At 34.7% G+C, this 61,213-nt stretch overlaps 4 protein-coding genes, 1 long non-coding RNA gene and 1 pseudogene across 6 annotated transcripts; 3 read left to right on the top strand and 3 right to left on the bottom strand.

Annotated features, from left to right (window-relative positions):
• Positions 1-3,391: 3,391 nt before the first annotated feature.
• LOC120328005 (dual specificity tyrosine-phosphorylation-regulated kinase 2-like) lies at positions 3,392-9,161 on the bottom strand. The gene is made up of 5 exons (XM_039394377.2): positions 8,329-9,161; positions 7,981-8,109; positions 6,968-7,102; positions 5,708-5,833; positions 3,392-4,868 (listed from the first exon to the last, which is right to left on the bottom strand). The coding sequence occupies exons 1-5, from the start codon at positions 9,010-9,012 to the stop codon at positions 4,158-4,160; spliced, it is 1,785 nt and encodes a 594-aa protein (XP_039250311.1). The 5' UTR covers positions 9,013-9,161; the 3' UTR covers positions 3,392-4,157.
• Positions 9,162-22,376: 13,215 nt separating this feature from the next.
• LOC120327601 (cell cycle control protein 50A-like) lies at positions 22,377-25,845 on the top strand. The gene has a single exon (XM_039393932.2). It carries the CDS (start codon positions 23,040-23,042, stop codon positions 24,114-24,116), a length of 1,077 nt encoding a protein of 358 aa, XP_039249866.1. The 5' UTR covers positions 22,377-23,039; the 3' UTR covers positions 24,117-25,845.
• A 1,079-nt stretch (positions 25,846-26,924) lies between these two features.
• On the bottom strand, positions 26,925-32,055 carry LOC120327771 (mitochondrial 2-oxoglutarate/malate carrier protein-like). Its single transcript, XM_039394130.2, has 8 exons — positions 31,636-32,055; positions 30,555-30,707; positions 30,302-30,429; positions 29,583-29,752; positions 29,265-29,355; positions 28,527-28,626; positions 27,992-28,043; positions 26,925-27,204 (listed from the first exon to the last, which is right to left on the bottom strand). The coding sequence occupies exons 1-8, from the start codon at positions 31,698-31,700 to the stop codon at positions 27,058-27,060; spliced, it is 906 nt and encodes a 301-aa protein (XP_039250064.1). The 5' UTR covers positions 31,701-32,055; the 3' UTR covers positions 26,925-27,057.
• Positions 32,056-33,697: 1,642 nt separating this feature from the next.
• On the bottom strand, positions 33,698-40,146 carry LOC120327597 (cyclin-L2-like). 2 transcript variants are annotated; one of them, XM_039393927.2, is made up of 10 exons: positions 39,895-40,146; positions 39,573-39,748; positions 38,528-38,657; positions 37,724-37,788; positions 36,194-36,293; positions 35,839-35,943; positions 35,593-35,743; positions 34,695-34,806; positions 34,495-34,617; positions 33,698-34,423 (listed from the first exon to the last, which is right to left on the bottom strand). In XM_039393927.2, exons 1-10 carry the CDS (start codon positions 40,111-40,113, stop codon positions 34,030-34,032), a joined length of 1,575 nt encoding a protein of 524 aa, XP_039249861.2. In that variant the 5' UTR covers positions 40,114-40,146; the 3' UTR covers positions 33,698-34,029. The 2 variants fall into 2 exon arrangements, with proteins under 2 accessions (XP_039249861.2, XP_077970589.1); XM_078114463.1 differs by having other exon boundaries at positions 34,495-34,614.
• A 2,889-nt stretch (positions 40,147-43,035) lies between these two features.
• Positions 43,036-43,947, top strand: LOC144425042 (uncharacterized). The gene is made up of 2 exons (XR_013477219.1): positions 43,036-43,208; positions 43,464-43,947. It is a non-coding gene; the product is annotated as an uncharacterized LOC144425042 (long non-coding RNA).
• Positions 43,948-44,955: 1,008 nt separating this feature from the next.
• Positions 44,956-45,164, top strand: LOC120329106 (U2 spliceosomal RNA; annotated as a pseudogene).
• The last annotated feature ends 16,049 nt before the right edge of the window (positions 45,165-61,213 follow it).

Here is a 61,213-nt window from a genome sequence, read left to right as displayed (position 1 = left end):
TTACAGCCTTAGTTTTTTAATTTAATTAATTGGCTACCCATTTGACTTGGGTGAATAGCGTACATATCTGGTCTTCAACTACCGCGCATATTTGAAAGTCAATTTATGACGTTATAATATCCCCACAAATTTTTCGATACATATTATGACATCATTTAGATTTATTCCATGATGTCATTGTTAAGAGGGGGCTTCACAAGCGGCCTGGCCTAGGGGCATTACATTGTCTACATCCGGCCCTTCTGGTGGGTCGGGAATATTGAGTGGAATAGGCGAGGCAATCATCGAGTTTAGTGGATTAGAATCTTTTTGGCATTTTATTTGCATTTTTTATATTTTATCAAATATACGCAGAAATTGTCCACCCAACCTACACTACCTCAGAGCGGTGAATACGAGGCGCGTTGCTTGTTAAGTACGAGTGTGTGAATGAGCACCGACAGACTTTACATTTATAGTACAGTTGCAACCAATGTTTCTATGAGCCAGCGTAGTGTATGCATTAGCCTAGCATAATACAACTTAGATTACAATCTATCTATGACAAGATAAAAATTATTGCCGATTTCTATTTAAAGCGGGAACCGTGTCTAAAAATTATCGTGTCCAATGTGTCCCACATTTGACGCAAGTGTCGTACTTGTCGAAAGCGAGACATATATATTGAAAAGTAAAACAAGCATGGAACAAGTGGTTCAAGTGATACAGGTGTGTTGGCGGGCACGTCATTTTAAGGCACCCAAGAGAGAATACCTATAGCTGTGATTAGTACAACTGCACTCATGATTGGAGTATCAAAATTAGTTGAATGACAGGAATGATATGAATTATTCGATTCTAGGTTATGTGGTTGAATAACTGAAATTCACAGAAACTAATACAATGAAGATTTTTCAGCTTATGTTCAAAATTGTTATCCCAAGCTTTTTGTGGGAATGTAACTCATCACCGTAATTCTCGACAAAAACATTTTACATATATATTATAAGATTTTAAAATGGTGTTATTATGACCAAACGGGTATGCACAATTAGGGGACTCTATTCGGCTCACTAATAACAGAACGGCTAATGGTAAACATTTAAAATAAAAGTCAAGGATCGCTAATGAGGGTTGTTTAAAATTGGTGGCTGATTAAGTAATATACATATACTCAGGGGCGTGTCTAAAGGGGAGGGGGGATCCATAGGGGCAGCTCTCCATAGTTTTTTATTTCTTAGTTTGATGAGGTAAATAAAAATACTACGAACATTGCACTCTTACTTGTTTATTCTCATTTATACCAACATCTATAATTTGTTTATCTCTCGAATTATTTTCGAGGTTAGGTATATGGGGCATCATTATCAGAAACTCGCCCCGGCAGAAGAAAAGTTGGACACGACCCTGCCTATACTGGGCAATGTTTTAATTTAAACTGTTTAAATAGAATTTTATCACAATGAAATTCTCTAAAAACAGCTGGATACAACATGAATAAACTGAACTGCAGTGCACATGGGGAAGAAAAAATTTGGGATTGTTATGAACTGTAATAAATAGCTTTGTATGTGCACCTGACGTGGGGCTTTAATTTTCGTGTTACAAAAGCAACAGTGGAAAACAATAAGCCTCGTGCCAAAATTAAATTTAACGCAATCTCGACAAATTCATTTAGTTAATTTTAGCTGAAACATCAAAATTTGGTTTCAGATTGGTTGTGGCAGAATCAGGCGGGCCAGATTGAATTACACAACGGGCTGGATTTGGCCCGCGGGTCGTATTTTGCCCATGTCTGGTATATATGCACAGGGAAAATTTATTTAAATATATATATATATATATATATAAGCCCTCAAAAACTACGGCTTGTAGTTCGAATATATATATTGTATTGTGCTCGAAGTAACTTTATACGAGTGTGTACACCTAAAATTTGAGATTTTTTCACTCGACATTGCTATATTTTTAAATATATATACATTTTATTTTCCGCCGAAAATATGTGGTTTCAGCTAGCTTACCTTATAGTTATTATAGCGGACTTTGTTCCTCAGGGCTCTCGTCCCCACAGCGGTGAGCAGAATCGAAGAACATCGGACATTGGGAATGATTTGAATTATCATATCATCTACCAATCTTTTTTCGAGACGAAATTGTGATGAAATTACTCGTACAATATTAAAACATTCCAAACTTCCGTCATAACTGTGAAATATGAGATGTGGACGAGTTCGTGACACAGAAAAATTACGATGCGATCCAAATGAAGCGTATGTAAAGAATGGAAATAATTGAAAAAAATAGCACATATATATATATATGAAAATCACGTTTTGTAACAATCTCACCACGTTACTGTTACGTTCAGCGTCGCGGATGTTTAGAAGCGTTTCAACTGCTTTAAACTTAATATCTCCCGGCAAAAATACCGTTACTAAAACAATAGAGATTTTGTCTTTGTTTCCTTTCTTAGTCTGTTCATAAAAGAAATCGAATCACACAAAACAAAGGATGGCATCTCCGAATCACGGCAGTGCGCTAACAAAGTCACACCCCTTACTTCAAGCCACAACTTAAATTGCAGCCAATACAACTGTCAATACTCATAATTGTTTAAATAAGTATACACGATAAAAGTTTTGAGATGAGTTTGACTAGGCATATAGATATATATATAAACGCGCAACACCGTTTTGGGAAAAGGGAATGAATGATAAAGTTCAGCATGGTTACCTTTCATAACCATTGCGCGGTTGACGCGTTCGTTCGATAAAGTATGCCTAACTTACTAAATCAAAAGATTTGATTGCTTTTCTGAAATGCAGTCGAACGATAATAACTAAGACAAAAACAAAAATACCAAAACGATCCATAGGTCCACTACGTGTCCAATAATCAGATATCCCCGAACAGATCCATTTGAGACTACTGCGGTCATTATTTAGACAATGACGTATTAGTTAGGGTATCTCTACCTGATTTCAACGATATCTTAAACAACTCCCCATAAATCGCATCATATTTGTTCGGCAGTATTCGACTACAGCAAGGGCCCAAGTCAATTCCGAGGTTATCGCTTTAATCAGGTTCAAAACCCAACAAGCTGATAGATCTTGTAAAGCAAATGTTACATACCGAACCGATGATCTTGCATCCCAGGGGATTTGGCGCGCGTCAATTGCGGGGATCAGAAAAACCAACGATCACGAGCTTGTTCTTCAATAAGGAGGAAACACAATTGGCTAAATATTTCGCAGAAATCGCACCCATAACAAAATCCAAGCTTTCGATGGCAACAACTCAATTTACCTGACGCAATTACTATTTACTCTCATGAGAACCACGATGGAGAGAAATCGAACAGATGAACCCGCTTTTCTCTGTCACTCAAATATGGGCAATAAACATGTAAAGTGTATTTCTAATTTATTGTATTGTGCGTCTTCAGAAAAAAATAATATACGGAACACGGGCATCGAGTAATATGAAAGCGGTACAAATTGCTAAGTTAGATAACATATTCGCGATACGGACAATGTTCAACAAGTATGTTCATGTATATGCCGGTTTAGAACGGTTCATATATACTTTATAAAATTATAACCCAAAAAATGTGAATCGAATTTACAGAAAAAGCAACACCTTGTTTTGAGAGGTAACCAAGTATCAATAATTCATTACATAGGATTCTCAAATAGCTTTGTGGCATGAATGTCTGGTTCATGGCGAATGATAAATCAAATTTCCCATAATCAGTACCGCAATGTAATTTCAGTAAGCTAGTTTTAAAAAATTAGCTGAAAACTTACTATATAGATATAACACAATGGTGGTGCATAAGATGGCGTACTAGTAGAGCAATCACAAAGAGATTTTTAATAACAATAATAAGAGCAATTACCAATATTTAAAACAATATGTCCAAAATAAAAGTGCAGCTCAATCTGCTACAATACGATTGTAGCCGCAAAGTACCTGTAAAGATAGATATTCAATTCAAAATGAAAATAGATGAAAGAGCAAAGGAGGGGATAGATAAGACAAAGTTGAAACCACTTTATTCATACTTGGAGTAGAAGATTTTCATTAAAAAATGTAAAAATAAAACAAACATAGATCCTAAAAAGTAGATATTAAATTTTTAACTACGGCATAAAACAGACTTATGTAAAAATTTATCCTACAATCTTAGGTAAAACTGTGCGGTTAGATGTATCAACCTCTTTGGCTGTAATAATTGGCTTGTTGGATGAACCTTGCCTGTGTTGCAAGTGATGTGCTGGGTGGTGGACGGAGGTAGTTTTGCTCACAAGTGCTTGTGCAGTGCTGTTTTGCACACCCCGGACTGCAGTCGGGGGTTTTGGCAATCTCCTTCGCAACCATCCATGGCGTAGTGCCTGACTTGGTGTCATGCGTAGGGAAGGGTCCCATTCCAAGCACCGTTTCAAGAAGTCAGTAAATTGGGCATCATCACACCCTTTAAGTGCAGTAGTCCATTCTTTGGTGCCCGGGGGTCCTCGTAGCTTCCCACGCCGAGACCTGCCAGGATTCATAACTGTACGGCCATCAGATGAAACTGTTACTAGGCAGTAACGTGGATGGCCTTTGGAACTGATAAAATTCTTTGCTCGTTTTGACTGCTCTACCAGACGAGAGGGGGGCATACCAAGTAACTCAATTGTGCATGCAAGTTGGTCGCTCTCATCTTCTCCAGGAAGCAGAGGGTACCCCGTTAAAAGCTCAGCTAGTATGCACCCAAAACTCCACATATCAATGGGCATACCGTACTTTGCTCCCAAAATCACTTCAGGAGCACGGTAAAACCGAGACTGAATGTAGGTATAAACCCTCTGATGTTCATAGCAAGACGAACCGAAATCAATAACCTGTAAGAATAACAGGCTTTAGATAACAAGCAAAACATTTCTGTTATACAAGAAACAATTATCCAAATGTTGGTAATTTTTTAATGGATGTTAACTCGACAACAGTCTTAGCAAAACAAGCTGGATGACAATCAAGAACATCTAAAAGGACTATAAACCAAACCCATACACCAAATAATTTTCATAACATATACATGTAAGTACTGCTATGCTTTATTTCAAATAATTTACCCTCTGGCAATACTGATACTCATATACATGACAATGAATATAAGAGATAAGAATGCTATGTATACTTCAAGGTAAGCTATTATGCTACATAAATGTGCATAAGCAATTGGAGATTATCTGAATTATTTTGAAATTTACTCCTAAACAAAGGACATGTTATGTAACACAAGTTAATGAAATGGTAACTAGTAAATCAATCATTCAGGTAAATTCATGAGTGCCAATTAACTACATATGGCAAAATGCGCAAATTGTATTGGAGAAATACCATTATATAAATTATGTACAAATGATTTATTCATACTGAATAGATTACCCGCTCAAAAGCCCAGCTGTTACGTGTTAATTATTGAATACCGGTATGCAAATTATGTTTGATGACATTATTATACAGAAATCAGGATAGTTTGAAATTCCAGAATTTAGAATTTTCTAGAATTAATTTTGATCCCAATCATTCTAAAAATATTCTGTTAAGAGTAAACATTATATATACAAATTGTATTCAATAGACATTGGCAAAAATACTACGAGGCAAATCATGTCTTATAATCTCAGAAACAACAACGAGATCATGAATATAGGTTGTTACTCATTAAATCACATACCTTTATTCCGCTCCTGCCTTGCTGCTTCAATAAAATATTTTCAGGCTTCAAATCACAGTGAATTATACGGTTTCTGTACAAAGAATCAAGGCACTGAAGAATGGAGTGAGCAAATTTACGAACAAGCTGTAAAAATAATAGGATTTTATTACCATAGGATACACAGTTTAATAAAGCTGTGAAAGAACGGATTATTTATTAACTCAGTAAAGCTGAATTTTACAAAAAATCAAGTAGATCTTGAGGAAATTATACACTTCATGTTAAAATTCTTGCACAAAAATACATCTACAGACAGCAAGTGTTTGCTTGTGTCTCCTATAACAGCAGTGTGGCTTTCTTCTACTGGCTTACTTCCAGAAATATTTAAGCAAAATTACCACAATAAATCAATTCACAGTATCGATCATTGAAATAAAATGTGACATTCTTATCATGACATTCTTCTTGATAGTGTGATGTAACAATAAATTGTGAGACGAAACAATAAGCAATTTCCTCATAGCATAATTGTTACTAATCCATCATCTACATGGATATTAAACCCTTAGTAATTAATCAAAGATTGACCTATGAAAATTTTATGAAAGCATTCATGTAATAATTCTAATTATTCTCTGTTAATAAAGAGTATTGGTATTGATATACACCATTAGTATTTAATAATAGTAATATTTGGCATGTTTTCGTAAAAGAGCATAATTTGTTATGAATCTATCAATTATAAGCAACATTGATCCAGTATTAACCACCCACTCTATTCTCTTTATTCCATATAATAGCATATACAAGTTGATTGAAGAGCAACAACACAATACATATATAAATATATAATAAAGACTAGCAGTCTTGGGTGTGTTTTTACTTCTTTCCAGTCTGATGACACTCAAAGGTTGTTAGGAAGCAATGTATACACTAGTATTCAACAAGTAATATACATTATACGTAGCCAACCAAGCAGATAAAATGGAACAAAAAAAGATGTGAGAATTGGCTATGACAAAGTGTGAATGAGTAGTTCTTATGAACAGACCACTGGAATGGAAAATTAGAGTAAAAAAATCAATGCTGAATGGTCAATTTTTAGCTGTCTAATTAAAAATCCAATTTCGTTTAATACATTGATCAAAGCGCTGCATGATTTAATGGCAGGCCAAAAAAAGTATGTCTATGATTAAGAGTAATGGAACAATTTATTTTCTATATTCAAATACATTGTATATAGAAATACTTGAAAATAAAAACGTTTACAGTATATACCTGAAGTGAAAAGCCTTGGAACTTATTTTTCTTTATCAACTCATAAAGGTTTATGCTGAGCAATTCAAACGTCATACATATATGATTTCGGAATGTGAAATTCTCCAACATGTGAATGACATTCATATTGTTATCCTGTTGTGATAAATTTGAAATAAAAGATGAACAGAAATTTCTAGAATCAAAAACAAATATTTGCTCATAAAACAAACATTCTAATACAGTCAGTTGGTTATGGAAAAACCATAAATTTCTACAGAATTACACCAAGAAACAAAGCATAATGTTATATATTGTAACATTGCCAGGATAATCTTAATTACTGTTAACAATAGCTGGTAATGAAAATATTGATTAAATGGGTAGACAGCTTCACAAATTTTCTATATTATAATCAGTTTATATAGATTAGACTTTCCATAAACATGAAAAGCTATGCATAACACCATCTAACGACATTCTCCTTATGAATAATATATGGGGTGTTGATGAGAATTTATGCTGCAACAATACTGTATCAAATTTACTGGCATTTTACAAACATTGAATCTGAAATTGTACTCATCAAGTTGTCAAACTAAAGCATAGCCTGCTCTTGAACCATATAGCAGATTTATTCTTTGATTGATGGCATACAATTTTATTGTACTATGAAGTTTGATATAAGATGATACTTACCACCATATTCTATTGAAATTTTTCACAGTTATTCTATGGGAAACAATCACAAAATGCAATAGGAGACATATCATCTTATGCAATTTAATATTTATAAGTGGTGTTTTGAGGTAAAAGGGCATGGTAGAATATGATATGAGAGGAAGTATACTTCGTTCTCCGGATATTTAAAAGGTAGACAAATCTTTATTACAGCAATTTCCAAACAAAATTAGAAACGTGATATGCCGGTAAGCTGCACTGCTTATAACATTACAGCTTTGAGGAAATTTTCCATGAATATAACTACATAATGTGTAGAAAGTATATTATTATTATACACATGCATATATTACCTTATCTTGCTTTTTCAAATGCTCCAAAATTCTAATCTCTTCTGCTGCTTGTCTATGAAATCGTTTTTCATTTCGAACGATTTTTAGAGCAATATGTTGTTGAGTTTTATGGTCATATGCTTTTAAGACCTGCCATGTTAAAAACAATGAAATTGTAACATTAACTATATGTACATCGAGTATGTGATAAAAAAGTGAACATCATAATCCATTAATCAATAACGATATTCTTGGGATTGAATATCGATATTCCTGAAAATAAGACATGGTTATGAATAAGTAAATCATAAATTTAGACAAGCAAGATTGCAGAATGATAAGGCAATTGCAACAAAACTAAAATATTACCTGTCCAAAACTTCCTTTGCCGATTATCTTTAAGACCTCATAACGATATGTGACGTGGTCATGAGCAACAGGAATGTATGAGCCTTGCTCGTCATCAAATCCATTATTGTTAGCACCACCTACAACACCCTGCCTTTTCTTCGCTGTCGGACCAGTGTAAAAAATTTGGGGGTAGCTAAAAATTTCATGATGCTCATAGGAAGTCAGTTTGTGCATGTATTGTTTCATTGCTTGTTCAGGTGTGAGATAGTTTTGTTGTGTTTTAGATTTAGCTGAACCACTGGCAACTGAACCGTTTTCAACTGGAGGTGAGCCAGCTATTCCTTTTCTTTGTTGTGACATAGCTGCCAGTGCTCTGCGACTTGGTGAACCACTTAATTGTACTTGTTCATTGTAAACATCCTTAGCACGTGTGTCTTTAACTAATGGCAAGGAAGGCCGTCTGCCTGCACTTCCATAAGTATGTTTGGTCTGTCGAGCTGCAGCTCTAGTACCATCGCCATGTTCTTCATACAATTGCTGAACTTTTAATCCTCCTAAACCTGCGGTAATATCGTTCATCCCTCCAACTGTTTGGCTTTTAAGTGGCGGTAAACCAACATGGTTGACAGGATCTTGTACAGTCCTTGAATGATGATTGTGGTGATGGCTGTACATACTGGTAAGAATATTCTTCGTCAGCATGTTTAAAAAAACTCAATGAAGTTGATTCCTTGCTTCTTTGAAAAGCATAGTATCCTATGGCTCAGATAACAGCAATTGATAAAAACACTAAAAACCTAAAATCTTTAGTGAAAAAATGTAATTTTTCCACCTATTGCCCCATTACATCTGTCCAATAAAACACAAATATTATTTTCGAATATCGGTTATAAACTAGCATATCAATATTAAACATGTTGGACACACTTCTTCTTTACTATAAATATAAATCAGATTTCCCAGTCTTCCCGACCTTCAATACTGCAGTGTTGGTAATAGCACAAATTTAATTTTAACCCTGAATACCATTTCAAAACATATAAATCACATCCCTTTCCTTTGTGTTGCCAACAATACTCTTCCGGGTAAATCACAACATTTTATCAGTTGTTCCTTGCGGTGAGTAAAGACAACTGAACGTCACCATGGGCTTTTTAAAAATTTTGGCACCATTCGACGTCTAGAGTAATAAGTTCGAATAAAAGTAAGGACATTTGCAGCTGTTGCATAATGTGACGACATCCCGCGAGAGACGAACCATTGTTGGTTTGACGCTGTCTGCGTGACGTAATCCACATATATTTGGCTAATTAGTCAGCTTTGATTCCGCCGAAATTTAAATGACGCACAATTATAATCACAAAAAACTTCCCGAAAGGATGATTTTGATACAACCATGAGAAACTCAATTTAGTCTTCTACGTATGTACCCGCGGAAGTTACCCATAAATGGACAATTCAAACTATACCTTCAGAGAACATCGCCACTGGCGTCCTGCTACCTAAGCTTGGCTTACCATTTCTCGAAATCGACTTCAAGCCGGATTTCTTCAAGTTCAAATACAATACTCCCAAGATTCAAGAGGTATCAGTTAAGAATTACGCGAATAAACAAACATGCTATTTATAAAACCTAATCCGAGATTTTCTGACAAGACAGCTAGTACGCGCGACTTCTAAAATACGAATCATCGTCTCAACTACACGCGCGTGGTCTTAGTAATGAATGTAGTTATTTAAATTTTCAGCCCAGGTTGAAATTGTACAATAATTTGTACACTGTCTATTTGAACTCTTTTTCGAAATTAAATATAAAGAAAGTCGTTTGCGTCGATACAAAAAACATTTATTTAAACAGGATTGAATATAATCCTACTCCGTTCTGTCTCAATAGATTGTAAAACTAATAAATTTATTATGCAAATACTTTTCGGGTCAATCACACAGCGAGGCAAAACACCTGTCAATTTACGGACTACTGTCTAATTATTCAAACCTCGGAATTTTTGATCAAACAAATTCAAACCCGCGCACATAAAAAAAATCTCGAGCCTGCTAACATATCTCCTACTCTTTGTATATAAGATTGTCTGCAATCCAGTGGCGCTAGAAACTTCACGTTTGCACTTTCAAGGTATTGCCTGCATCCTCAAAGGAAATATGCCGATTGCTCCGCTCCGAGTTACCCTTTCACGCGGTGTAACGGTAAGCATAGGTTAATTAGCTTAATATGTATGTGAAAACCAATTGCAGTTATTCTCCAACGCTAGTAAAGTTACCCCGTAATCATATACTCCGCAATTATGATATTAACATCCTTCATAGGGCACTACTGTACCGGATTCATTACGGGCAAACTCAATTAGGTTTCAGAGGTATTAAATGCTACAACCTTCAAAAATGATCCGGTAAATTTTCGTGACGACGTATTGCTAGACGAATCATGACCACGCACTGTTACACACTGCTTGTCATACAACAATACTGGTCAATCATTTTAACAGTTTCGTGATGAGTATGTGTCAAACGAACACAGATTGACTGACAAGCGTGAACACTTCCGCGTCGGTTAAAAAGTACACAGAAAAAAACGGTCACGGTATAGAACTGCTTCATTTGTGCTGCCTTGATCCCTAATACCAATCGGCAAAGCCTTGCAGGTATGTATCGAAAAAGAGTCATCCATACAGGGCCCATCGAACTTATCAGAGAAACATTCGCCCCCGAATCACATATACCGAGTCGAAATTATTGATCAAGAAATACAATTATAAATCAAATATTGTTTAGAATTATATTACCTAGGTCAATGATAATTTATAATTGAAAACTTGAGACGTGATTTCTGCCAGATAATTATGGCGCTGGACGTTCGATGATAGATAGTTTCGCTACTTGCAAAATAACGCCTGCTTTGTTTGTATATTAGCGCGAAGAGTTTCGATGGCGATATACATTTCTTCACCATTTATGTACCGCACCAATTCGTTAACACTTATAAAAAATAGGTTTACAGTACAGCATTAAATACCAATGCCATGCCGCGAAACAATCGGCTCATGATAACAACACTTTAATTTTAGGTCAAAGAGATTTAATAATATGCTTACTGGATCGTAAAATGACCACTCATATTATAACAATTACCATGGCGCACCATATATCATCTTTGTTAGATCTAGCAATAAGTCGCAAAAGCATAATGCACGAGCATAAAGTTCATAGACATTGATTTATTTGTCCGGACCGCGCTAAAATTAAGGATTACGTAGTTTGTGTAATTTACTGCACTTGTTTCGGCATTATTTTATTTCCAACTTTTGAAATTGTTCAAATATCTATCTTAACGAATAGGCCTTTTCATTTCTGTGTCCGGGCCTGAAACGCACAATTAGACGCCGACTAAACCATTAGGTGATAATCTTTATCATAGCAAGAGTTTCAAAGTGAATTGTGGTTGCAAACTAAAAGCTCTTAGCTGAGGGCAGTGGGTCAGATCACAGATATCTCTCGCGGTAGACAGAATGAATGCCAAGTCAATCTCTGGGGTAATCTCGTAACAACATGTAGAGTCGGGTGCTGGTATTAGAATTTTATTTATAAAATAATTACGACTTTATAATCTTGCGTTCTGATGAAGGAATTTATATTACAGATTTTTTAATATAATAATATTATATCTTTTTGTGGATGAAATTCAGCGATATCTTTGAATCGAAGAAAGACCGCGGTGGGGACCTATATTTATTTGACGTACTACATACTTCTGGAACAGTTAAACAGAAACAAGATCCCGAATCATAAAACCTTACGTTCCCATAGTCGGGTCCCTTTTATTACGAGTAATGCGCGTATATGCTTTCTAAAATGTTGGAATAATATTGATAATTACCATTAATTAGTAGTCAAAAATAGGTTGCCAATACTTTGACAAGCAGCACCACTATGTACCAATGATGAGCAAAAAAAAAATTATACGTAAAGTACTGTAGCTAAAACTTTTTTACATTAATGCACAACATAATTAAATAAATAATTACCCAAGGCGCCATGTATAAATGTGGGGGCAACCAGGCATTGGGTCGTCGTCCACAATAGATAACGGACACATCTATCATACAGTCGATATAGACAACATACCAGAGATCAGGTGTTATGAATAAGACAACACAGAAACTATCCTTTGATCTTATATATAATTTCACATTACTAAATACGTGCAAGCTCTTTGGGCAGTCAGTTTGATAATGCTTTCTAACGACGCAGCAACTAATTCTTTTTACTTAATATCACTCACAGGGCGGCTGAGAATATGATAATAAAGAGCTATACTGAATTCTATGTAGGTAATATAACCTTTACTTCATTCAGAAACGCACTGAACACGACCGGTCTTTAATAAAAATATCCGTGTACATTTTTCAAAAGCTGACAGATACATGGATACGTGTATACAGCTCGCTTCTATTGTTCGACTAGTTTAGGAACGCTGAAATCCTAGCAATGCCTGTTGCGCCTAATAGGATAATATTACATTTGTCCGTCCGGATCAATTTTCTCTATACCATTGCCCAATTCGCTAACCAATTCGAGTCGTTCATGCTTGGGCCCCATAGAGAGAAACGTATGCCATGCTTTTGGGCGTATTATATTAATAAAACACCTCGCAATCCCAACCGACCTTAACATGGCCTAAGTAATTGCTATTGGAAAATCGTATACGAGTCGTACCTAGTTAATGCCAATTAAAAGAGCAAGTCGTCTTTTAAAACCACTGCCCGCAGCCATAACCTCATTATAGCTCTATAACGACAGACCCTATTAAAAGATTGAACGTTCCAACGTTGACACGAGAACGAGCTTGCGTTAAAACTGACAACAGCGACTCACGTATATCTATTTAGAAGACATTATTTTAGATCGCACTAATGTGACAGCCAATAAAACTGATTGATGATGATCTGATTTACGACATTGACTCGGACAGTGAACAGTTTCTTGTTCAGGAGTAGAAATGAACAAAAATAAAACCTTTACATTCATTTGTGTAAATATTGCAATTGCAGAGCTACAATTCATTACTGGAAGGTGGGCACGAATTCATTTCTACTGAATGCACTTTATTACTCTAAGTTTCAAATGCGGCTAAAACGAGAAACTGCACGATACATTGTAGATGAGTCACATCTTTTCAAGTATACAACTATCACTTCAGTCATAATATACACATTCATATTCTAAAAGTATACTAAAACTATCCCACAGTGCACACAATATAAAGTCAACATTACCATAACTGTTATCAATTTCTCTCTACTAGTATGAAGAAGTAACTCCCACACAGAATAAAGTCAGACTGATAATTCCCCAAGATGGTCTTTGTAATATTAGCCAATGTCGCGTTTGATGTGTTATGACGACTTGTACGTGACAGCAGGTGTTGTGTCTATTTAAAACTATGGGCCAAGCATGTGCGCTGGGTGGAAATTACTATTCGAGATCGACACATCTACATCTATACTTGGCAAAGTTATTGCATAAACTTGACAAAACATAATGACAACCACAGTCACTTCCAGGGTGACAAATACGTTTGTAAGGTGTTAAGAACATGCGAACGGGTGATAATTTTAAGACCTGTTAAAAATACATAACATTATAACTATATAGTGCACTGATTTTGATGTCATTTTGATATAACACTTCCACGGCAATATACATTACGAGAGCAAGTAACAAGACAAAGTTAAATAATTAAATTGGGAACGAAGTAATTTAAAAAAAATTGTTCGCCTGAAGTTGTCCAATATATCTTGGCTAGCGTAATACGCAAAGTTTTTTTGAAAGCACTATGATTCCGTTCCGAAATTACATATAGTCCCATTCTTGAATCAAGATGGCGATTTTCACAAGTTACACGCCCAGCGTGTGAGAATGTTCCTGATACATATCACTCATGGGACTATTTTATCGTGTACCCCATGAAACATCGGTGACAAGGTTTCGGAAGTAATAATTTTCACTAAAAAAATCATCATTGTCCTTCCTTAATTTAGATATTCCAAACACTGTTCGACACAAAAACAAAACTTTCCACTGTCGTTCCAATCTAAACATTTGCACGAACTATCCGCTACACAAAATTCGATTAGAGCCAACGAGAAAGTCGATTCGGTTTAGCGTGATTTCCCAAGCGCCCGGGTTTAATCGCAATCGCGTGAGCCTGTTTATCATGAATTAAAGCCATTCGATTTTTCCTTAATTGCGGTGGTGGTTAATGAAGGCTGTGCGGACGCGCCTATTGCGTTATACTATTGTATAAATAGTGAAAATGAATTTGACGTTTGTAAGCGAATAACCAACCAATCTGTGAACAAAGTAAAGCCGCGTCACCGTAATTGGTATGTAATTACTTCATTTGACCGCAGTACTCGTCAAATTTCTGTTACAAAGATGAATAGTAATTAGCATCTCCGTGTGACTTCGTTCGCTAATACGGACATATTAAGCAGTGGCCACATATGGACCCCGCGTCGAGGTGTTAAATCTAGTTTTAAAGTCTATGCACCATAACCCTGTACAGAGTGGCCACAAACATAACAATAGTAGGGAGAAAAGTCGATCATAGTATAAACAATAATCAATTTCAGAATCGAATTTATCCCAAGAATTATGCCAATCGTCACGAACAAACGGCCTTAAAGTACTTGTAAAATTGTGCCCAGAGTACAATAAAACTTCTTAAACCGGGGGAACGATTTTCTTATTAATACGATTCCAGCGGTTTCGTATACGTCAGCAACAATACTTAATAAGTGCGTGTAAAATAAAGTGAGACGAAGTTAATTTGATATTAATCTGCTATCTCCAAATAGTATTATTTCCAAATTAGCATTAAACTTAAACTTTATTCCCGCGTGATGGTATAGTCATATTAAATCGGAACCGAAGAAAAATGAATAAGCCCACCATCCTTCAACGCAAGCATGAACCTTTTAAATGTTAAATTGGGTAATATCGACCAACACCTTTTTAAAATGGGAAATTTATCAATATCCCCGGCGAATTACTATATTTCTTGAACAATCAATTTTTTTCGTCTCATGCTGGTGAAGTAAATAATTATACATCCTTCTATCGAATATATATGAAGGGGGAATAACCGTAGTTAATATAATATGCTATTTAGGCCAGTGGTCGGCAACCACCGGACCGCGGCCCATCGCCGGTCCACGGAAAGATTACTGCCGGTACGCAGAGGTCACACAAAACAGACAAGGCTGTAATAAAACCTCCACAATCTTACTACAAACCCTATGAGACTAAAAACACGCCCAACAGCAAGCACAACACTTTTGAGCATCGTGTCTGACTTCATAAACAATTGACAGTATGTCGCAATAACGCTGGATCAATTGTTTTCTCTACACTCATATAAGAATGTCTCTCATCGGTCGAATAAGATCTTTCCAACAAAATGATTCTCGCTAAAAACGTGACTACTCCATTACTGGCTGGCAGCTAACCGGTCATACCTAGTCAGTGCTAAATCTATACTTCAGAATCAGGATAATCACAAAATTAGCACTTCGGGTAAAAAAATTAGTTTTGGAAAAACAAACATCAATCAATGCCCAGACTAATGTCGGAAGGTTTACATGCATTGTTACCTTTCCCGAGATCTTATTAATGTGAGGCCTGGTTTTCAATATTGACAACTACAAAAACGAAATATCGAAGTAGGCGAGATGCAAGAAACACGTTACGTGTATTAATGTCTACCACATCTCCAACGTGGGAACAGTTAATGGCCAGCAAACACATACAGATATCGCATTAAATAGCATGGCCGTCGTTTTTAGTATATATATTGTCAACATAAATTTCCTAATGCGTATAATTTATTTTATTAGCTTAGTTCGTTTGTATAAAGGTGGTCCGCCAAAATTTTGGTCAGGCAATACCGGTCCGTCACTCACAAAGGTTGCCGACCACTGATTTATGCCATGTTTTATTAAACTCAATATACACTTCGGTTGGCGATAAAACGAATCAAACTACTGCTCTGAAAGATAACCAACGGTGCGTTTCAATGTTTTGAGATGACATTCAATGTCTTTGTTTGCCCTATTTACTCGCCTCACCGCGCAGAGATCTCAAGGTCTTGTTTCATCCTTCGGTCCGCACGCACGTCACATGAGACGAGTGACAATCGCTAAGCGTCAAAGTAAATCAAATTACTAAAGCGCATTTATGCGGGTGTAAAAACTAAAGCAAACCAAAGAAATGCTTATTTTATTCGTTTAGACATGGGCGGAGGCTGGGAATATCACGATATTAGATTAAGATAATTCACATCTATAATGTTATGCTTTTCCACCACCATATTGTAATTTAGCCAGCGAATTCATTTTGAGGCGACATAAAATAATAAAATAACACAAAATAATTAGACTAATAAATCAATCAACACCCCTGATTACTATAATATAATTTATATTGTCTTATCAGTATTCGGAAAACTTGGTGTGTGGGTAAGTGAATAAAAATAATTTAGTACTGAGTCTGAAACCACACGTCTAATAGGCACTTCCTAAATGTTTGCCTTTTGATGCGTGTTAGATAGATTTCGAATACGAAATATAAAAGTTGCTTCAACTCAAAAAATTAATTTGATTAGTCAAATAATAGTATGCTCAATAAATAATCATACAAAAACATATGCAAAAATTACGATTTGTCAAATTTTCGTTATGAATTAAAAGTATTCTCCTGTCACACGAAAATAACAACTAATTAACATAGGATGAGATCCCCGGCGTTTGAACTCGGAAATAAGAAAATTATCAACGAAACTTATTGCATGTTTGCACAAAATAGTCTGACAAAAAGCACGTTCACAACACTCATACTAAATCTGCGCCACTAAAATTCCAGAAATAGGAAATCAATAAAGTCGTTCACACTTCTAAAGCATAAAAAGGAAATTTTGAGCAACTTAGATGGAAATATTAACGCCTTATACCTTAGTATGGGAAGGGCCTGTACGGCTTGGAATGATGGGATCCATATGTGACCCACACATGAATAAAGATAATATCTGATTCAGTTTAAACCCCAAAAAGTTTCCTGATAATTATCGCGAGTTAAAGCGTACTGTGGTTAGTCTATGGGGATTATTAAAACCATGAATAATGAATGCAACGTTTGGGGAAGTTGTTTTTCTGCCTCCTGCCTTAAATTAATCTTGCTGGTAAACAAGGATGCAGACCCAGCCGGGGAGATTTTAATATTAATGAGTTTGGTTTATACACATAAACAAGATGTTACGAGGAAAATTTGAATACTGTACTACAATGTATTTTGACGAAAATCTGGACCTTGAAGCAATTAAGGTTTATGAAATTGGGGACGCATTAAAAAAAGGGCCAATTAGTATCCTATTATATATAAATAAAACAATTTATCGGTAGCTTATTACTGAGATGAGCTCACAAATATGCAAATGGTACGATTTACAAATCAGAGGTTTGGATGAAGCGGACATGTCAATGAGCGTTGGTAATGTAATTAAAAGTATTACCACAAGCCCACTCATCATAATACAAAGCACTTATGACGATTCTGTTAATAATAACTCTAGGTATTATTACAAAGAAGCTAACCATCTAACGAAAAATACGTCGTGATAACTATTTTTTGTAATAATTCTATTTTACTGAAAGCAATGATTTGAAAAGTGATTGGGTAAGAAATATCAAGTTAAAATTACAATGCCATTATTTAAAGGGTTATATTAATTTCACCTTTTTGGGGAAATTCGAAACAGCCTTATTCACAAAAGAAATAGATAATAAAATACTAAAAGCCAAATTAGATGTCTAATCAGCACACATACAAAAAAAAATAATGACTAGAAATATTATGAATACTGTATTTCTATTATACATGTGACGCAATATACAATGTGCACTAAAAGCACACAAATTCAAGATTTATGCTTGTATCATTCCCCATAAACTCATACTCAAATGTCGTAAATATCTGATAGAAAATTTTCATTTCATTTTAAATTATCGGTATATACATTAATAACATACCGGTATATTAAAAAAAATATTTAGAAAATGATATCGAAATATTTCCTTCTCATTATGACACTGGAATTGAAAAATTTGATATATACCCTAAATTAAAATCTTTATGCTATTAATTGTAGAAGATAACAGCTTTATCTAAAAGAAGTCAGGAACTAGACTTGAACATAGAAAAATGAGGCTTAGTTGATAGATTGTTTGAATCATAATTTGGTGATCTTCATTAAGTTGAACACCCATACACCTCACAGGATGGAACAAATTTTAAAATCTGGAAGGATTGATTTCCTTCCAAAATAGTAGATGCTTCTTATGTATTAGTGCTTGCTTGTCTATAGCCTTGTTCAGAGTGTAGGCATGGAAAAACAAAATAAAAATGACATTTATGACAAACTATGTTAAACATTCCACCAATACAATATTAAATATATGTATTTATTATCGGCAACGCATGCAAGTTAGCTTGAAATTTATAATGTGACTACACAATTTTGAGTCCCAATTATGACAACATCTCACCATTTTTTTTTTGCTCCATGTGACCAAATATTGTTTTGAAAATAAGGATACTATTACCAATCTGTATATTTTCATAAGTATTTATCAATGTCACTATTCCAAAATACGGTAATATTACAAACTACAATATCAAAGAACGATCTAGATGACAGCGTAACTAAGCTACCTCGTGCCATGCCGTTATCAAAGTTCCTGATATCTGTGTGAACATTTTGTTTTGGTTCTAAACATTCACACACATTGTAGTTCTGTAGTTTGTTAAAAAATGGTTTAATATCAGTCATTAGTTTATTTTTACACATGGTGAAAATACACATTGTACAAACAGAATAAAGGAAAATAAAAAAATGCATTTCAGTGTGAATTAGGACGCGATAAAACCTAATAATCTCAGTTTATTTTAGTGAATCTGAGATTTAAAACAATATTAGTACCTGTACTGGTTAGAATTCCACATAAACACTCACCAATAATCGGACAAGTGGTCATACATTAGAAACATAAGGAGTAAACAAATAGCTTCATAGGAAGCATTCGATGACTGAAGTTATGAATTCGGCACAGCACAAAAGGGCCAATTCAGCCATTGGGTATATTTTAGTGTCATCCCACCATCTAGTTCTATGCAGTATGATTCCTTAAGTGATCTACCACTTGAAATCATTGAAATATGACTTATTATCAGGACAATTCTCAATTTAATATTCTAAAAAATGATTGCTGAAGCGACAAATTTTTTTTTTACGTGTTTGACGGATTAGATTGAAGGGATATCACACTGAAGTCTGGAAGTTGAGCTAATGTTAATCCCAATAATTCATTATTATTTTATATGTCTGTTACATCAAAAATTATGCATTTCAGCATTTACAGATTTATCCTAGACTAGGCTATATCAATATAAACTTTGTGTCCAATCAGCTTCAGTATGATTATACTCCAACCTATCCTGTAGGCTACTACAGTACCAAGAAAACGTGTACTGGTACGGTAATTCAGTAGGCTAATAGCAGTAACGGTATTATTTAAGGTAAAGAATTATTCTTGCCTCACCATGCCTTCTTGTCTTACCATGCTTTAGTGATCTGTGATACCGGTATCACTAGCGGGAATTGAATATTATCAGATCCCTAATTATGACACATATAGGTAACAAAATCGGCGAGGTCTGTATGGTACGTAGGTTGTGAACGTACCTGTAACAACTTACAGACGTCAGGGCGTACCTGTACCGTCATGACCGTACAAATTTTAATGCTCGTCTGCACCGTACCGGTACCGATACATAACAACGTTAACGTACAGCGAAACAATAACAGTACGATATTACTACAGCTTTCATATTAGCAACGGCCACGGCAGCCGCAACTAATCACGTCAAAACCACTCGATCATAGAAACAAGAGAAACGAAACAAAACAACAAACCACTTGTCAATATATCGGAGCGCAGTCCTCCGTTCCCAACCACGACGTCACAAACTCAACTGACGTCATAGCAACCAGTCAACTGAAATAGACTCGAATCAGGAAAATCGATAACTTTATAATACCTTGTCGCCTATTTTCTTTCAGTCAGTCCCCCACAACTCACACTTCCTGCTATCTACTCACGAAAAAATGTAATGCGAGAGTTATACGTCATATGTCAAGCATAAAATTTAAAAAACAAAACTTTTTATGCTTTATTTTTGTAATATAATCCGTTTAAACGTCGAATATTATTGTTTACAATTTCAAGTTTTTGATTCAATAATCTGGCAACTATATTTGTCAATGTAAAAACCAAGCCTCAAGTCAAATTAACTTCGTCACTGTTATGGTCCGGCTACAGGCAACAGAGAGAGAATTTATTGCAAACTAAAAAAACAAGAACATGCATATGAACAAAATTGGTACTGTAGTAGCCGCCGCGAAGAAATCCTCTGGCTTCTAAATACATTTTGGCAGAAAAGGGCGATACAGGTTGTCGATGCCGGTAGACGGTATCGGTACCGTAGTCTACTGGTACCGGTACTGTACCTAACTTATGGCAGTACCGGTATGGTAAAATTGCAATTTTCATTGGCTGGCAGCTACAGAGTTAGGCTAGTACGGTACCTACCGGTACGGTATCGGTACTCCCTGGCGTATCCGTGTTTACTCTTCTTTTAGGATATCGGTACTGGTACTGTCTGAACGTGTGATTAGTTCTGTTGCCTAGTTAAAGGTGAAACTTGAATAAACTGTTTTGGAAAAAAAAGGAATGACTTGCTGCACATTTTGGATTTTTAATCTTGTAGGGTACGGTAACTTTTAATTGAAATACGGTACTAACGTTAAAACGTTAGACTACTAGCCTAGTCCAGTGGTTCTCAACCTTTTTTTAAGCGACCCAAATTTTTCAAAAAATTGATTTTGCGGTCTTACTACGGTACTGAATACAGCGCGAAACACCGCAAAGAGCCCAAAACAGAGGGAAACAGCACAAAACAGAGGAAACAGCGCAAAACAGTGTGGAAACAGCGCAAAACAGCCGAAAGAGCGCAAAACAGAGGGAAACAGTGTGAGGCAGAAAAAAAATTTGCAATGAGTTCGGGGCACCTTGTTTTGAGTTGGAGTACCGGTACCGTACCACGGCAGCAAATTAAAAACACAAACCAACGTATGTAGCCAGTAATGCTGTAATGGCAGGTCTGCCCCTGCTGGTGACACATTTTGGGTACCATAATTTAGAACATTTTCCATATGGATATGGTTGGCTTTAGGGTTAGGGTTAGTTAAAAAGGGACCTCCAGAAGTATGTGCACCAAGATGGCGCACAACCTGAAAATAGTATGTGTGTGTGTGCAGCGGATTCAGGTTGTGCGACATATTGCTGCACATACTTCTGGAGCACCAAAAAGGTAGATAAAATTTCGCATAATGACCTATAATCCGGTACATAACCTTGTAAATATGCCGGAAATAGCGCCATAAAACCATGGCGAGAGGCGCCGTGGTTCTTTCGTGGCAGGAGGTGGTAATGACTGCGTCTGCTGTTTTGCGCTATTTCCCTCTGTTTTGCGCTGGTTTCCTTCTGTTTCGCGCTGTTTTGCACTCTTTGCGGTGTTTCGCGGTGTATTCAGTAAGTAGTAAGACCCTTGATTTTGTAGAATCTCGCGACCAAAGGATATTGGTACTTAACATTTTTTCTCCAGTGATTATTTTAAAGTGAGAAAACTGCATGTGTTTGCCATTAGCGAGTTTTTAAAATCGACGCGCAGACGCGTGGCTTTGCGCTTTACTGAAGCAAAATAAATGCTGACAAGTTTTTACGCGGTAATATTCCTCACGCATGCAATTACTATTGAACAACAGACCAATACTAAATATGAAATTTACTATAAGATACAAATAGTAACTTTTGCTTTTTATTAAAAAAAGCAAGCGACTCGAAGAAAATCATTGTTCATCCTCTTACCCCATTATAAACTGCCCAAATATGCCTTAATTAAACCATTTATAGGTTTAACCTTAATGGGTATTGAAAAAATAAAATCAGTTTTTTCCAATTAATTAGAATTTTTCATATTACAACTCATACTGCAAACCTGTATTTTTATCTTTTCGCCCATTTTAATTTGCCAGATGTCAAGTACTTGTATCACTAGTACCTATATAGAATATTGCGAAAAGGCGATATACAATATGTGTCAGTGTGTGGAGTTCATATTAAGATGAGTTTCTTGCAAACTTGTGTCTTGTTCACTATTAACACAGTAATGTAATTATTTGGTTTAGTCTCATTGTTAATTTCGCTTCGACCATCTTGTGAACGGAATGACTTTTTGTTTTAAATACATTCTATACTGGTAATGCCATATTCTGTTTTCACTTTCAATACTATCACTTAATTTCATCGTCACACATTATCATACTAAGAAATTGGATTGGCCTTTCATTGTGTACCAATATGATATGAATATGATAGATTAGTTTGCCATTACATTATATTTTTATCGTTCATCTTGGGAATGAATTATATTAAATTCTACTTTTTTGTAATTATTAATATTTTGTAGCATGAATATATGTGCTAACCCTATCTGCTTCAATTTAATAGTGAATTGTAAAAAAATAACCGTTAGACATCATGGCTGGTAGATCTGGAAGCTTCTCACCCGCTACTCCAAGTGAAACATCTTCTTCTGACAACAACAGCATTGAAAAGAGTAGGAAACCTGACAATACGGCTTTCAAACAGCAGCGTCTTCCTGCTTGGCAACCGATTCTGACAGCACAGTCTGTTCTTCCTGCGTTTTTCGTAATATCAGTAATCTTCATTCCACTTGGTGTGGCCTTACTTCTTGCTTCAAATGAGGTCATCGAGTTTTCAACAGATTACACAAACTGTGGAAATAACGAGTGTGCTGAATTAAGGAACAATGCTTCAAAAATGACGATACCTTGTTCGTGCAATGTCACTCTAAATGTCACTAAACATATGCAAACAGAAGTGTATGTTTACTATGGCCTTACCAACTTCTTTCAAAATCATAGACGATATGTCAAATCTCGAGATGATGCACAGCTGAATGGCCAAAGTGTAGAAAATTCTCTCAGCAATGATTGTTCACCCTATAGGAATGTCAATAACACTTCTTCATCACCTCCAATTGCACCTTGTGGAGCTATTGCCAACAGTTTATTTAATGATACATTCAACTTTACCCTCGAAGGTGTGACTACTCCAGTGGGGATAAACCTCACAGGCATAGCCTGGCCCACAGACAAAGGTCAGAAGTTCAATAATCCAGGAGATCCAAATCTATCAATTTCACAACGCTTCAATGGCTATGCAAAACCTGACTTCTGGCAGAAAGCAGTATATGAGCTTGATACTAATAATCCATCCAATAATGGATTTGAAAATGAAGGCCTAATTGTATGGATGCGAACTGCAGCTTTCCCTACTTTCAGAAAACCCTATGGCCGAATTGTTGATGGATTACCAAAAGGAGTCTACACTATACAGATCGATTACAATTTCCCAGTCCAGTCATTTGACGGCACAAAACGTATCATCGTAAGCACAACCAGTTGGATCGGAGGCAAGAATAATTTTCTGGGGATTGCCTACATTGTAGTAGGATCGTTGTGCTTCGCAGTCGGCATTGCTTTATGCATAGTTCATCAAATAACCAAGAAAACAACAACTGGACCTCGATGATCTGTAAACATCTACATGCACAAGCAAAATTTTATTTACTCTTGATTTACGTTTCATGCAACCAGCTTTACTACTAAGATTTTGACAATTACTTGATGGGTAGGCTCTGCATAATTGAGATAATTAATTTCTGATAGTAGGATATCTATTAAAATAATATTATGTCAAGATTTAAAGTTATATATATATTCAGTTTTGACATTGTCTTGTTTCCAAATTATTTGTCACCTATAGATGGCAGGTATGGTGAACCACTGGTCCGCAGTTTTATTTTTCAATGAACTGTTATGTCACTGATTGTTGGCGTTGCAAAAAACATTCTAACATTCCAGTGATAAAATCATCAATGAAAATTTGTAATACGCTAACATAAATGAACAGTTATAAAATGCAGCTCATGAAAATAATGCTGTTTCGGCTTTAGGACACAGGAAGAAGGAAGTTCACCATCCCTGCTATATAGTGTAAAACTTTCTTATACATATTATCGGTTGAAAGAACTAACGTGTTTCCTGGGTCAGCAATAATACTTATTAAATGTGTTTTCATGTACTCTTTCCTGTTGTAAATAACTACGGTAAATGTAGTTGGTTTGCAACGGTCTTAACGATACTTATGATTTATATACATATATTTACTATGCTTCAATTTGTTTTGCTAATTATTCTTTAATTAAATGTTCACTGTCAGTTTGTTTGCTGTGCAATCTATGTCGCAGGGTTGCCATTTTCAAGTATATATGGAATTTCTTTTGTCTCAAATCCAAAATGATCAAAAATATATTAACATGAAGTTATGTATTTGAGAATGGTAACTCTCTCCAGATGCTTTGTTTAATTTGGGTACTCCCGAAGTAAGTGTACCAGATTAGGTGATAATTTCATTCAGATTTTTCTTATTTCTGTTCGATTACGAGTTCATGGACTTTCTGTGATAGCCAATTGAATATCCCCCTGCCGATAGGTTTCAGTCCCCTAACACAACCTGATGTCAAATGGACGAACAAAAATAGTTACCCCCATATTAGTACGCATACTGTGTGCCCAAATTTGTTTCCCTGTTGTTATCACGGCTGGGGCGCTGGCTTGAAATTGTAATGGCTCCTTCTGCAGCTCTGAAGCCACATTATGTTCAAACTCCGGAATCTCTTTTGTCCTAAATCCAAAATGCTCAGAAATATAGTAACATGGCAAGTTTTGCCTTTGGAAATGATAACACTCTCCAGATGCATTGTTTAATTTTTGACACAAATTTGTTTGCTTGTTGTTATCACGGCTGGCTTGAAATTGTAATACCTTGCAGCTGCACTCCCGCCCCATGGTCATTTGTGTTTTTGGTATGGCCACTCCTGGAACACTAGTCCCAAATAACACTTTCATGTCAGCTCAAGACCATGATACAAGTTTCAAAAAAACTGTAAAGCTATTTTAAGAAATTGGATATTAAAAAAATACAAGCTGGATAAGGATTTTATTTGTGTGATGTATGAAAAATTAGAGAGATCCACTAAAATTTCTAGTAGCTTCAGCTCCTGCTACATACTTGTGCGGTTTTTGAACAATTTTCTGCTAGAATGTTGACAAAACTGAAGCAAATTTGCCATTCCAGTGAAAGCTCTGCAAACTTTTTTATTAGTCTTATAATTTTTTTCGTAATATATATAAAGCGTGTGTAACATTATCGTAGAAAGCATAGTGCTTTGTTTTTAATAAAATTTATGTGCACCTTTCATCAGGATTGTGCTTTGTTACCAAGTTCAGCTGACAATGGGGAAAAAAACATGGTGGTCAGCTCTCACGTACCTATTCATCCACTCCAGTGTCCATCCTGGAATGATCTTTGATACATATTCCTGCCTAGTCCACAAATAAATATCTTCCTAAATGTAGCGCTATGATAGTCAGTAATTAAGGTGGAACAAAACAACTCAATCTCTGAATTATTATCTGAAAAGTCTTAGACTTAGACAATCTTGCACGTAGTCCAGCAAACTATTTTCACATGTTCATATATATATATCATAGGATTAGATTTTGTGAACCCACTCATAATTTTAAGCAATGCGATGTTGTCTTGTACCCAGCACAATGCTACAATGAATTTGTATTTCCAAAATTAACACACATTTTAATTAACGAATTATGACAACACCATTAATAAAATGAGAGCATGGACAAGAACGAATTTATCAAGAAAGGATACTTACGGTATGCATATTACAGTAATAATATAATTAAAAGAATGTTAAAATTTAAGCAATAGAATCTCAAACTATCGATTTTGGATTTACCATGCGAGTTATGGTTTATAATTTATATGAACATGGGTCGGTAAGTAAATTTTTTAACTTGAATTCAGAAGTAGGATATTTTGGTCAACCACGAGTTTTAAGTCATTTATTTTATGAAAAGCTAGAGTGTTATGAAAAGTTTCAAATTCCCTGCTGCAATAACAGCAAAAAAAAACAAGATAAAGTTTAGATAAATACACGATACAGAAATAGTTCATAAACTAATTTTTTCTGACGGGTATAATACCCTATTCAATCCAATATTTAAGTTCAATTTCTTAGGCTATCACGGTCTTCACCAGTTACTCGAGGCTTGCCTTTGTAGTAGGTGTTTCAATTTATATCGATTGCGCTGCAGCGTCGTTGTGCTTTAACATAGTACGGTTATATATATCAAGAGTCTAGACTAATTTCAAGAATTTGGATAAATTGAAATAGTGATGAAAACAAGTTCAGACAGAGATCAAAAATGTTGCTGCAAATTGCCCATCAGATGTAGTGAAAAAACACAAGTGAAGTGCTATTCAACATAATTATATTTCTATTCCAAAACGAAGTCGATAAAATGGATGTTCATAATTTTTTGTTCTCATGCACCATGATTAAAGTGGTTATTTATAGAATTAAAAACCGTGATAAAACCCAGGTAAATCAGGCAAATTTCCTATAAAGCTTGTTCAATTGTTCTAAAAATATAAATGTAAGCACAGTGTGTGGGCCAAGTCGAAAATAATAGGGTGTAAAACCCTTCCATAAACTGAAAATTCCTTCTGATCGTACAGTCCTTGTGAGAACATTCTGAAATATAAAAACATGTCGAATTTGGCACAAAATATCAAAGCCTTTGCCACAAATGTATATTAACTAATTCAAAAATACATTTAGATCTCTGATATAATTATGTATGTATATATTTATAATCTTGAGAAACGGACTTGGCTGACTACTTGAAACATATGGTGGGTCCCAGTAGCAAATAGAGCCAATTTTCCTTTTTGGACATAGTTTAGTTTAAAACATTCCAAGTTTGAGAATATAAAATTACATTACTCAGTTTTCGCTTATGCTGTCCTCAATTGCATGACTTTTTCTCAAGTATTATTAAATAGAGGGTTATTATTAATAATTACTATTATTATTAAATAGGGTCCCAGCAGCAAATAGAGCCAATTTTCCTTTTTGTACATAGTTTAGTTTAAAACATTCCAAGTTTGAGAATATGAAATTACATTACTCAGTTTTCGCTTATGCTGCCCTGAATTGCATGACTTTTTCTCTAGTATTAATGAACTAGTTACATTACATCCCATTGAAAAGTGAACAAAAAGGCATGTCATGTGAATAGCTGCTGCAGTTAACATATGCTACTCTGCCATTGTTAGCAGTGTTCTAAGTTAACACATCAAGACCGACTGAATAGGATGAAAAAAAGCTTACGCCAGGTCAATGAAACTATGCACTGGTAAACATAATAGTAGTGCATATTTGTCTATATTATAGCTTACACTTAGTTACAGATTTGTCTATATTATAGCTTACACTTAGTTACAGATTCAAGTTATTTAGATACTAAAATACCACTTACAATGGCACCAGTATATTCAGGTTTTCCATCTATGGTCTTCATACTTTGTATTCTAGAGGTGAAAAAAAATATTATCAGAGTCCTACTTGGAGAACCTATAACATAAGTGTGCCATGAAACTTTGCAAATTTCTTTGATGGTAACGAAAAGCATGTGAGTGAAGTTCAATGTTGGGGAGTCATGGGTTTGGCTTTTTTAATGATACTGTATTCCTTTTAACTACATGCAATCAGGGGTGTCGGAGTCGAATATGAATTCTTTAAAATCGCAGCGGTTTGAATAAATAATCGAGGTAAAAATTTTTAATAAAAGCATGAGTTGATTAATCATTCTCAACAAACAATTGAAAAATGATCGCATATACACCTTAGTTTTTGTGATCAAACTGAAGTCTGCATCTTCTTCAATCCGGAATCAAAATTTTTTGTCAACCACGAGTAGGAGCCAAAGTAGGTTTTAGAATGGCTCGGCTCAGAGTTTGGGTTCCAAATTCACAGCTATGCTAGAACCACCAGAACACATAAAAAATACTAACCTTGTTTTGGCAATATCGACAGGCATTGATGCGATTGTTGTAACAAGACCACTGATCATACTTGCAACAAAATGACACAAAATATTATCTCGGAAATGACCTGCAATAAAACAGTGAAAATGAAAAGAGGCAATCTTAAATTTGGGATAATTTGTGTCAAAAAGTTTGAACAAGGTCAAGAGAACTCAAGCAGTACAACATAAAATAAGAGATGTGTATTGGCTAAAAATTTAGAAGTCAACATGATATCACGAACAATGTCATAAGATGTACCGGTAAGTACAATACTGATCACATTGTACAGCTTCATTCAGAGTTTTCAATCTGGTCTTTGAGGAATATTAAATATAGTGCCCGGAGGCAAAGACACAATCATATTCATTAAATTTAATTCAACCAAAATATTAGTTCAGCGAATAGAATTTGTAGAAACAAATCTTGAGATGAAACCTCGTCCAAATGTCAGTGATAAAAGATATCCCAAAAATAATGACATTCACAAAAATACATTTTAAAGACTCAAAGAGAATTTGAATTCATGCCTTTACTGCGAAATTCACCATTTTTAACAGTGTAAAATGGGTCCAGAAAAAATCTTGAAATTTATTGTAACACAGGATTAGGATGACGGCAGGGCAGAGCAGTCGGCGTTTGGCATGTTTTCACTGGGTCACAAATTTTCACAGGGTTTAGGAACTTGTACCCGATACTGCTGTCAAGTCAAATTATCAAACTTACCAGAACCTAGAAGAACCTGTTTTGCTTGAGAATATGAAGCTAATTGTGCAGCATTGACAACAATAGCTCTTGATACAGTCGGTCCACATCCCTGTATACATAATTTGAATCACTAATTATATGGATCCTTGAATGCTAAATGTGAAAGTATGTTGATGACCTTAATTAATGAAATCCTTTATAATAATAGAAGCAATTTTAGGTGATTATCAATCAATCCGTATGTGATCAGTTATAAGAAAAATATCAATAAAATCAATAATAACATTAGGAATCGACTGTTGTATCAGGTTGATACCGCAAGGATATCATGCTCACCCTCCACAAAGTAAAAAGGCCTTCTTCTCTTATAATTCTGGATAATGCATTAAAAACACTAGTGTATCCCCTCTGTTCATTAATCGGTAACCTTCCATCCGAAGTCATTCTGATCAATGATATCTCAGCAGGTGTGCCAACAAACGCTCCAATTGCCCCAGCTGTCATTCCTGGACAAAGTTGATTAACGTATTGTAACATATTATTAACTACATTGGTGCAGCAACTGTTTCAATATTTTAATAATAGCTAGAATAAACTTCAGAATATTATGAAAATTGTTTAAAATCATAAAGTTGCAATCGTGTTTTCAGTCAAATCTTCAATACCATTTACAAAGACAAAATTTACATTTGTAATAGTGATGACATATGAATGAACTTTAATTTTAACCAAGAACTTGCATTGGGTATTGGTATGCAAGTACATTTGTAGACAAATCATACATCTGCTTGTTTTTTTTGTTCATTGAGAAGTTGTAAGAATGACGAGTTACAACAAAAACTGCAGAGGAAGCATTGTCCAAAAAATATAAACGAAATCACTTCTGGTTATAGAAGATGTAATGGTTCATAACAAAGCCCTAAGTGTGCAAGGGCATTTATTTAAAAATATCTCTTTGATGTATATAAAGTAATACATACTAATACATACCAAGTACCTAAAGGCGACATTTAACAAGAGAGGAAAATCTTCAAACAAAGGGAATATTTTTATACCTAGTGCTGCTTTGGTAAAAAAGTTAGGCGGAGTTCCATCTTTCTTCGAAACTTTATCCATCAGCATTGTATAAACACCCAACCTTGTTGTAGTATATGTAGCTTGTCTCAACAAGCCAGCAGATAACCTGCCATAGACATCAATATTTATAAAGAGAATGTACCGGTAATATTAAAGATTACATATTTATTATTAACTGCAACAAATAAGACTTATCCTCTCTAAATACCTATTCTAGACTCTCTATCATACCCAGTGTATATTCCAACCACACCTTCACTTCTTAATATTGTAGAGATTGCTTGGAAGCTGTTCTTATACATTCTTTGACCTCCACCCTCACCACTCAGTTGCATGCGATTCTTCACAAGATCCAAAGGTTGAACAAACAAAGTTGCAGCCATTCTGTGAGATGTAAATACTTAAAACTCGTATATCAACCAGTGTATTGAAAGGATTGCCCATTTTCATGCCATTGACAAAAAAATTGTCCAAGTAAAAAAACTTCTATATAACTGCAATAGTCAGTTAATACAGTAGTACTTGAAGTAATCATGATGTTGGTAAGGCAGTAAGGACTGTAAGTTCATTTGCATTTGTAGAAAATATGCCTTGTGAGTTTATTCATTATTGATTGAGTATATAGGCTAAGTATAAGTTTATTTCAACTCCATAATCAGCATAACAATAAAATGATTGATAAAAACAAATAAAAAAAAACTGATTATGAACTCAGGAGAGCAAACAAAACCTTAGATAAGGTTTGAAACATACAGAATATAAGATGGAAGGTGTTGCCAAAAAGAAGTGGGACATGCTAACTCACCTAAAAAAATTATTAAATTATATCACACACGCACCCACCACACACACACAACCACAGAGAAATTACCTAAAAAAACATGATAAGCTTATGATAAATTACATAGCAAACAAAAATAATAAAAAGGAAAAATATTTGCCACACCATATAATTTAGTAATAGATAGAATCGATAATCTAGTAATAGTTGCCACTGCCAAATTGATCAATTTTCTAATCGGGAGTGAACAGTAAAAATAAAGTTCTATTGAAAACATATTGCCAAGCTGATTATAGATGGAGTTAAATCCCAAATTGCCCTACTGACTGTAGATACTGAGATATATCTTACAATAAGACTCCCAATTTCACCAATACCAGAATACTGCAATATGAAACAAGTCGGGAAATAAAGCAGACTAGAATGATTGCATATTCTAAATGCTGCATTACAAGTACTGAGGTACATGGTACTGCATACATGCATCTGTACATACACAGACATTCAAATAAATACTGAAATAAAGCTTACCCTGATGTACCACCGAATAAGAACTTGAATCCATTAGGAATAACTTGTTGATTCGTTGAAGCCATGCTGCAGCATAAAGTGGTTTAACTTGCTAGCGGCAGTTGTCTAATAATGACAAGAGACAAAAAGTACGGAAATATCTGAATACGCAGACTGCTCGATCAAGATCAAGGGCGACAACGCTAACCTTCCGCGTAAATCCAAAATCGAAGATGAACCAGAGTCGCAATACGTCACTACGTAGAAAAGAGCGAGATTAATTCACAAAAAGATTTAACAACTGCGCTCCATATGTTTCGCCAGAATAAAATAAATCGCTTATCATCATTACGCTGCGTGACCTTCGAAAATCGATTACCGTATGTTACTCTCTAATCTAATACAGTATATAATGGGCCGATCAGCAATTCTTAGTACCGTACGAGAACATCGACTTCGTTGGATTTGAGAAAGAGAGGTAAGTTATGTTTAGAATATTATGGCAACAAGACATAAACTTTCGTGGACGAAATTGTAACAAGAAAATAGAGAATCTGCGACAAAATCCAATCCTTAAAAAGGGCCGGGTTAGGAATAGGATAAAATTTACATATTTATCCCGGGGAGAGGACAGCCTATAAGAAGGCGTGATCATATGACGAAAACTACGGCCTCTCGCCCGCTACCAGTTCATGTCGGGTATGGGATTACTTATCCAGTTAATATTTTCAGATGCACGTACTTAGAAATGGACCTTTCCCCGACCTCTAACCCCCGAAAAATTCTTCCAATACTTTACCATTGCAAAATTTTCGGGGGTATTTTAAGAGTGCCTTTGCGAGTTGGCGCCTGTAAACTGGAGTATGTGTTTCAAACCATCATTATGATCCACTGCATACAACAATATGTTTTTTAAAAGTACCAGTAAAGAATTTTAGCTTAGTCTATAACAGCAATTTCTACATTAATTTTTTAATACTGCAATTAAATCAAAACTCCTAGGAAGACAGAGTGATCATTAAATTATCTGATTTATATTTAAGTTTCCGAAACACAACAGAAAACTAACGAATATAGTTCAAAAACGCGAAAACGAGGTAATGTTTACGACCACGCTTGAAAATCTGTCTGAGTGAGAAAAGTGTCTGAGCGGATGCGAAAAGGGAGCATTGTTACGTCACTTTTTGCATCTTGCTGATTGGCCAATGTCACGAAGTAAACAAGGAAGTCGATGCTCGGGGAAAGGTTCATAGGAATAGAGGAAGCCGTTACGTGAATCACCATGGGCTCTGGTGCGACGACAAGGAGTCCAGGCAATCCTCTCGACCACAATCAATCATTATCCCCAACCGGGTTCGAATCCACTAACCGGAGGAGGTAATCGGAGGTCTGGGGCGAGCGTATTCCTAACGCTTAGCACGATGCGCCACACCACCGAGCTAAGGTTAATTCAGTATTCCATTTTTTTTCAGTCGCGAGCTCAGATAAAGAGGCCAACAAGCTTAGTAATATAAATTGTAAATATACGATAACGATTTTAATATAAAATTCAGCTAAGTAATATTCAACTTGAATGAATGCTGATAATATTCAAATCATTGGAAAGCGTGCACTTTCTTTTCCGCATTTCGAAAAATTCAACTGCAATACAGCTTCCGTTAAGATGTTAAATTGACGTATTATACATATATATAACAATTATTGGCATAGCAATATAGTTGTCCTCTCTCTCACGAACTTGTGAAAAATGGACTCCCTCCATTGACGAAAGAAATAATTTGCACTGACATTAAATTAATGAGAAAACATTCATGACCCTACTCATGGCCGGGGCATTTGTGTCTACCGGGCGGGACAAAGCATGGTATGCCCAGATATACACTAACCAAAACTTCCATAAACTGTTTGAATATTTCAACAATCTAATATATTTTGCAATTTTTGAAGACCACACTTATCCAAAAATCCGAATTTACCGAAGTTTCACGAATACACACGAGAAGAGTAGAAGCTCAACTATTCATCGCAACGATTACTGAAAACGACCTCGCTACAGATTTCCCTCCAACGAATTATCTTACAATTTTAATCTTAGTAATAATTTTCTTGATTTATCAAAATGAAATTTGTACAAGTAAGAAAACTGTACACAGTACACCACACACAGATAGAAAAAAAGGGAGAGAGATCTTTCAATCAAATGCAGAATTAGGAAAGTGTGTACTCAAGTAGCGATACAATATAATCCATAGAAAAGAAGTTCCAAAATAAGAAAACACAAAATGTCACAAGTAATTTTTACTAATCGCAGTTCAGATTGGCCAGAATTGTGAAGAGGTAACATACAGTTAAGTGGACATGGCGATAATGCAATGGTAAGATTACCTAAAATACATTCCTTAAAAAATACGCTTGTCACCTTTTTAAACTGTGAGATGGGGAATGCCGAGACTTCTTTTTCCTACGAGAATCACGATCTGATCTGTGTTTGTGACTTTTTCTAGATGAAGGACTGTCCCCATTTACATGGTTAAGTGGCAGGGTATTAGGTGAAACATCACCAGTAGAAAGCTTTCTTTTGTGCTTTTTGTTTGCACTATCTTGGCGACGACTACGAGAGCTGTCTCTGCTTTTATGTCCATCTCTTTCATCATGTCTCGGTTTGGAATGCCTGGATTTTCCTTCTTTTCTTCGCCTCCTCCTTCGTCTCTCTTCTTCTAAAAGCCTATTGCTATTCTGATGAGAATATGATTTTGGTAACATATCAGAGGAACGACCCTTATTCCGCCCCTCACGTCTTTCAGGCGAACTGTAATAATATAAATACATTGAGATAAATACTAGACAATACACAATCTCAAGTTAAATTATTTGCTGTACCTATCTTCAGAAGATGAACTGGTACTAGAAGATTGCTTCCGAAGTTTACTGGAGCGATTAGTTGACGCAGATCTAGTACGAGACCTTTTAATTCCCGAATCATGACTCCTTCGTATCCTGCTGCTGGGGGAAAAGAAAAATTACAAAAAAAAGAATGAAACAACAACATAAGATAATGCAACCAACAATAATTTACTTACTCATCTCTATTTCTTTTCTTATCTCCATTTGCCACTACTGAATTACTTTGTTCTCGATTAGTTGGAACTGTAGAAGATCGACCACTCTGTTGTTTTGAGTCCTTGGGAGTATCTGGGAAAGCAATTAGAGATTATACATCATTTAACAGAAAAATTAATGATTATGCTACTGCTACTATTATAACATGAAAATGATCGACTTGATTCAATATACTCAAAAAAACTCAATGCCAATGTGTAGTTATAAATATCTTTTAAAACTTATTACAATATAAATATTATTAATAATCTAGGACAAAATCCTTCACTTAAAAGTTGGTGTTCCAATGCTGATAAAACACTGTTAAGAAGAACCTAATACCAATAAAAAATATAATGAAAAATTAATGATTATGCTACTGCTACTATTATAACATGAAAATGATCGACTTGATTCAATATACTCAAAAAAACTCAATGCCAATGTGTAGTTATAAATATCTTTTAAAACTTATTACAATATAAATATTATTAATAATCTAGGACAAAATCCTTCACTTAAAAGTTGGTGTTCCAATGCTGATAAAACACTGTTAAGAAGAACCTAATACCAATAAAAAATATAATGAAAAATTAATGATTATGCTACTGCTACTATTATAACATGAAAATGATCGACTTGATTCAATATACTCAAAAAAACTCAATGCCAATGTGTAGTTATAAATATCTTTTAAAACTTATTACAATATAAATATTATTAATAATCTAGGACAAAATCCTTCACTTAAAAGTTGGTGTTCCAATGCTGATAAAACACTGTTAAGAAGAACCTAATACCAATAAAAAATATAATTTTTGATACTTGGTACAAAAACTTGGGTTTTTTAATGGATGATAAGATAATTGGTGAACATACTTGTGGCAGGGCTGGAGGGCCTTGAAGCTGGTGAGTTCGCTGCAGATTTGTTCACCCCTTCACCATATATGGCATCTTTTACTTTTTGTTTTTCCTTTTGCAAAACCTCTCTGCAGTCCTCAACCTTTTTCTCTAATACTTCATATGGTGTCTAAGAAAAGAAAAATTAAAACAAACACGATAGGCACTTTACAGGAACCTGTACAAAAATATATAAAATACTAATTTCAGAGATATATTCCTTACTTTCATAGTCTGATATACGCATAGCAGTGTAACACAAATTTTCTGAATGTCCTCTTCAGTAGCATTGAATAAGTAAAACCAATGTGTTTTATTTGGCAGTGGAATCTAAGAAACAACGACAGAAAATAAACGATTAGGAAAAAATAATTCAGAATATATTATCCCCAAAATCAAATTCTATTACTGTTTATGAACATGAGACCATAGCTTGAAGCGAAAATTAATTTAGAAATCTGTTATTGTTTATAAGTATCAATCGAAGCATCGAATTTTTCAAATACCTTTCCGATGCTAAACGAAAACTGCTATTTATTACGATATTGAATGGGTTCAGATAATTAAAAAATTTAATGACCTGTAAGACACGGGCAGCCAGGTATATACAAGCACAAGCGATTGTTTCAGGATTATATTGCACAAATACTGTTGTTTGTAGAGAGTCATTCATGTAGTTCCTGTAAAACAAATTCAGAACACACATATAATCTAAAATAAAAGAAAACCACCACCTGTATTTTCCATTCATCTCAATCCAATGATAATATAATATTTCATTTGTCATACTGGTTTCACTGAGAACTCCTGCAATATAATTAGCAATAATATGACGATAATTCCATAACAAAATATTATATCTCCGCAATATGAATCACATCACTGATCAACATGTCTTGACTTATTTTTGATTTAGTGGTTATTCCTCAGTGTTGCAAAATATAAATTCCATTTGTCCTTGATCTCTCCATCGCCACCGTTTGTCATTGAAACTTCTACTGCATGGCATGACCATCTGAAGATCACTTTATCAAGCAGTAAGGACATTGATATATTGTATTTTTTGTATTCATCATCCAAGTCAATATCCAACTTTTGAGTCAAGTCAATCTATCAGTCAAATATATTTCCAACATGTAGACTTCCACCTCTAATAAGTTTGATAGAAAATGCAAGCATTTGAATATGATTGTAGAACACCTTGGAAACTGAAGGCCTGAAAAACTACTAGAAGCAAGGAGTAAACATGTTAAAATTCAGTCAATGCTAAAATTTGGCAAATTCAGAATACACCATTTTGCAATATACAAGTTCAAATACAACAAATGCAAAGAAAAAACTGCAAGGAAAGAAAGTGAGACCACCAATTGACAGGCAAGTAGTTTTCCTCTCTCTCAACCTGAGTTTGGTTTGGCAGTTTTCGACATCTCTCGACGAAATTTCACCCGACGTAATAGAGACATTTTCTCGGGGTAGTTGTCCATCGGATCAGTTCGTAATCATGTCATGTGCCGACTACTTCACCAGGTGAGAGAAAGGCAGAATCGGCAAATAATAAATAAACAAACAAAGTTATGCACTGAAATAGATTGTTTATACCTACGTATATATTATATTATCACAAATGTAGAAAAACAAATGCTGAGTCTCAGTTAAACCAGCATGACAAATGGCTTGCGAAAGAAAAAAAATCGTAATCATTGGATGAGGTTACAGAGTTCTTAAATTAATACAACAGAACATTATATTCACTTGAAATGATCTGTTGAACATAAATAAACATAAACAATTGATTGTTAAGAATTGAACTTCTTCGCTATAGAAAATTGAATTTTATACCTGCAATTTTTGCCAGTAGTCAAATGAACAACCTCTATTACCTTACATAAAAATGCAGCAAAACAGACTGAACACTAAAATAGTATTTTCATAGTTAGGGAATACAATGTTATTGTTAACCTCAATGGACAACACTCAACCAATACTGTAAGAAGCATGGCCAGTGAAATGTTACATAGCGTATCTAAAAATTTGGATATCCTGTGAGATTATTTTAAGCATCCAAGGGAGTTCAGGGCCCACTATGCTGTTAGATAGAAAATCAACTTACCAGGCAGTTTGAACAAGTTCCCTGTTTTTCTCCAATTCCAGAACTTGCAGATAAACCACAATTATCTGCAAGGCACAATACAAGTTTAAAGTAAAAGCTTCGACACATAGTTGGAAGGGCCTAATAATTACCAATGGCTACATAATGTGCTCTATTTGAAAAAAAAAAAATCCTCGAACTAACATTTAGATTTATATGAAAAAACCTAGGACTATGTTATGTAATGAATGAATGCCAAAAAAACACTAGAAAAACAAATTACTTTCGCTCTAGTCAATATATAGACCGATAATATTTACTATTTCAAAAAAGTTTGAAACCTCGTGCTATTATTATTCCACCTAGTGAATAGATCGCTTTTATTAAAATTTACTACTTCAGATGTCCCTCATCACTTCTTTATCTCATGTTGATTACTTATAAAGTTGAGAAAATGAATACTTTCGGTCAATTATTCTATCCAAATATCAATAACAATCATTCTAATGTAATGCTGTTTTGCAATTCAACCATAGACTTCCAGATGTATTAGAATTCAAAATTTCAAATAAAAAAATGCAATATTATATTTAAACAGTAACTAGATGCATCAATGTCCTTTTTTAATAAATATATTTATATAATAAACTTAAATTTCTGAAGAAACATAATCAGTAAAAAGTATGAGAGATTGAGAGCATGTAAGAAATGAGAAGTACAGAAGAGTACAGAAATATGAATCTATTAGGGAAACATAGATTGCGGCAGTAACGTAACTATTATACATCAGCATGACCTGGTTAAACTAAAATTAATTCAACCCACCTTATGCGGATGTTTAACATGTACACAAAACCCAAGTTCCTTGAGAACCCTTCGTTCAGCTTTGATTACATTATTTTTCAAATTAACATAATCTTGGTCCAAAACCATTGGAGTTGCCGGTGATTTATTTCTGAAAAAGAGTGGTTAGATATTAGGATATTGTAAAAAAGACAGTACATACTCATTAATTTAATAACCAGGCACAAAGACAATCTAATGAAAATGTATCATGATGACAAAGACAAAGCTTCCATATTATAATCTTATCAAAACACAGAGACTAAAAAAGGCAATACCCTCGCAAGCTACAGGAGTGGTGACTCCTCTACGGCCCAGGGGCCGGGGCCACGGTCCATCTTATTGGTCCACATTGGGCCCCATCAAGCTATGTGTCGCGGCCCCTTTCAGGAAAAATTCAATTATCTTACCAGAATTTTCAATTTTTACAAAATTGCCAATATTCGAATCAGAAAAATATACTCCTGTAGTATGTGTACCAGGTTAGGGTTAGGACAAAAAAATTCTGATTTTTTTACATTATAGTTCTATTATGAGTTTGGGGACTGTCTGTGTTAGCCAAGTGAATAGCCTAGTCCCTAAACACAATTCGATGGGCTGTGGCCCCGGCCCATGGGCCGCAGAAAAGTCACCACTTCCACTCCTCTCAAGGGGCCCCAAACGAGACATTGTGGGTTGCTCCACAAACAACTAGAAAGCTATAATTAGCTCTATTCAGTACAAACATACCATACATACAATAGAACAGAATACCTCTTTCTTCACATTATCTAAATATTCTGGGGTTTTTATTTAGCTTCACCATTATAGGCATCCCCAAACTATACAACTATATAATTTTATTGAAATCAGTTTGGAAATTTTAATATTCATAATTCCCGTATCCCAAGTGAAAGGTTGATTTTCAAATACATGTTCCGATTTTACTGCATTATTATTCATTCGGATTGTAGCAAAATATACAATAGATGGTGACTCTTCAAAAAAAATCTTAACAAGGTAAACAGCATTAGTCTTGAGCACAAACCTTTGGAGTCTCAAATAATGAAAAACATTTATTACATCTCGAACTCTTCTTGGACACTCTTCCACTTTTGATGCCAACCAAATGCATGCCATTGCTATCTCTTCCATTTTATGTTTAACAAATGATTTGGCGAAGAAAAATCTTTGAAATAAAACTTGCGCACTGGCCATTGCAACCTAAATGGAAATAATAATGAAGTTGAATATGCATTATTAATGAATAAATTCAAAGTCAGAAAGCTGTGTAAGTCAACTGTGTGTTTGAAACACGAAACAAAAGAAAACATAAAACATTACAGATAAAACTAAAAAGTTTTATAAACCTGTGGCACTTTCAGCATTATTCCTGCTATTTGAATAAATTCGCATCCTATTCGTCTTAGATCATTCTCAGTAGACTTATCCAAACCATCTTTTTGAGAAGGAGTTTCATCTATTGCATCTTGAGGAAATAAACAATTTTCCAATGCAATTCGAACTCCAGCATATTCTATCTCATTTGTATTTCCAGTTACCAATTGGTCAGATAGCTGTAAAGCCATGACGAACTAAATTTATTCAAATATGATATACAGTATCTGTATCAAAAATGCAATTTCTTATTTCAGTAATTATTCCAGCCTTAACAGCCACAAGTTAAATGGGTATGGATATCAGAATATACTGATAAAAGGAACAAATGACTGAATGACCAAGATACATGTAGGGTGGTGTAGCCAGTCTGCGGACGATTTCATTCAAACCGCTATAAAACAAAAACCAATATTTCTAACCCGTTAATTTTTTCACCGTAGGTGCATTGGCATTTATTCTACACGCTGAACTTCGAATTAACTTTCTACGACCAGGGGTTAAAGCTATACAAACCACCAAAGTACGACACTCTGAAGACGTATTTGCGACCGAACGACCAGTGTGCGACCACGGATTTCAAGCCTTGAACATCGTTTCTGCTGCGTCGAGACTAGGGCATACGCAGCCATGCGTGAAAAAATGGGCTTCTAATTGCATTTCTGACCGTCATATATTTTAAGAACACGATTATTTCAAACAAAATTCTTCAAATTATAAACAAAGCACCGCATCACAGCAATCAAACAGACAAAAACACGGTGGTCGCAAATTAGTTGACAAAGATATTATTGACGTATTGGAAATGCGCACCCCCATACTCCCCCTCCTTTGAAGATAGAAACGCGAAACTTTAAAGATGGGTAAAAGAAACACAACTCTACCCACCTGCCAAGTTTCATCTCTTTATCTCTTATATTTGTATGGATTTTTAAGCTTTTTTGAAGGAACAATGGGTAGTTGGCGACATGGTAAAATGGTCCGTTTTTTTTCTTCGGTCAGGTTTTCGGTCATAACTTTTTTATTTGTGGCCGCATTTTAGTGTAATTTCGTAGAGCTACGAGGGATAAGTAGACGATAACGCGTGAGAAATATCGGCGCGTTTCGTTAATTTTTTCGGCATTAATTTAATCGATGAAGTTGATGGTCGCAGATACGTCATGGCCGCAAAGTGGGTAAGCCACCCTACTGATTCAAGGGGTGTTTTGACCTTTATTCGGAGTAAACGGTGTGTAAGCGAATACAAACAAATTGCATGAGCAAGTAGATATGGGGTCTGACAGACGTTTCGGCCCACGCAAGCTCGAGTACGGAGATACGTTTATTACTGGTATATGCTAGGTTCAATTACTGTGATTGAATATTTCGATAACGAAAGTTGAATATTTCTTTAATTAATATTGGAAGTGGATGTCTCACTCAAAAAAGTTCTATGCAGTACAGCAGTACCGCAAATAACAAAACATATTCTTTGATTTTTCGTCATGTATCGCAACGTGTGTCTACATCTAGGCCTATGCAGTGGTGGGATTCAAATTTTTTGTCAGCCGGTTCCATCACAAAAGACATATTTTTCAGCCATCATCATGTCAGCGATACCGTACCTTGTTTTCTGAGTTGGAAAGTAAGTTAGGCTAGATGACGTCAAACAAACATAATAAAAAGTAATTAGATTATATCATCATACAGTAGGGCACTCTATTTCAAATTCCAAAAATGTCCCGTCATTTGGTTGAATGAAACAAACAATACATCTGTCTCGCAAACGAGGGGCGTCTGGCACGAAAATAGGGCAACTTAATCATGGCGAACCAATCAAAAGATAAAAACTGGCACTGAAACTCATGGCAGTTGCCAATATTTCATACAACGTTCAAACAATTAACAATAAGACACACTGAACTGAACAATGAGTTCTGCTAGAAAAACTGAAATACTAAAATTTGTATTATCGTAAAAGTACCGGTGCCGAAATGGCGACAGTTATCAACAAAGGTGCGGAGCATCGCTTTCTACACGGAACAGCAGAACGTGAGAGCAACGATTGAAAAATGTTCACCAAGAAACTAAGTAATGTATTCATCCGAGGATCACGAGTAAGTAGTGCACTGAACAAATACATGTTGGAATTTTTTTTTCTTTTTCTTGGAACTATCTGTGTCTTATCTACTTATATACAAACTAAATTCAAAGCTGAAAAACTAAATTTGACCCGTGATAATACAATTTGATATGGTGCGAACTAATTGCATATCAGTAAGATATGTATACATAAAATAATAGGCCTCGAGCTGAGGCCATTTACCTTTCAGTTTCGTAGCGCACATAAGGTAACTACCTGAAAATGATTTTAAAATGTTCCTTAGAAATTTAGTAACAAATATTGCCTTGTTCCCACTTCCAAAAGTTGCACGTTTTACGGAAAAGACGTTTTTACTACAATAAATATGTGTTACCACCTGTCCTATATTCTCTGTTTTTCGGTATCATGGGCCAATGAACGCAGACTTCTGCATGACGTAACAATCAAATTGGCCCATGGTAGGATGAATATCAGATGTACTACTGCTCGCGTTTGCGCCGAGTAGCCGTTCCACAGTCTTTTTCAGTTATTGGACACGTAGTGGACATAGCGATCGTTTCAATATTATGTTGTTGTTGTTGTTCTTGTACTTTGACACGTTTTTAAAAAGTCGCTTTTCTCTTTGATTACTGGACCAATTGCTTTGAAACTTTCAGTGGTTAAAGATAAAAATTTTCTTCAGAAGGCTATTACTTTTATTTTTGCTATGACGTCATCATTAGGTGGACCTATTTGTCCATATATTTGAGCATAGTTCTCTTGTTATTAATTGAGTTATTCTAAGAAGGTGGTAAAAAAGTATGAGTAGGATATTAAACACTTGTATATCCTTACCATAAATAGCAGTTTTAGTTGAGCACTGGCACATAAGACGTTGTTAAATAGGTACGATAACTCCAAGGAAGGCTAGACCTAGAACAAACAACGATATTTTTTCTGACTTGCATGAAAGGTTTATAATTAATTTAATGACAATTCTTGACTATTCAGTAGACTTATACTACTATATAGGCCTCGGCATATTTGGAAATATAAATTAATGGCTGTTTCTGTAATGCACGGTTGTGTGAAAGAGAGGAAAATAATCAATTTTACTGATGTCGGTTGGTCTAAATCTAAATTCATAGAGTCGACAAGAACCTGGGAAGCAATGATAAGTTATGCCGCAGTGGAAAGAAAAGTAGCACTGGAAGCGATTGAGAGGTGAGAAATCAAGTTGTAGACAGACAGTTGATGTTTTAAAATATAGTCCATAGGGCATTTCAGATTGTGATATATCGAAATTCAGTGTAGATATAGTCTAGTACCGGTATGCAAACACTGCAGGACTGTAGTACATGCAATGAGCATGTATACGCTTATTGAGTACATCAGATAAAATGCATTGTGTATTAGTCAGTATTTAGTGGTATTTTTCCACTCATGCTATTCCAAATATGATTTTCTTCCTCATTTTAGATACTGTACTACAAAAGAAAACGGCAATGTTCCACCAATTCAACCTAACGCAGGCTCTAATCCCTGCTGCTATCAGTGCTATAAAATGGATCGAACAATAAGTCTTGAAGCGTACAGGTAGGCTATATGAGAATCATAACAGTTGCAAACAGCTTAGATGGGCTATTCATACTTTCTCGCTTTTCTGCAATTGGAACTGCCCATCAAACTGATGTTGGAGAGCTGATGGAAAATTACCTGGCAGGACTTCATCATCGTTGCCTAGAACCAAGGCCAATTATTCTCCCACCTATCGGCCATAGATGTGTTCATGATGAGGGTGTTTTGCGGCTTAAATTGATGGATCTACTTCCATCCCCCAAATCAGTTCTTGAGTTAGCAAACTGCAAGTGTTGGCAATAGTCAAAATAATATATGCACGTGTGCCAAAAGCAACCTAAATTGCACAGATTTTTGTTTTTGTATTGACTGCAAAAACCACAGTACACTTATAGAGGAAAAGTCGATTTTCGAAATAGTGGATTTCGGAAACAATTCAGAAGAAAGTGGATTAGATATTGAAGTTGATTTAATGAATATTATTTTTTTTTTCGGACATCTGTTAGTGTCGTAGTCCTGTTTCTAGAAATAATATTCCCGTTGTTCAAATACATGACCACATATACTGAAAAAAGACTAATTGTAATATTTCTGTTCACTATGTTATGTACATATTGTACATTCATTTAATTTTCTTGACTTTTCCTGTAAATTTCTAAGTGAGAAATAACTGATTTATTTGTGTTTTTGTGCTCACGATGTTAATTTGTGACTTCGTTGCTTAAAAAAATAAATACGTCTGATAGCTTCTATAAAATGAATGCAACTTCTTATGCTGTTCTTGTTGTAAACTGCTTGTGGTTATTACATAAAATTTATTCGCTAATCTGAATCAGTGTTGTTGGTGTCCATGCTTGAAGACCTTTCGAGGTCCTTCGCGAATCCTGTCACACAATCAAAATATTTTTTGTTGTTGGTTTGGTTTGGTTACATGTATGCCATATTTTTCGTAATCTACCTAATAAATTATGATTGACTGAGAAAGTCTGATTTTGGTCAGATGTGTACATAACTCAACTAATAATAACTAAACAGGGCTATGGAAAGGCTGCCCAACTCAACGCAAGATTGAGCAGTAATAACTAAGATTCATCCGCTCGCTAACAGCTGATTCGATTCAATTGTTACGTCATGCTGAAGTCATAGTTCATTGCCGAAAATGTAGAGAATATAGGACAGATCGTAGCACATATTTCTTGTAGTAAAAGCGTCTTTTCCGTAAAACGTGCAACTTTTGGAAGTGGAAACAAGGCAATATTTGTTACTAAATTTTTAAGGAACATTTTAAAATCATTTTCAGTTACTTACCTGATGTGCGCTACGAAACTCACTTTCTAGGTGTTTTTCAGGGCCTCGGCTCGCGGCCTATAATAATTGATTATGCTATCTGTCTATCGCTTCTTCGGCCTAATGGCTAAGATCAAGTGTAGTAACTGTTCTATTCAAATTAATACCTGAATTGTGGGGTACTCCCCCACTCGTTTATTAATTTGATTTTTGCGACGATAATAGTGTGTCACATGTATTTTTTCCCAATAAATATTATGCAGCTGTTATCAATTTCCTAAGACAGTACAATATCACTGAATCAAATTTATCTCAAGAAAAACATAGACTTTTATATGATATAATTGTGAATAACCTAAAGGGTGGGGGAAGAATTGTGTTTCTCAGAGATGGTAATTTGGATGGAGCTTGCTCAAATATACATTCTAAAATTTTGGCCAATAATATCAAAACTTTTAATTACAAATTGATGTGGAACATACTTCCATTTAAAGTAATACTAAGAATAAGATTTATCTCTGGGGATGATGTATGTATACTGTGTAAACAAGAACCTGAATTTGTATCTCACCTGTTTTGGAACTGTATTTTTACACGAAGTGTATTTGATTATGTTTTTTCTGTTTCATTAAAAATAAATAACTGTGTGTTGAAAAATAATTATAAAACTTGTATCCTAATGGACTTAAATGATCACTGCTATTCACATTTATCCAATGTTGAACGGAATGCTATTATATTACTACTGTATTGTGTACAGCAAGGTATAAAATTTGGCTAGAACGGAATGCCACCATTTTTAAAAATCATAACCCAAGTGTAAATAATGTAATTATGAAAATTAGGGGCTCAATTTTAGCAAGGAGAAATATTGAAAAATATAGAAAAGAATCTTGTTATGTAAAAAAACTTGACTTAATATGTGATAGCTTATGACAAATTATATTTTTGTTTTTTATGCTCTTTAATTATAAATATACTACATAAATGAAATGACTTGTATTGAAAACAAGAGAGCTATGCTCAAATATATGGACACGTAGCGCCACCCAATGGCAATAATTTTGATGACGTCATAGCGAAAAAAAAGTAATAGCCTTCTGGAGAAAAATTTTATCTTCAACCACTGAAAATTTCAAAGCAATTGGTCCAGTATTCGAAGAGAAAAGCGACTTTTTAAAAACGTATCAAAGAACAACAACAAGGATAACAAGAACAAGAACAACAAGAGAGCTATGCTCAAATATATGGACACGTAGCGCCACCCAATGGCAATAATTTTGATGACGTCATAGCGAAAAAAAAAGTAATAGCCTTCTGGAGAAAAATTTTATCTTCAACCACTGAAAATTTCAAAGCAATTGGTCCAGTATTCGAAGAGAAAAGCGACTTTTTAAAAACGTGTCAAAGAACAACAACAAGGATAACAAGAACAAGAACAACAACAACATAATATTGAAACGATCGTTATGTCCACTACGTGTCCAACAACAACATAATATTGAAACGATCGTTATGTCCACTACGTGTCCAACAACAAACAAATGAATGGAACTATGGATTATATGAAAATTATGTGCCTGATGGAACTATCATGATGATGATATATATATATATGTTTGTTTACTTTATGTCTTTATTTATTATTATTTTATTTATTTAATGGATTATCCACTTTGTGTAACCATAAAAAAAAAATTTAATTGATTATGCTATCTGTCCAGTGCTAACGTGTCGCAGTTGCGCCACTCGCTAGTATGTTCTGTTGCTGTAAGCATCTTATGTTGTGTGTTATGCTGGACCTGGTGTAATAAAGAAGTGTAAGCGTATTTAGTTGAACCCTTATTCTATAATAGCTTGGGTGTAGAACTTCATATAACCAAGACATTATGGTGGCTGCGGTATCTGAAATTCGCTTACCGTCGACTCTCGATCTGCATGATGAAAATTTATCAGAAACATTCAAGAAATGAAAGAGACAGATTGATATTTTCATGCTAGCCAGCGGTTCTACTAGCAAGTCAAAGGAAGAACAGAAAGCCATAATCTTATATTGCGCAGGTGCTCAAATGATTGAAGCTGCCGCACACCCATATACAGTGAGACTGGGGACGAAAATGACCCTACTGCAGAATATGGCTGAACACTGTAATCCTCGGAAGAATGAGGTGATGGAGACATTTCGCTTTTTCAATATACAGTACAAAGACAATTTTGATACATTTCTCGTTGAAATTCGTAGTAATGCCGATTCCTGTAATTTTGAAAACAAAGAGCGAATGATCAGAGATAAAATCGTATTCTCAGTAAGTGGAAAATTACAAGAAATTTTGCTGCGGGAGACTGATCTCAATATGTCGGAAGCCATAAATAAATGTCAGAAAAGCAAGCGACGGAGATCCGTGCATCTTCAGAAAGCGAGCAACAAATTAATATTCGCTGTGTAATTAAGATTTCAGATTACAGGATATTGCTTAAAATAAGGTATCGTAATCGCTGTTTGATAGAGGCGAATCTAAACAATAAAGAATTAAGGACATGTGACAAGATGTCTTTATATTCTGATAAACTGAAGGATGTCAGAAGAAAATATCAAGAAGAAAGAAGTACGTTGGACAGATCAAAATGTATGACGATAAAATATGAAGAAGATAAAATAGTAAGAAGAGAAGATGTTTGGGAATTTTTCAAAAAAGTAAATATTGAATTTGATACTGTAGAAGGATTTTTGATGACTTCAAAAAATACTGTTGATATTACATTTAAAACCAGATCAGACGTAATAACTATTGACAAAAAATTGTGGGGAATGAAAAAAACGGGAGCTGAAATATTATACCTTCCAGAAAACGTGGCTGTATTTGTACATAATGTTCCGAAACCAATGGAAGATAAGGATGTTAAAGATCATTTCAAAGAAAACCATGGTACTATCAGTGATATAATGCAATTGAAAGACAGATTCAGCTTGAAAAATGGCATTCGCAGATTTTTCATAAACAAACAGGAATTAATGAATAGACCAATAAAAAGCTATGTAAAAATTAAAGGACATTCATTATTTGTAAAATATTGGAGGCAAGTTCCCACATGCAGAATTTGTGGAAATACTGGGCACATGAAAGAATCATGTGAACAGTTTATACCAAAATTTATAAGATATAAAGATAAAGGCAAACCAACTGAACAAGAAATTACAAGGACGGAAGATAAAGATACCAGACAAAAAGAAAACATGACAGAGGCCGAAACTGAATTGATGCATCAAAATAATAAAGAAAAAACAAGATCAAATAAATGAAGAAGTAGTACGAGATGAAGAAATAATAGAACAAGGAGTAATCAGAACACAAAGTACACCAAAAGAAATGTCAACAGAAATGTCGCCCCGAATTATTTAAAGAAAAACAACTGATATTCAATCTGGAATGTTTGGTAGAATATCAGATATAAGTGAAGATAACGATAGCAATGAAAACTCACAAGAAGATAGTACCGAGAATGTAACAGAAGAAAATACATCTTAAAGTCACTCAACTTGCGAAAGAACTATTTCTTATCTTCTGAAGAATTCCAAGGCGGAAGGGACCAAAACTATAAAGAGAAAATCTTCGAAAAAGACAAAAACGATGACGCTACAAGAAGCAAATCAGTTTATACAAAACATGAGTGAATAGACAGTTTAGACTTGAAAAATCAATCTTAATAAGCACAATGATTGTATATATCAGTATTCTTACAATGAATGTTAATGGATTCAGAGATAATGTTAAAAGAAAAAGTATATTCGAAGAATTATCAAAACAAAAAGCAAATATTTTATTATTACAAGAAACACATAGTACTTCAGACAAAGAAATATGTTGGAGTAAAGAATGGAAATGGGGGAAATCTCTGTGGAATTCTGGCTCATCTAACTCAAAAAGCGTAGCTATATTGTTTAAATCCAAACTTTCTGAAGTAAAATTTGATAATGTTCAATGTGATAATCAGGGAAGAGTCATTACTGCTGATTTAAATATATATGGTGACAAAGTGCATATTGTAAATATTTATGCACCTTGTAGGACAAACATAATAACACAAGAAGTTTTTTATGACAATTTATATAGATTTGTAACACTCAAAGTACTCAGTAATATTAGGAGGAGATACAAACTGCGTACATAACATCAATCGTGATAGAACACCTATACCAAAAAGACCACGGAAAGAATATGTTTCTGAATCATTGGACGAACTAATAAAATGTTTTAATTTGATAGATTTCTATGAGATCGTGCCGAAAACTGGAAATTTTTATACTTGGAGACAGGCAGTGATGAGCTGTAGCCGGAACGCCGTTCCGGTTGTTAGATATGTTATTGCATTTGCGTTCCGGTTGTTTAAATAAAATTATGTCATGAAAAGTTTAGTTTCTTCCATGAACTTAGTTATTAACTATGCGTTTCGTTTTGTAATAATTATAATGAATATATCCTCGAACTTTGACCCTAGAAAATGTCAGTGCTGCGAGCTAAATTTCAATTGTTACGCCATAACATGCCATTGTTACGCCATAACATGCCACTGTTACGGAAAAATCGAAAAGTTGATGCGAGGCAAAATATTTTTTCTCCAATGTTTTCTTCGTCCGCCGCTGTACTGGTTTACAGTTTTACACTATGAAACGCTAGCTTACTATCGTGGGTAATTAGAGAAGATTCAGATGAGAAATATAATAGAGTTGAATGTGTAACCACATCAGATGTTGTTGGAAGTGCCTCTGCTGCAGATACCATCTATTCGAAAGAATGCAACCCTGTGCCGGTAGTGTCTGCGCCAAAAGAACCATCCCGTACCTGTCCTGGATGTTGGTCTATTGAGCAATTAGACTATTTTAAAACGAAGTATAGTTTTCTTTATTGCGATAGCGGCCGGTTGGGTTGTTCTTCGTGTAAGAATGCATCAACTTTAGGAGTTTCTCAACAAAAATCTATTCACATTTCTCCCGAATGGCAAAGATGTACTATACGACCTTCAGGAAACGATAAAATGAAGCAGCAGCGGTCACTGAGAAAGAAACTACATGAGCATTCTAATTCTAACGCCCATAAACTATGTGTACAATTACTGCAACAAGCCGAAGAAGATATTCTGACAGAAAGTTTCAATAATGTTAAACGGAAGGATATTGAGATAACTAAAAATATTTTTAACATTGTATACAGCCTAGTTAAAGGAACAGGCCGTTGTCTGATATGCCGGATGAAGTGGAAATCCAAAAGGAAAATGGAATCAAGTTGGGAAAGTGTTTGCATTCTCGATTTACAGCTATTCGTATAGCTGAGCATGTATCTACAAACATAAAAAAAGTAATTTTTAAGAATATCATTGAACGGGAATGCAAAATTTGTATTATCATAGATGAAGCCTCCAATGTTGCCAGCAAAAGTGTTCTTATAATTTACATAAAGTGTGAAGTCAATGAAAACTCACCTTTCATATTTATGGATATCGTCGAATGCGCTAGTATACAAGCGCTGAAAGTATACAAACCACCCTTCTCAATACAATGAAGCGTTACGGATTTGATGAAAACTACTCGCGAAACCATCTTGTTGCTTCTTGCTCCGATGGTGCAAGTGTCATGCTCGGGCGAAAATCCGGTGTAGCTTCTAGATTGCAGCGACTTTTTCCAAATATAGTAATCTGGCATTGCCTGAATCATAGACTTCAGCTCGTTTTGGACGACGCCGTTTCAGAAATAAAACGAATAAACCACTATTTTTGGAAAAAATTTACTCCGTATATCACCAGTCCAATAAAAATCAATATCAACTTCACAATATTTCAGCCGAACTTGAAATTGAAATAACTAAAATTGGTAGAGTTTTAGGACCACGCTGGGCTTCCTGCAGCTTGCTGTGCTGTCTGGAAAGCTTATCCAGCGTTACATTCTCACTTTAACTCCGTACCCGAATATTCAGGCATGGCAAATCGTCTGAAGAATCTTAACTTTTTGAAGGACCTTGCACTTATGATCGACATTCTCGCGGAAATTTCAATACTTTCTAAAGCGTTACAGTCAAGATCGACCACAATATGCGGCGCCGACAAGCTGATAAAAAGAAGTATTTCATTTAACAAGCAGTTGATTAATTGTAAGGGTAATTATGAAAATAAGATTACTGAAATCATTGAGACACCACAGTATTCTGAGATTGGGCTTGCTGAAAACGACCGATTTCCGGCATTGCCCGGAAATGAATTGATAGAATGTATAATACTTAAAATGGAAGAACGAATGATGCATGGCAACAATATGACGACTCAAAATACCATTGATTTGTTCAACTCTTTGAACCCACATAGCTGGGACATTGAAAAATTACTCTTACCCGTTAAAGAAGGCGAGGAGAAGATATTTAAATTACAGGATGTTCTGAGAATAGATATAGATATCAATGAGTATCGTGATTATGTGGAGGCTTGTCTCACAAGAAAAGTGGATGATGCAAGTGAGTGGGCATAAATTAAGAAAGCGAAATGTGTAATGAATGTAATAGCAGTAAGTTCAGCTGAAGCAGAACGCGGATTTTCGTTAATGAATAACATTTGTACCGAAAAACGAGCACCGTTATCAATTCCTCACCTGTAAAATCCAATGACCATTAAATTGATGGGAAAATCATTACAATTATGGGATGCTGAGCCTTATGTGAAGACTTGGCCGCACACTCATAATTCTGCGCTGCATGCAAGAGTGCGCGGTGAAACGGGGGCCAAAATCGAAGCAAACAACAATGCCCGGTGTATTTGGGAATTATTTTAAATAATAAATTAAATTAGGTTTTCGTTATTGTTGGACGCGAAGTGTACATATGGATCGTTTTGTTTTTTATTATTATCTTAGCCGTTTAGGATTTCGTTTCCATATATTTGAACATCGCTCTCTTTAAAATTAAATTGAATATTAATTATAACATTGTAAGTTATTTTCGACTTCGTTTCATTTTTATTATCTTGGTAACTTCGGTACTACTTCGTTTGGTTATTCGTGTCCATATATTTGAGCATCGCTCTCATTGAAGTGAATATTAATAAGAACATTGTAGGTTATTTTTGTCATAATGTGTACCTTTCAACTTAATTGCTATAATTATACTTGTTCTCTTACGCAGACATACTTCAGATAATTTCTTCATATTTTAATGTAGATCTTTGCGGGGTCTAACTCAAGACGGACAAAAATTCTCGTCGGCAAAAATAGAATAATTGTATATATAATTCAGGGTGAGCATAAAGTCCCTTCCTTTACGATTTCAATTTTGGTATGAAATCAGTTTCAAATATATGTTAACCAGTAATTGTATTTTACCTTCATTTAACGCATCTGTGAGGGTCAAAACAATATGTGGTACCGGTAAATTCATTTTGCAATTTAATGTAAGAATTTATAGACACCCTATATTTTCACGAACTTGGTGCGTTCCGGTTGTTATGATTTTTCCAGCTCATCACTGGTGACAGGGATGGCCATTTCCGAATACTAAACTATTCCGAATACATTCTAAAATAATGTTTTCGAATGTGGAATTCCGAATACATTCTAACATCGAAAATAACACATTTTTGTTTTAGTTTATAAAACCCAGTAAGATAGGAAATATGCTTCAATAGAAATATCAGAGTAAAGCCAACAGTATATGTATACAAAGTAATTGATAGTTTGTGTATAATATGTTTAGCATATTGTTAAGTCTGAAATTAGCAATAAGTTAGAGCAGGCCTGGGCAAGTTGCTGCCCGCGGGCCGGATGTGGCCCGCGGCAACGTTTCATCCGGCCTGCAAGCAGGTTTCTATAATCTGTAACAAATTAACCAATAATTTGGATAATGGAAGTCAAATTTTATATAATAATTGACGTAATCGAAATATTGAAGAGATCTTTCTAGTCTTTCTCGTGTATGAGAAAATGGATATTTTCCCATGTCGGGTGACCCATAAACAACCAAAATATTGAAGAGATCTTTCTAGATCATTCGAAATATTGAGTCTAGATCTTTCTCGTGTATGAGAAAATGGATATTTCCCATGTCAGGTAACCTATAAACAAGTGTAATTATTGTAAGAAAGGTACCGAACATTCTAGATATGAGCAAAAATTGCTCCGTGGGAAACGAGATTTTTGGATAATAAAGAAAGGTACCGTTTTTGGCGAGCGAGATGAAAATGATGTTACCGTTTAAATAGACATTTTGATCGTGGTTTGCCCGGCTTTTCTATTTCAATTCGTTCGATACAGCAACCGGCTTTTCTATTTCAATTCGTTCGATACAGCAACCGGCTTTTCTATTTCAATTCGTTCGATACAGCAACCGGCTTTTCTATTTCAATTCGTTCGATACAGCAACCGGCTTTTCTATTTCAATTCGTTCGATACAGCAACCGGCTTTTCTATTCGTTCGATACAGCAACCGGCTTTTCTATTCGTTCGATACAGCAACCGGCTTTTCTATTTCAATTTCGATGCAACAATGCTAATTCATCACCGACTTGGTTTTCACGATTGAATGACCGTGTTTTACATGAATAATCAGTGTAAGAACGGTCTCGAATAATCGAGAAAATTGTGTATCCCTTTAAATGCGATCTCAAACATTTCAAGCGATCGTCATCCTTATCGTCAAATATCAATAATTCTGATGATCGCTACGCTACTGTTATGAATAATAACTTGAAATTATTCATCACCAGAAGTCGTCTCACTGATGACGCCGAATATCGAGACTATTATGGATTATACTTAACAACCGTAAGTAAGTCTTTATATCTTATTACTTAGTATTGTTTTGTACGTTTTTTAATTTTGTCTTACTGTCATACTTATTGTAATTATGTACCTGTTATTGTTTTGGTGGTTTAATTTTGTTATGGTAATTTTGTAACTGGTATTGCTTAGTGGGGTTTGGTCTATATTGGATAGATATTACGTAAGTTAAATTAGGGGCGAATCATTATAAATTACCACATATTACCCCACAAATGTCAAAAGGTCGATTTGTTGACGAAAACGACCCACAATTCGGACTTCAAGATTTGGATATTTCTGAAACTAATTCAGTTAAATACGAAATAATTAATAAAGTGCATTGGCAAAGTTTTTTCTCCAATAGAAATAAAACCAGCTCTATTCCGAATAATAAAGATACCAGTGCGTATCCCTACCTAATAGACATGTTTAGAAACGTACTTCATCATGTTGTTTAATTTTAAGTTTTTTTTATATTCACTCTTTTTTATATTCACTCTATTTCTAAGATATAGTACTTTTCCATTTGTATATATATATGATGTTACAATTTGGCTTTCAATTTTGATGAATTAATGGTAGAAGAATTTGAATGTTTAAACTTTAAATGACTTTCGAGAGATTTATAATAACTGAAAGCTTGGCGGGAATTAACAAACCCCTTTTTGATTGGATAGATTTCGTTATTACTAAAATGCCCTTGAAAGTAAATTCAGTGATTGAATGAGCTCCACGCTCGACTTAACAAAAATTAGACGAAAAACGTTATATTCTCCGAAAAAGCCCGGAGCTGGCATAACAAAACAAAAAAAAAATGCGCTACTTCAACCCGACATGGGGCAAATATAGACCAACTAGGTTGCAAAATTGCATCAATGCGCTATTTCAGCTCGACATTGGGCAAATATAGACCAACTAGGTCGCAAAATTGCAACAATGCGCTATTTCAACCCGACATGGGTAAATACAGACCAACTAGGTCAAAAATTGTAACAATACGCCCAGAGGCACCCATGAGGATGACCAAATGGGGTCTAAAGGATCTTTTTCAGATGAAAAAGTCAAGCTGGTAACGCGCAAACATTGACACGTAACAGAGAAAGAAGCTCAGTCGAGCAGCCAACTAGGCTTATGATTTGATCTAAACACCAAGAAAATATTCAAGTGCCCAATTTCCACCAAATGGAGTGGCAATTTTTCGTCAATTCAACGTCTATTTTTCGCCAGTTTTTCGATTTATTTTTTCGTTGGTTTACTGTGTCATACGTAATCAAGAAAATATTGCAGTACTAATTTCCCACCATTTTTATGTCTCATTCTCGCCTTTTTTGTTCGACCGACTTTCAGTGTCTTATATATTTTTGCCGTAGTTTTCTCGTAATTTTCAGTGTCTTATATATATATTCGCCTAATTTTTAATGTTTCATTCTTGCCCATTTTATTGCAGTGCCCACTTCCCCGCCACCGTAATTTCTCCATTTTTTGCCTATTTGTTGTTCAAAATACAGTCCGGTTAGTATAAACAAATTTTTCTCACAATCCCTCTAATGGCTATCACAAAAAAAAAATTAAGATTGAAGATTGTTAATTAATTTTTTATAAATTTCGGTAATGCCTAAATGAATATAATCTTAAAATTCACAAACAAATTTAAAGTCGTGTAGGTGAGAAGAAGGTATAATAATACCATTACTGTTTCACTGAATTGCACAATTCAAATGCCTTTCACAATACAAATGTCTCATCCTTATAATTTGAAAAGACCCCAAGTCAGAATCATAATAAATGGGGCTACAATGAGTTCTTAAGTTGTATGTTTTTAATTCTTGCATGTATAATTAGTGCTCAAATTTCATGTTTTTCTTCTTGTATATAAATCTTTCAATTGCCATTTTAAATAACCAAAATTAAGGAATTTGTCTTGTAGTTTCTGAGTCTTAGGTCTTATTGATTAATTACACTCGACCATTTTTTCTTGTTCTTCGTAGTGGATGTTTTGCTCTTCATCCGGCAGTTTTCAAACAAATTACTTTGACATTTCAAATTGCCATCTTCAAAAGTTACGAGATTTGATTACTGTCATGATAATTTCGATTTCATTCTTATATTTCTACAATTATCGGTTAATTTTTAATATGTGTTTTTAAAATATTTCACTTGTGGTGCCAGGAATGTGTAACAAATTAACCAATAATTTGGATAATGGAAGTCAAATTTTATATAATAATTGACGTAATCGAAATATTGAAGAGATCTTTCTAGTCTTTCTCGTGTATGAGAAAATGGATATTTTCCCATGTCGGGTGACCCATAAACAACCAAAATATTGAAGAGATCTTTCTAGATCATTCGAAATATTGAGTCTAGATCTTTCTCGTGTATGAGAAAATGGATATTTCCCATGTCAGGTAACCTATAAACAAGTGTAATTATTGTAAGAAAGGTACCGAACATTCTAGATATGAGCAAAAATTGCTCCGTGGGAAACGAGATTTTTGGATAATAAAGAAAGGTACCGTTTTTGGCGAGCGAGATGAAAAAGATGTTACCGTTTAAATAGACATTTTGATCGTGGTTTGCCCGGCTTTTCTATTTCAATTCGTTCGATACAGCAACCGGCTTTTCTATTTCAATTCGTTCGATACAGCAACCGGCTTTTCTATTTCAATTCGTTCGATACAGCAACCGGCTTTTCTATTTCAATTCGTTCGATACAGCAACCGGCTTTTCTATTTCAATTCGTTCGATACAGCAACCGGCTTTTCTATTCGTTCGATACAGCAACCGGCTTTTCTATTCGTTCGATACAGCAACCGGCTTTTCTATTTCAATTTCGATGCAACAATGCTAATTCATCACCGACTTGGTTTTCACGATTGTGAGTGTGTTTTATTGTAAGTAAAGCTTTTTTGTTTCAATTCGTTCTATACAACAATGCTGATTCATCACCGACTTGGTTTTCACGATTGTGAGTGTGTTTTATTGTAAGTAAATTTATTGTGATATATTATCCGTGGAAATAAAAATCTTTACAGGCAAATTGGTCAGATCCTTACTGTTATATAAAATTAACAGATATCTCAATTTGAACACGTAACCTACTATATATTCTGTTTTTGGAGTCAGATACTTATCTAATTCGCTTAATTAGAAAGCAAAGACAGCAGAAGTTACAAATCAGACACTGTCTTTTTTATTTACATATAAGTATAAAATATACTTCAACTGTGAACAAAAAGAAATTTTCAGGATAATGAAAATCTCGGTAATAACATTCGACTATTTTTTTTAATGCCGATTCTTTTCGTCAGCGTGAGGTGTTATTTAGAGTTAGACCGTGAATACCTTTACGTAATTGAATATTTTCCTAAAATCGCAAATTTCGTGCGCGCGATGTAGGCCTGCCTTTTTGATCAATTCTAAATCTACCGACTGGCCTGATATATAAGATAATTATTGTAAAGTAAATTCAATCGATTTTCATGGTACTAGAATGAATATTACTCGATGTGGTTTTATTGCAGAAGTAGTGATTTTTCCAATGGTAAAATCTTTAAAACAGAGCTAAGTCAGTATTGCAAGAACAGATCAGATTTGCCGAATTCGAGAAATCGCAAAACACAAGTAAAAATAATGTGGCAATTTACCTCACATTTTTATGTCCGTGGGATGCGGTGGTATTTCAGAGTAATGCTTATATTTCTTCAAAGCATTCGCGGGTTAAGTCGAAAACAATAAAGCAAGACATTTTAGGTACGCCCGTATATCGCAAAAATTGGTATCAAAACTAAGTATATTCCGGAAGTTTATCTCTCATTTTTATCATGTTTATTTCACTATTCAGCATTAATGATAAAATTCGGCCTTGTTATGCAAGCGTACCGTTTCTCTGATCCTATGTATAGTCTCGAAATCGCGAGGTTTAGATTTTAATCTAGTTTCAATAATTATGCTTTGAAAAAAAAATTCTTACAATTTACTATAGATATAGTACTTTGGTGTAGTATAGATATAGTACTTTGTTGTTATTTAAATGCGTAATAAAATACAATAAAAACGCGCAATTGACTATACTTAGTCCGGCCCGCCACTGCATTTTGAATATTCAATATGGCCCAATTCCAAAAATAATTGCCCAGCCCTGAGTTAGAGGATAGATGACCACCACTGCCAGGCGCGCAGCCAGGATTTTTAAAATCGGAAATTCCCATTGCCGCCTGGAACATCCACCGCGATTTCGCGCTCGTTAAAAGAGCCGTCTTTTCAGCGTATAATGATCATCCTGTCACGTAAATTATTCAATCCATGACAACTACGAGATTCTAAAATATCTTTATATATTAATTTAATGTGTCTAACGTAACTCGCGGTTGCTTCTTCTTACGTCAAAATAAAAACATCACTATTTGGTCCACGACGATCTGTGGCCTAAATGTACGAGATAAACTGCCTGATGTATTTAATTTTAATACGTATTTTTGCAATCTTGCCAACTCGTTATCGCCGTTACAAAAATCTTAACTGATATAAAATTCTGCAAAGTACAACTTCATTTCATACAATGAATATACATATAAAGTTTAGCAGTAAATTAAAAATACATATTCATAGCCGCGATTACTCCACCTGTTAAAAGAGCCGACTTTTACAACGAATAATATAACAACGAATATATATTTTTCTGTTGTGCAAAGTGATTAATTCGTGACAGATACGGGCATATTTAAAATGTCTTGCTTTATTAATTTAATTGTTTTTAATTTAACCTGCGGTTGCTCGACAAAATAAAATCATCACCACTCTAATATGCCATGGCAATCCGCGGACATAAAAATAAAAATGTGCCCGATTATATATTGTTTTGATCCGTATTTTGCAAATTCGGCAAATTTGAAATGTGTAACACTGACTCCGCTCAATCGAAATGCCGCCACTCCGATTATTTTTGAGATAAAAACCATTCGAAAAATCCATAAATCTGCCGTAAAATCTCAGAGTAAAATTTATTTCAGCACAATAAAAATTGATTGATATACTTTAGATTAATTATATTGTATACATTCTCACAACCCCGTAAAAGTCGCGTTTCAAACCTTGTATAATGGTAACACAAAAACTTTCGACGCAATTCAATTGAGGTAATGAATGGATAATCAGGCAAATCCCGCCCTCAATTAGTGACGATATGTTTCTAAACGCGGACCAAACATAATGTGGCAATTTTGCGATTTTCACTGCTAGAAAAGCGTTTTTTAAACTGTCGGGGGGCTTCAATAAAACATATTTTGTTAACGATTTTATTTCAGTATTTTAAATTGCCGCTTTTCAATCAAAAAATTCGCGTGTTCTTTAGAAACTCGCCGCCGATGAACGCATTCACCGGATTCACAATTCCGTGCGAGTACAAAAATAAAATATTTGTAATCGTTATCGTGGAACAAATTTGTGGAAAATTTGCCTTTTAGAGAAAATAACACAAACGTAAAGGCGTTTACGACCTGAATAACACGTCCGCTGATAAAGCAATCGCGCGCAAGTTCCTATCGAGAATGTTTTCACTCAACGGAAACGTCTTGAAAGCGGCGTCGAAAATGTGTGACGTCACACAAATATCTGATATTCTTATGAACGCTAATTCCGATATTCGAATAACCAGATATTCGAATACTTTATTCGAATTGGCCATCCCTGCTTGGAGAAATAATTTTACACAGGCCAGACTAGACCGTATTTATTCTACAATAAATAGAACTAAAGAAATCAATCATGTTGTAAACCCACCCTGTATTCTGACCATAATATATACTCAATTGAAATCCAAATTGACACAGCGACAGAGGACAAGGATATTGGAAGAATAATATCAATGTTTACAAAGAAGAGAAGAAAATGAAATGGGCAAATTGGAAAACTCTTGAAGGATTATTTGAAACCAAAACACAATGGTGGCCTGAAATTAAAAAAAAATCAAAGACCCTGTAATAAAACATTCTGTAATATCTGCCAAATCAGCAAAAAAAAGGATATCAAGAAGATTTGAAAAAGCTGGAAAATTTAAAGAAAAGACTTGATTCAGGGGAGAAACTTCTCACAATATATAACAAAACTAAACAAAACATAGTGAAAAAACAGAATGAAAATATTAGTAAAATCAAGATTCAAGCCATGGCGAACAATAAATGCAACAAAACTTTTTTCAAAAAACTTCGAAAAAGACAAATGGTTGCTCATGCGAATAGGTTGAAAGATGAGAGAGACATAAAGCATAAAAGAATAGTAGATAAAATGAGAATATTGAAGAAATTCTATCAAGAGTTATATTCCAAGGCGACAACTAATTAATTATCATAGTCAAAACTGTTTTTTAAATAGAATAAATAGTGAAAAGATAATTGATGAAACTGAAGCTGATGAATTACAGAGACAACTAAATATTGGAGAAATTGAGGCTACAATAAACTCATTCAAAGAAAACAAGACATCTGGACCTGATGGAATCAGTATTGAATTCTATAAGAAATCGTGGAATACAATAAAAAATGACATATTCCAAATAATGAAAGAAATATTTGAAAAGTGCACTATAACAAAAGAAATTAAATGGGGATATATGGCCCTTATACATAAAAAAGGAGAGCAAGACGAAATTAAAAATCATCGACCAATATCTCTATTGAACTGTAAATTATAAAATACTGACTAAATTGATAGCAAATAGATTAAAACGAGTATTGCCAAAAATAATAGACGAAAACCAAACAGCAATTCCTGGAAAAAGAAGTTTAGATATGTTAACAATATTAAGAGATATTTTGGTGCAGGAACAAAACAAAGTTGGTGAGTCATCACTATTATGATTAGACTTCAACAAAGCGTTTGATACAGTAGATCATGAATTTTTATATAGAACACTTCAAAAATTTGGTATAAAAGACAAATTGATAAATATACTGAAGTCTATATATATATAACTTATCAGAATCTCGAATAATAATGAATGGATATCTTAATGAAACGATACAACTTGAACGAGGAATAAAACAAGGGGACCCACTTAGTATGTGTATATTTTTAATTTCCGTAGAACCCATGATAACATATATCAACTCTGTTAAAAAAATTCGAGGAATAAATACACCAAGAAATAAAGATATAAAAAATGTAGAATATGCAGATGATATTACTCTCATATTGAGAAACTCTTTCCCTGTGATTTTATCTCTTATATTTTATTATGTGTAAACACAAAAGGAGAATCAGAACAGATTGAAAGTGTAAATTAATATACTAAATAATAATATATTTGGTATGAAATTCTTATTTTTTGCTATTCTCCTAATTCCGATTAGAAATTTATCTCATCTCTAATCAGATATCATTTTTTTTACATAGTGTATATAGTTTTTTTTTCATATGTATATCCCGAGAGTGTAATATTACAGAACGTGTGTTATTAATTTATTTATTCATGTGCTTGCTTTGGGTGGTAACCGACTCAGATGACTGTTAATGGTCGTATCGTTACCACCCTGTCATCTACCGAAACCTAATTTTTCCCATTTTGCTATCA

This window comes from Styela clava, chromosome 7 (assembly GCF_964204865.1).
Source record: "Styela clava chromosome 7, kaStyClav1.hap1.2, whole genome shotgun sequence".
Taxonomy (NCBI): domain Eukaryota; kingdom Metazoa; phylum Chordata; class Ascidiacea; order Stolidobranchia; family Styelidae; genus Styela; species Styela clava.
This window is presented reverse-complemented; position numbering and strand designations above follow the sequence as displayed.

Excerpts from the sequence above, each read along its gene's own strand:
- LOC120328005 (XM_039394377.2), bottom strand. The coding sequence starts at position 9,012 with ATGCTGACGAAGAATATTCTTACCAGTATGTACAGCCATCACCACAAT. Across the intron at positions 8,110-8,328 it reads GCAAAGGAAGTTTTGGACAG|GTCTTAAAAGCATATGACCA; the intron begins GTAATATTTTAG and ends TTAACATGGCAG. Across the intron at positions 5,834-6,967 it reads TCCAAGGCTTTTCACTTCAG|CTTGTTCGTAAATTTGCTCA; the intron begins GTATATACTGTA and ends TTATTTTTACAG.
- LOC120327601 (XM_039393932.2), top strand. The coding sequence starts at position 23,040 with ATGGCTGGTAGATCTGGAAGCTTCTCACCCGCTACTCCAAGTGAAACA.
- LOC120327771 (XM_039394130.2), bottom strand. The coding sequence starts at position 31,700 with ATGGCTTCAACGAATCAACAAGTTATTCCTAATGGATTCAAGTTCTTA. Across the intron at positions 30,430-30,554 it reads GTGGTTGGAATATACACTGG|GTTATCTGCTGGCTTGTTGA; the intron begins GTATGATAGAGA and ends TGTCTATGGCAG. Across the intron at positions 28,627-29,264 it reads ACAGGTTCTTCTAGGTTCTG|GTCATTTCCGAGATAATATT; the intron begins GTAAGTTTGATA and ends GTTTTATTGCAG.
- LOC120327597 (XM_039393927.2), bottom strand. The coding sequence starts at position 40,113 with ATGGCTTTACAGCTATCTGACCAATTGGTAACTGGAAATACAAATGAG. Across the intron at positions 38,658-39,572 it reads CATTATTTGAGACTCCAAAG|AAATAAATCACCGGCAACTC; the intron begins GTTTGTGCTCAA and ends ACTCTTTTTCAG. Across the intron at positions 34,618-34,694 it reads AAGAAAAGAAATAGAGATGA|CAGCAGGATACGAAGGAGTC; the intron begins GTAAGTAAATTA and ends CTTTTCCCCCAG.